Consider the following 72,089-nt stretch of genomic DNA (forward strand, 5'->3'; position numbering starts at 1 on the left):
CTGAAAGTGATGCTAATGGGAGTTCTTAGGATGGGCTACTTTGCCCAGAGGGTTGCTAAAAGGTGGAATAAGCTGCCAGTGAAGGAATGAGAACAGCTAGTATTAAAGAATTTAAGACTGCTCTAGAGATTCCGTGAAGGCCTCACCTACTCAGGCAAAACTAATGAAATCGTTCATGGAGGTTATTCATACCACAAGATCAAGGATAATCTAAGTGAACCTCTAATTCCCTCCATCCTAATTTATTTTCATGCTTTATATTGATGTGTGCATCGTGAAACCATGTGGCTAAACACACAACCCTGCGTACACTGATCTGATAACTACAGTACATAGTATATGTAACACCTACATACCTGTAGTTTGTTTAAACAGAACATCAAATCAACCCCATCAATAGATTTTCTTTTACCAAAAGGGAAAAAAATGCAACACCAAAGTACCATTCTAATGTCTTAACAAGCCACTGAACTATTAGGCAGTGATCTCCTTCATATACACATTATATAGACAAATGTCTACCTAGATCCTCAATTGCTGTGGAAGGCCCAAATGCGCTGAAAACATGGAGGTTACAGAGGCCAGCGAGTCTGCAACTCATGTGGATCCACTGGCTACACATTGCCAATGTGGGATGATGGAATGTGCTATGGCTGTCAGTGGAAGCCATGATGATGACCATAGTAGTGGTCATGGTTCTGCTGTCTACATGCCCTGCTTGGAGTGAGCAGAAGGATTTCACTGCTTCCAGCCCCCAGAGATCTCCTGTGCAAAGCCTCTTTACTTGGACTTCCTATGTAGTACCAGACTTTCACCCAGAGATAATCTCAATGAGATAGTGACATTCCTTTTCAGGAATCAATAGACAGTGACAGTAAATGCATCAGCAAGTTCAGAAAACAGTCAAAATATTATCTTAATTGATATTTTATTCCAGTTTTATTCTGTATTTTGTTTTCTTTCTCTTTCTAAACATCCACCCCAGACAGGTACTATGATTAATTTAATGCCATTTCTTGTCCTATTGGCATCCTCAGGGTTACTGATTTATTTTAGTTCACATTCTCATTATTCCAGTTCTATAAATGCCCAGTTTCATTTTATTCCTTTTACAGTTACTCTGCAACCGTCTCTTTCTCTCCTCCACCTGGGGCTCTAGCTTTCAATTTAACAGGAGGCAGAACACAAAGATTGAGCCGAAGCCCAATAATTACACCTCCCCACCCAGAAAAACAGGACCATCTATTTTTTGTACAGATGGAAGAAGCAGTGAGCTGCTCTGAAATCCCATAAGCAAACCCACAAAAACAATAGTTATTCCTTGTCAGAATAATAATAAAAAAATGTCAGCTTCCATAATTTGAAAAATGTATTTGGTTGGATGACACTGTATTGCAGCTTTTGCATTCGGGAAGGACACATAGCAGGACTGTCGGTTGGAATCTTGTGCTCTGTGAATATCTGGTTCTACCTGCAAGGATATTTACCCACTGATCAGTTTGTCACTAACAAAACAGTTCTCATTAGGAGGCAATAGGCACATGAGTGTCACCAGAAGATTTTTGCCAGGTCTTACATTCTTTGATTAATGCTCATCACAACCAGGCCCTACACTTTCTGACCTCTCTCATTCAGTCTTTGCCATATGCTCCTTGGATCCTCTGAAAGCTTGGGGAGGTTTTTGTGTATTTCTCCTATAAGTGTAAGCGAGTCCTGAAATAAAAGAAAACTGCAGTGAGTATGCATCTGTCACGTACTATAATGATACGGGCCATCTTAAGGGCCAAATTATCCCTTGTGCAGAGCTACCCATAGAAGGGCCAGCAAATTTAATAAGTTATAGCTCACAATATCCTGAAGAACACTGCATCAGAGAACGAGGATTCTCCCCACATCAGAGTGAACAGGATGTGAGAGCCAGCAAACCAGAGAAATCCCAGCGATCTCAGGACATCTGAGATGGACGGGACAGGGACAGAGAGGCTCACTGCCTTTATTCAGCTCCCTAGGTACATGTCATGGCCCATGCTGTCAGGGCCTACTGCAACCCACTCCAGATTACAGGGGCTGCAGGTTTGTATAATTTTTGGTGGTGCCCAGAACCCGCCCCTGCCCAAAGTCTGTCCCCCACCTGCCCAAGGGTCTGGGAGGGAGTTTGGGTGGGGGAGGAGGTCTGGGGTGCAGGCCCTAGGCTGGGGCAGGGGATTGGGATTCAGGGTGCAGGCTCTGGGAGGGAGTTTGGGGATGGGAGGGCGTGCGGAGGGAGGGGGTGCAGGTTCTGGGAGGGAGTTTGGGGATGGGAGAGGGTGCAGAGGGAGGGAGTGCAGGGGTGAGGGCTGGGGGGTGTGGCTGTAGATGAAGGGTTTGGGGTGTGGGAGGGGCTCAGGGCGAGAGTAGGGGTGTAGGGGGTGAGGGCTCTGTTGGGGGTTGGGGTGTTAGAGAGGCTCAGGGCTGGGGCAGAGGGTTAGGGTGCGGGGGATGAGGTCTCTGGCTGGGGCTGGAGATGAGGGGTTTGTGGTGTTGGAGGGGCTCAGGGCTAGGGTAGAGGGTTGAGGGTGCGGGGGGGTGAAAGCTGTGGCTGGGGGGGTGGGCTCAGGGGTGGGGCAGGGCTGGGGATGAGTTTGGGGTGCAGGCAGGCTGCTCCGGGACAGGGGCCAGAAAGAAGGACTTCGCCCAGCCCTTTACTGCCTCCCCAGCAGCACACTCACCCCCACCACTGTCACTGCACGTGCCCCTAGGGCCTCTCTCAGGTCCAGGAATCTCCCTCGCCTGCCCCGTGGTGGGTGCCGGTGGGTGCTGCGTGCGCCTCCTCCCCTGCTGTTGCCCCTGACTGTAGCCTCGCACTGGGGGTGAGGGATGGGGCTGCCTCCTTGCCCAGCATGGGGCAGGAGCGGTGACTGCGGGCATGGGGTGGCCCCCTGTGCTGGTGGAGGGTCCCGCAGGAAAAGGGAAGGGTCTGAGGTGGAAGGGCAGGCTCAGAGTCAGTCTGCCCTGGCAGTCGAGATGGGGGGCGCTAGGACCCTGTGGCAGCAGTTGCTGCAGGGAGGCAGCATGGAGCTGCAGGCAGAGGCAGGGACACTCATAGGAGGGAGCCCCACCCCTCACCCCCAGTGAGGCTACAGTCAGGGGCAACAGCAGGGGAGGAGGCGCACGCAGCAGGTGGGGCTGGGGGGGACACCCAGCCCCAAATATTGGTGGAGCTGGGCCCCTGGTCTCTGAATATTGCTGGTGCCAAGGCACCACGTGGAGATATAACTTGCCGCCTATGCTCCAGAAGGCTTTCCTAGCATGAAAGTAGGAATCCATGGGACAGAATGCCAATCAGGTCAACATTATCCTCCAAGAGGAAATCCCTTTGGAATTGTCAAGGATGCTGTAGACTAGCCATCTCCCCAGGCATAATACAGAAAAACAAAGTCTGAATAGCAGAATATGGGGTTGGAAGGGCTTCTGTAACACTGACAGATGGAAAGAGCATATTGCAGAGCCACTCTTCCTCCTCTTTCCCTGAGTCTATGGCCAGTTTTCACTAGGTCTAACTCCCCTCCCTTACATCAGGTACGCAGGAACCTTGATGATGAGCATGGTGTAAATACTTAGATAGTTTAGATTGAAGAGTAGTGGGAAAACTAGCAACTACAAAACTGGCTTCAGGTACAAGACAGGGTGATTTGAGAATCCATAAGATAAGGGATGAAGTGTGCATGCCAAGCAGGAGAATATTGTAAACGAAAAACCTCTGCATTCCAAATCTACAATCCACAAGGTGGCTGTCATCTTGAGCTCATTGAAGCTGTAAGGAAAAATAGACAAGGTTTCTAGCTGAAACCCCATGAGAACACTTTTTATGGCAGCACCATAATACAGTAATGGTTAAGAAAGAGCAGAAGGAACAGCCTCTGCGACAGTAAAACTGCCTCTGCATCCATGCAATGCAGCAGTCACCTTGCACCCCATTCCTTGAAAAGCACGAAAATGGGATGGAAGCCTGTGTCGATGTAACCAGCAAGCATCCTAGAACAATGATATAATTTACTACTTTGTTCCTGGCTAGCCAATCAGAAAACAGATCATGGAAAATCAATCCAGACATGCTCAAAATAAAAAACCTCTGGAAAATGGTGAGTCAGATCATCAGCTGATGTAAATCAGACTAGGTCCATAAACATGATCAGCACAAGGTGAGAATCTAGCCCCATGCAGGTTAGTAACAACACGGGGCCAGATTCCACCCTGACTCACATTGCATGCAAGTCTATGTGAGTGCATGGTCATAAATCAGGATGCAATTTGGCTCATGGATTCCACAACTGCAAGTGTGTACAAAATGCACTGGAGTATTTGTTTTAATAACATTTGCTTACTTTGACATAAATCTGTTCTTCTAATTTATCTTGGAGTAAAGCTTTCTCCACTAAAGTCTTCTTTTGTCTGAGAAAGTTATTCTTGGCCAGTTTTGTCCATTTTTTCTTACAATCATGGCATTGTGAAGGCTGGTGTAGTTTAGTTTCTGTCAGCTGTAAGATGAGAAGTTGAAAAAATGAACGAGTAAGATGATTGCTTCTATTAAAAAATAACAAATAAAAAATACAGATATTTTGAAGAGAAAGATTTGCTCTTCTAGGGAGCCATAAATTACTTCATAATCTTTTTCACAATATCATCTTGATGAGCCGGTCTGAATGACTTTTACACTAAATTACATTTGCTTTCCCCCATGTGCTACACTTTCTAGCAGCAGTAACTTTGTTTCATTTAAGGTTAATCTGATTTTTTTCAGCCACCCTATCGCGGATTGGTAATACACCAGATTTTTCTTGTAGTAGGCGAACTGAAACCTACATGCCCTCTTTTAAAAGATAATAAATATCGCCACAACTTTTAAGAAGAAAAAGAACCTTAAAGCGATATTGGTTCAAATATGTATATACAGTTCTGAATTAAAACCAAAGTAAAATTGTACAAGCAGTTTCCTTTAAGTGTTGAATAACAATATTTATTAAAGTCTGTGTTAGTTTATTTAGCACAAAATCTTGAGAGTGCTTAAAGGCTTTATACAAATCTCAGGATATATATATGTATATAGGATTTGAGTCTGATCTCATTTACACAGATGTAAATCAGGACTAACTCCACGGAATCACACCAGAGTAAAACCAATGTAAGCAAAAGAAGAGTCAGGCTCAGAGACTGTAACAAATTTATTAGTAGCTGTTTTTTATTACATTTTAGTGTAGTGAAAGGAGGTAAGTAGCTGTAATTTCAAAACAGTTAAAAAAATGAAGCTCTCGATATCATAGAATAGAATCATAGAATATCAGGGTTGGAAGGGACCTCAGGAAGTCATCTTAGTCCAACCCCCTGCTCAAAGCAGGACCAATCCCCAATTAAATCATCCCAGCCAGTGCTTTGTCAAGCCTGACCTTAAAAACTTCTAAGGAAGGAGATTCTACCACCTCCCTAGGTAACGCATTCCAGTGTTTCACCACCCTCCTAGTGAAAAAGTTTTTCCTAATATCCAACCTAAACCTCCCCCACTGCAACTTGAGACCATTACTCCTTGTCCTGTCCTCTTCTACCACTGAGAATATTCTAGAACCATCCTCTTTGGAACCACCTCTCAGGTAGTTGAAAGCAGCTATCAAATCCCCCCTCATTCTTCTCTTCTGCAGACTAAACAATCCCAGTTCCCTCAGCCTCTCCTCATAAGTCATGTGTTCCAGACCCCTAATCATTTTTGTTGCCCTTCGCTGGACTCTCTCCAATTTATCCACATCCTTCTTGTAGTGCGGGCCCCAAAACTGGACACAGTACTCCAGATGAGGCCTCACCAATGTCGAATAGAGGGGAACGATCACGTCCCTCGATCTGCTGGCAATGCCCCTACATATACATCCCAAAATGCCATTGGCCTTCTTGGCAACAAGGGCACACTGCTGACTCATATCCAGCTTCTCGTCCACTGTCACCCCAGGTCCTTTTCCACAGAACTGCTGCCTAGCCATTCGGTCCCTAGTCTGTAGCGGTGCATTGGGTTCTTCCATCCTAAGTGCAGGATCCTGCACTTATCCTTGTTGAACCTCATCAGATTTCTTTTGGCCCAATCCTCTAATTTGTCTAGGTCCCTCTGTATCCTATCCCTGCCCTCCAGCGTGTCTACCACTCCTCCTAGTTTAGTATATCCACAAATTTGCTGAGAATGCAATCCACACCATCCTCCAGATCAATCATGAAGATATTGAACAAAACCGGCCCCAGGACCAACCCCTGGGGCACTCCACTTGATACCGGCTGCCAACTAGACATGGAGCCATTGATCACTACCCGTTGAGCCCGACAACCTAGCCAACTTTCTATCCACCTTATAGTGCATTCATCCAGCCCATACTTCTATAACTTGCTGACAAGAATACTGTGGGAGACCGTGTCAAAAGCTTTGCTAAAGTCAAGAAACAATACATCCACTGCTTTCCCTTCATCCACAGAACCAGTAACCTCATCATAGAAGGCGATTAGATTAGTCAGGCATGACCTTCCCTTGGTGAATCCATGCTGACCGTTCCTGATCACTTTCCTCCCTGCTAAGTGCTTCAGGATTGATTCCTTGAGGACCTGCTCCATGATTTTTCCGGGGACTGAGGTGAGGCTGACTGGCCTGTAGTTCCCAGGATCCTCCTTCTTCCCTTTTTTAAAGATTGGCCCTACATTAGCCTTTTTCCAGTCATCCGGACTTCCCCCGTTCGCCACGAGTTTTCAAAGATAATGGCCAATGGCTCTGCAATCACAGCCGCCAATTCCTTTAGCACTCTCGGATGCAACGCGTCCGGCCCCATGGACTTGTGCACGTCCAGCTTTTCTAAATAGTCCCTAACCACCCCTTTCTCCACAGAGGGCTGGCCACCTACTCCCCATGTTGTGATGCCCAGCGCAGCAGTCTGGGAGCTGACCTTGTTCGTGAAGACAGAAGCAAAAAAAGCATTGAGTACATTAGCTTTTTCCACATCCTCTGTCACTAGGTTGCTAGGTTGTCACAGTCACGGAACTGACTTTCAAAAACACCAAAAAGAAAGAAACAAATTAAAAAAACCCAGTATTCTCTGCTCACTTGGCACAGGGTTAGCCAATGAATGGTTTAACAATTACTTTTACATGCTGTATGGCAGTAAATTAAAGCAAATGTATGTGATAGTAACTGAAGCAAAATACATGACTGCAATTATTATTCACCACTCATTTTTTTGGTTCTATCAAAATTATTCTCCGATGCAGACATGCTGTACCCATTTCAAACGAGGCACAGATATTTTCCAACACCAAGATTTATGGGTAAAGGCATCTGTAGGTGATGACTGTCACAGTAACATATTCAAACCCCCCTACAAATACAAAGTTAGAATTCAAGGATCATTGGAGAATAAACAACAGTTTTGTGATTCCTGACACACACAGAGTGGAAAGAGGCGTTGTTTGTCTCAGTGTACGTGTCCTATGGGAAAGGAGCACTGGGCTGGCAGAAAAGAAAAGCCCTTCAAACTGTTAAAATGACACATGCACATCTTACCAAACTCACTGATGCAACCCAGATTCTATCAGGCACATTTCATTCTTTAGGGAAGTGTTAAAAATTAAAGATTGGCAAAAAAAAAAAAAAAAAAGATCAGGCATTTAGGAATGTTTCTATTAAAATATGTCTAAACACTTCCTGTTTTTCGTGCAAAAGAGTGACAAATAAAAGCCAACTATTTGCCATGTAATCTTAGCTTAAAAGATATTTTGCTAATGTGTCATTCACAGTGACAGGGGCTAAAGTCATACCTATGTGCTAAAATATTTTACCTTTGTCTCCGTGGATATTATCTTTTCTATCTAGGAACACGGATATCAGTTTTCCAATCAAAAGCTAAACCATGCCACAGGCCAGATACGTCCATAGCCAAGTGACCAAAAGGTGAAGATCTATGCAGCAATATTTACTCTTCTGAAAAAACACTCCCCTATTGCCCACATTCATATATTCCCTAGAGAAGCATGACCTCAGGAAAGACCAGGGACTGCAACTGTGGCCGGTCCCTGTACCCAGGGCAAAGAAGAGGCATAAGGGGCGAGCTTTTTTGTGCCCTCCCTTCTTGCAGCCAGGCAAAATCTGGCTCAGAATGTATTATATATTTACACATATTTCTGTTTTTGTGCAGGTGTCCTGATAGCCAGTCCTAATTCTGGACTACAACAAAGAGTTTATACAAAAGGGGAGAGGCAGGGCTCTCATATTTTACTCTCCCAGGCTGCCCGGGAGGTTTCAGTCATCTACCACTTCTTTTGACTGAAATCCTATCAACTCTCTGTGGCTGAAGTAGCAAGACAGCTTCTGACCTCTTTTGAGCAGAGCCAATGCCACTTTGTACATTAACCAACTGTTATAATGGGGATGCCAAACCTTCTCCTGGACAGTGAGCACGTTTCTCTGATGCTGCCCCCGGACTCCACAAGTCACTTCCAGAACAGTTCTGTACACAACGGGCCAGGGCAGCCTGACAAGCATCACTTACAACTCTACTCCCCAGTTAACCTAACGCTCATAGAGGTTGACAATAACTATCCACCCCTGCCTCTGTGAATTACTCATATTGTATGAAATGTCTCAATGAAAAATCAGCATTTTGTCAGTAGGCAACGTTTTATATAATTTTATTATTTACGAAAAGCGTTTCTGCAGCGTGGTCTTAATGAGAAAATCAGAAACACAAATCCTGCAGTCCTCACTAAGGCAAAACTCACAATGAAGTCAATGGGAGTTTTGAATGAGTAAGGACAGCAGGATTTGGCCCGTATAGTTTCAAATTTTTCTTTAGCAGCCCTCCAAAACCAACCAACCAACCAACAAATTGGCATGATTTATGTTTTGGTTACAGTACCTGTTTCATTGTCTCACTGATATTTTTCAGATGGATTCTGTTCACTAGCTGATCAGGAATAGTACACTTCAAGTCACCTGTCACAGGCTTCTCTGAAGTGAATCCATGCTGCAGATGTTTATGTTTGCTGCTGTTTGACTGCTTAGAGTTCAACTTATGATGGATCTGGCTTATTTTAATGGTGCAAAAAGACTGCAGGGCATCCAATTCTTCATCTGATACTTCAGTAATTTCTGTCAACATCAAAACAAAAATCGCAATTACTATATCAGAGAAGAGAAGAATCCCAAGTCTTCTAACTATTGTGACCTCTTATCATGTAGTTAAAAAAAACCCCTGCAACATCAGGTATGAAGGTATTTGCGTTCATAATAGCAATGCAATGTTTACATGTAAATCTGGTATAATCCATTTAGAAAAAATGAAAAGTATAAACACCTCTATGATGTACCAAAAAGGAAACACAGTCCAAAAGGAAGGGGAGAAGACAAAGACCACGTGCAAAGAAAGTACTTCATGTAGAGCACACAAGACAAATGCAGATTTACTGAAGAGAAAAAGTAAATGTGGTAAATAAAACAATACAGAAGTTACCCTTAGTTTAGACTCTAAATACATTAATGGAGACCATATGATTGCTTAATTTGGATTTAACCCCTTCTTAGCAGGAACTGCAATCTGCTAGTGCAAAATGCATTACCATTTGAAGTAAGAACTCCAGATCCGATAGCAAACCACACACATATTTATTAGTTACAGTTCTATTAAAAGCAACTGCTGGAAAACACTTAAAATATATTCTATAATCTACAGTTCATCTTCACACATTTTTTAAGGAAAATGTTATTTCATTAGCAAACACGTTCCTCCCAAGTTTCAATGCTCATTTAATAAATTCTTTATTTGATTCTGTTTAAACATCATCTTTCACTCTCTCATTTCCTTCTTCCTCTCAGGTGGCATTTAATAATAAATAAAAAAGTGAGAAATTACAATTAAGATAGAAGCATAATAATGAATTTAAGGCGATACCCAACACCCACTGAAGTCACTGTGAGTCATTCCATTGACTTCAATGTGCACTGGATCCAGCCCATAAAGAACAGATAAAATGAGTAACAAATTTCTTGTCGTTACTATTTGCGTATTTCGTTAGCAGCATTGCTTTGTTGAGTGATGGCTCCATGCAGCTTTCATCTGTTGCACTGTTTTTAAGTGTTTTATGGAGGATAAAGAGTATTTCTCTATATCCACATTCCACTTGCTTTTCCATGATTGCCAAAACCCAACTGTATGGGCTTAAATTCATATTATTCAGAAACGTCAAGCAGTGCCCTGCCAAGTCTATATGACAGTGTAATTGTACCACTGTAACAATTCCCTCCTATAGGCGGTTCCACTCCTTTGTAGAATCTTGTCTAAAATTTTATTGTAAACTCTTCAGGGCAGACACCAAGTCTTCCTCAGGGACAAACACCAAGACTGCAGAGCTACATCCTAGCACCTAGCACAGTAGTGCTCCAATTCTGTCTGGTGCCTTAGGGCATCCCCACAATACAAATATTAAAAAATAATAAGCTATCGTACAAAATTCCTCTTAAATATGTTGTGATGAATTTAATGTGAAGTCTATAAGATGTAGCTCTGGAATCATGGAAGGAAACAGAACATCCTTTCAGAAATGCAGCCTATCTTTATAAAAAACAAGCGATCTATATTTAAGATTAAGTGAAGTTGAAATCAGTAAGCCCTGCTTTATGGATGACAAAGAAAGTGAGTGAACTGTAACAGCCACAGTTCAGAATCAATTATAGCAAGGTAATTTATTCCTCCTTATGACTCAGTGTATCAATTCCACTAATGACAAAGCAAGAAATGGTATTACCTCGTATCCCACTTACATGAATAAGAATGATCCTCACTTTAAAAGCAATACAACAAAATTGCCTTTTTCTTAGGTAAGATCATAGATGTTTGACTGGAAAAGATAATTGCAGCCATCAAGTCCTTTCCCCTACAAGTGCAGCACATAGGCCGTGCTACAAAGTTGGACTGATACACTGGAGAGGCATCGAGTTTTAATTACACTGATCAACTGTGCACATGTTCACATGTACTGCACTCAGAATGGATAAAGCAAAAAAGAAAACTACCAGTGCAAAAATTCAGTACTTGAGTGTATTTATTTCGCAGAGATACATATCTACTGTTAGGATATAGATATTCAGGCCTGTCTGCAAAGGCCTGTACTCTAAGAATTTAGGTGTATTCTTATCACTTGGCTAGTGATAGAGGTATAAAAGAAAGAATCAAAATCACTGTCTGCTGGTGTAAGGGCCTTCTCTTACTGTGACAGTCTGAGGCCCTGTTCTTAGGCTAAGGCCTTTGGCTAAGCAGCAGAGGCAGCCATAAGCTGGGAAGCAAACAGTCACATCCTCACATTCCAAACTAGTCACACTGAAATAAGGTGCTATTTGGCTGTTAGGAATACAATCCTGTCCTGATAGTTCCTATCACCTCCAGAGAAAGGGAAGTGCCTAGAAAATGTAAAAGGAAACTTAGTTAGATAGCATCCTGTCTGGCAAGAACTCACTTATCAATAGCTGGGATGTGAAATCCTCGCTTCTGTGTTGTCCTGTCATTGTAGTTCCCACTTTGCTATTGTTTGTCTGTATAATCTCTGTCTGGTTCTGTGATTGTTCCTGTCCGCTGTATAATTAATTCTGCTGGGTGTAAACTAATTAAGGTGGTGGGATATAATTGGTTACATAATCATGTTACAATATGTTAGGATTGGTTAGTTAAATTTCAGGAAAATGATTGGTTAAGGTATAGCTAAGCAGAACTCAAGTTTTACTATATAATCTGTAATCAATGAGGAAGTGACTGGGTGTGGGTGGGGGTGGGCATGGGCATGTGGGTGAGGGAGATGGGAACAGGGAATGGGGGTAAGAAAATTGGAATCATGTTTTGCTAAAGGGGGAAATGGGAACAGGGAATGGGAGTAAGGAAGTTGGAATCATGTTTGGCTAAGGGTAGTAATGGGAACAGGGACACAGGTGTAAGGCTCTGTGGTGTCAGAGCTGGGAAGGAGGATACTAAGGAAGAAAACTGGAATCATGCTTGCTGGAAGTTCACCCCAATAAACATCGAATTGTTTGCACCTTTGGACTTCGGGTATTGTTGCTCTCTGTTCATGCGAGAAGGACCAGGGAAGTAAGTGGGTGAAGGAATAAGCCCCCTAACATCTACAACATACCGTGAGGGATCACAGGCCTCAAACCCAAGCCCACAGGCAGCCCTCAGGCCACGACGGCCACCCAGCAGCTCACCTGAGTAATTAGGGAAGGGTCCAGGGAAGGACTAGCTCATAGAGGGCCCCGTCTCCAAATCTCCTGCTTGGGGGAAACATCCAGCCCCCCCGACTGGCTAAGGAGTACTATGTAAACCAGGAAGTAACAACAGGAAATTGTCTGCACAAGAGGAACCTTTGGCTGGCTGTGATGTTGGACGCTTCCTGCTTACCTGTCTCCTGAGCCCTCCATTCCTATCTGCTCCTGTTTCCTGCTTCCTTGCATGCTCCTGGTTCCTGTCCTCCCATTCCAGACCCCCACCTACTCCCAGTTCCTGCTGTCCTGTACTACTCCAGGCCGGGGCACCAAACATAACTGTGGGCCCCCATTGGGGAAATAAGACGTGATGGGGGGCGGGCTGCAGAGTGAGGGGTCGGTTGGGGGCAATGAAGCGCTACGCAGCGGAAGTGGCCCCACTTAGCCCAGCACAAGGGCACTGTTTACAAACCCACAATTGCTAGACGTACACTGGCCCGCCCAGCCCTGCGCTGCCAGCGTGCCCCTTCCACACTGCCCCCCTGCCCAGTGCCCTGCCCTTATGCCCAGCACCCCCTCACCCAGAGACTTCCCCCACAGATTCCTATGCCCAGCGCCCCTTCTCCCAGAGACCTCCCCCACAGATCCCTATGCTCAATGCCCCCGGACCCGCTATGCCCAGCACCCCCTGCCCAGAGACCCCTCCCGCTGACCTTCCACCACAGCTGCACAGCACCCTTCACACCATACCCCTGCCCAGCTCCCCCACCCACAGATACTGTCCAGCACCCCCTTCACAGTCTCACCATCACAGCTGTACAGAGCCCCATATTCCTGAGGGAATTCTGCATCAAATTCTGTGCATAATATTTTAAAATTCTGCAATTTTTTTACTTTTTTTTTTTTACAATAAATAAATGTGGAAGCTCCACCATGGCAGTGGGGAGCACAGACCACTGGCTGCATGGAGGTGGGAGAATACCCTGCAGCCTCCCCCGCCCCCCTGGGACAGGGACTTGGCAGTGAGGCTGAATCTGACCCTGACACCGCACTAAGGCCATGCCTGCCACAGAAACACCCTGGGGCCCTGCCCCTTTTGCGCTAGGCACACCAGATGTGGGCAGGGAGGCTCAGCCTGGCAGCAGGATCCAAGTGCAAAGGGACTTAGTGTGGGGGGATCCAGATGGGGGTAAGAGGGTTCTGTGTGGGGCAGTCTGGGTGCAGGCATCTCTGTGGGGGATCTGGATGCAGAGGGAGATTCCCGGTGCAGGGGCAATGGGAATCTGCAGGGGGGACCAAGTGAGAGTGGTTGGAGCTCAGCGGTGGGGGGGGGGGGCTATTTGGAGGGGAATCCAGGTGTAGGGCTCAGTGGGGAGGGTGTTGGGGGGCTCATCAGGGTGGTACAGATGCAGGGGAGGTAGGGCTTGTCAGGGTGAGGGTTTGATGGCCTGCTTAACGGGGAGTGCCAGCTGCTGCCAAGAGGATCCGCATGCTCGGCCCCCATTTCCCCTATCCCCTTCCCTTCCCCATCCCATGCCCCTTCTCAATCACTCCATCTCCTCCCCATCCCACCCGCTTCCTTCCCTACTGCCTCTTTCCCCCTGCTCCTGCTTCCCCTATCCCCTTCTCTTCCCCATCCCATGCCCCTTCCCCATCACTCCATCTCCTCCCCGTCCCATCCCATCCCCTTCCTTCTCCCCTGCCTCCACTTCCTCCATCCCCTTCTTTTCCACATCCCATGCCCCTTCCCCATCACTCCATCTCCTCCCCATCCCACCCCCTTCCTTCCCCACTGCCTCTTTCCCCCTGCCCCCGCTTCCCCCAACCCCTTCTCTTCCCCATCCCATGGCCCTTCACCATCACTCCATCTCCTCCCCATCCCATCCCACCCCCTTCCTTCTCCCCTGCCTCTTCCCCCATCCCCTTCTCTATCCCATGCCCCTTCCCCACCGCTCCATCTCCTCCCCAGGCTTGGGGGGCAGGGGGGAAACCGTCCCCCAGCACGAGCTGGCGGAGCGGGCTGAGGCCGGGCTGCTCCACTTCCTGCCGCCCGGTGATTGCCTGGCGGGCCCGACCCCGCACTCACAGGGCGGCGGGAAGTGGAGTGACCCGGCCCCAACCCGCTCCACTCTGTTCCTCTGGCTCCCAGCCTTGGGACTGGAGGGCAAGGGGGAACCGCCCCCCAGCACTCACTGGTGGTGTGGCTAGGAGCCAGCGGAGCAGAGCGGGCTGGGGCTGGGTCGCTCCACTTCCCGCCGCCCAGTGAGTGCAGGGCACGCCTGACCCCGCTGCAGTCCCCCGGGCCGTTGCTCAGGGGAAGGGCTGGAATGGGGGCGGGGCTGGGGCAGAGCAGGGGTGGAATGGGGGCAGGGCTGGGGGCTTTGGGAAAGAGGTGGGACAGTGGCGGAGCAGGGGCGGGGGCAGCTTTCCTGGTTGGCTCAACTGGCCAGGGGATCGGGCTGGCCGGGGCCCCTTCTGTTCCCTTCTGACTCTGGGCCTGGCGCCATGGTAAACCTGGTACTGCTCCAGGCCCCTGTTCCTCTGCCTTATCCCGACGCTGTCTCTGGCTCTGACCCCTGGCTTGGCACCTGACTCCGACTCTGACCTTTGGCTTGGTACCTGACTCTGTCTTTAGTTTTGACCCTCTGCTCTGACCATTAGGCCTGACCCACACATTCCCCGGTCATTGCACATACTTTCTTTAACACGTTAGTAAGGAACTAAAATTTTTTTACAGAATCCCAAATCAATAACAGATAGTATGTTCAGACTTAAAAATTACAAATTAACACAGCCGAAAGCAAAACAGTTGAAAACTCAGCTCTTCCTTTGCTAACAGCATCACAAGCACCAAAAACACCATAAGGAATTACAGCTCTTTCAGCCACTTTTGGAATTAATTCTACCATCACCTGATGGCAAAAGAAAAACAGAATCCTGAATGAAGTTTCTGAAAAGTAAAAAGTTCTTCGGGTCACTTTTAAGCAACTTCTCCCGAAGTCTATGTATATAGTCTTTAATTCTCAGTCAAGCACAGAAATTATAGGAAGATAGGAAATACCATGCCCGATCAGGTCCCCCTAATCTGGTGTTCTGTCTGCCAATATCAAATGATTAACAGCAAGCTGCAAGTTTAAGGTTGATTTTGAGCCCACATGCTTATGGCTTAAGTCACTCAACCAAATTCTGGTCATAATCCTCAGAATTGCTGTAGGTGGTCAGCACCTCTCAGGCTCAAGCTCCCTAGAAAGGGTTTCTTTTCCAAACCTAGTTCCTTTTAAAATCAAGTGAGAGGTAACTTCACAGAACCTCTGAGGATCGGAGCAATAGAGGACTTTCTCAGGCAGGGCTTAAATATTTCTCAGGCAGGGTTTAGGGACAGAAACACAGCCCATACACTTTTGAACATTTATTCCCTGTCCTAGGAATACATCTACATCTTCTTTGCCAATATCTATTTACCTACTAAACTGCGTGGGTAAGGGGGAGTCTTCTTTTTTCTTTGTCTTTTTTTATGGGCATGTAAAATATATATTTTCATCATCATGTTAAGGCTGGGTAAAAAGATTCTGTGCATAGGCTGGTAAATATGCACCACTTTGCGAGGCTGCCCTAAAAACTTTCACATTCCTCTTAGAAGCAATATTCTAGGTGGGAGGTGGTGCATAGAATCATTGTCAAGCAATGACTAAAATCATGGCCTGCATGAATGTATATGGCTCATTTGAATTAAAATGGAATTAAATGTATTTTTTTTCAATTAAATGGCCTTCCATATGCCAGCTCTGTTGTAGCACTTTACCAAGTTATATATTAAATTTTAATAAAGTAAAATATAGGTGTTCAATCCACATCTCACCCCATTTTAAAACCAGCCTAACTTCATTAACTTAAATGGCATTACATCTGATTTGCATCAGCACACGTTAGTTCAGACTATGCAAACACATCAGCTGCCATGAACCCAGCAAAAGCTCATGCTCACCTGTGGATTTTTAGAACCCTGTAGCAGCAAGATCCAATGGTTGGAAGTTGAAGCTAGACAAATATAGACGGAAATAAGGCATAATCTTTTAACAGTCAGGGTAATTAACCACTGGAACATTTACCAAGGATTGTGGTGGGTTCTCTATCACTGGGTATTTTTAAATCAAGACAATGTTGTTCTAGATGATAGGATCTAGTTCAAAAAGGAATTATTTTGAGGATATTCTGTGGCCTGCACCATGCAGGAGGTCAGACTAGAGATGATCACAATGGTCCCTTCTGGATGTGGAAACTATGAATCTAGAAATAAGAATTGAATGTATTGTGAGAAAGAAGGTTGGCAAGAGCAGTGAGACTGTCCCTTATTCCTTTAAATAAGCAATGGGATCTTTGACTCTTAGATGCACAACGTATCGTAAGTCACTGATTTAATGTCTCAGCAGACACCATCAATGTCAGACTATTTTTTAAAAATTAACAGTTGGAGAACCTTGGACTCAAATTTTACTGAAACAAGAGGCAGCTAATAAAAAGGAATGAGTGAAGTTATACAAATTGTAAATTTGTAAAACCTGGTCTTCCATACCATTGTATATTGTTATTAATCTCTAATCCTTTCAGACCCCTACATGTATGTACAGTATTTGCCTGTCTTTCACATGCTAAGAAAGGGCATACACAGAGTGTTTGGTTTTAATACAATTTTTTGTCTGTCTTTTCTCTCTTCTTTCCATCTTTGGGCTAGACATGCTTGAATGCTCACTCTCCATTTGTGGTGGCAGACGTAAATGTCACTGTGTATCTCTCTACAGACAATCCCTGACAGTGCTGATTACTGTTCCAGAAACATGCTTCACTGACGCTTGGTTTCCCAGAACCCTGCATGTTGGGTCATCCCCAAGTCCTTATTTTCAGGGGCTCGGAGAAGGGCATCAAAATAGAACTGTATTTTACATACTTCATAAGATCATAAAACATTGAACATTAGGGAATTCAAGCCCAACAAACTGAATCACCCAGCCGCTCTCATTATAATGGCATTGAACACACACCAAGTAGATAAGCAAGTCGCTGTGTTTATATTTTAAACCCTGCTTTGTGGTTTATAACTCACTGACCTACATGGTTTTTGCTTTTCACATGGAAGTGCACTTAGAAAAAACAGTTTGAATGTTATATAAGTGAAAATAAAATAAAAGGAAATGTATAGTTTTCCAGTGTTTGATTTATTTTGCACTTTTTGTCATTCAAATCAGACTTTGATTTAATACTAGAAACTTGGCAAGCATTTTGTTGTTATTTTGTTCTACCAATTTCTGGTATTTTAAAAAGAGAAACTGTAAAATGGGTAAAGGAAAATTAATTGTGAAAAGCAGCACCCATGCTTGAATGATAAGTGCTGTTCAGAAGGATTTTAACTCTGCATATCAAGATAGATTTTCAAAATTTTCTAAATATGTAGACAGTTCAGATATGGATTAACAGGCTGCATGCCTAATAGACAAAAAAGGAGTTCACAATATTTGTGTATAGTATATAATACAGAGCAGCTACAGGCTAGCTTGTAAATCAGGTTACTATTATTAAATATAGGTATTTGATCATTTGGAGCCACATCTGGTAAGGAGTGAATGCCTCCTGCCTGGTTAAGTTAAGGCTGATGTCAACAGGAATTGAGGGCACTCAGCACCTTGCAGGATCAAGGTCTTCCAGATGAGACATTACAAAGGTATTTATCTTTGCTTTATTGGCTCTCTGTGGACATTAACGCTTTAGTAGCACTTTTCTTAAGGGTGAGGGTTTATAGATTCATAAATTCTAAGACCAAAAGGGACAACTGTGATCATCTAGTCTGACCTCCATTATAGCAAAGGCCATAAAAGTTCCTCATTTTCCTTTACAGCCCATGGTTGTGCACTAGAAGTTTACCTCAGAAGCGGACAGATTTCAGTGGCATTGTACATATTTGTGAAGTGTCTTAGGATCTGTTTGGAGGAAAGCTGCCATATATTATTATTTTACCTGACAACAGTAAAATTGTTGAGCAAACTAATAAGAGGCAGATTAAAAGAGAAGACTGGCTCTGTGTTCTTAATTAGGTCAATTGTGTGCAGCTATTGCAGGGAACTCAAATGTATATATATCCCTCGTGTTTCAGGGAACAAACTGTCCATGTTGGAAGGGGTAGGGTGAGTCTGGTCAAGAAGCAGATCCTTGAAATCATATTGCACAATCAAGAACATTATGAGAGGGATGCCTCTCCCTTCCTCTGAGTGTCAACTGTAAGCCAATGCCGTACAAAAATCTTGCAATTCAAACGGGAATAGACAGAATTCTTGCCCTGACCTTTCCCACACAGGGGAGCAGGTTGCTGGGGGCTCATGCAGTAATTATATACACACACACCCCACATGTTGCAGAACTGTAATCCATGGTGCTGGAGGTTTTGGAGAGGACAGTGGGTCCAGGTATGCAGCCACTGGATTTTGCCTATGTGTGATCTACTCTGTCCAAACTCTCCCTTCTCCAGTGCAGACTGCTGCCATGCCACAGCTTCTGCGGGGGGAGGGTTCCATCACCAAAACCTGCCTCTTGAATCCCCTCCTATGACAAGCCTGTTTACTTAGGTTTGACATCAGAACCAGAATATCAGCCAGAGGCAATGTACCTGACTAGTTCACTCTGGCGTGACACTTCATATGTTTCTATGTATTCCATAACCCTTCATGTATTTGTCAGATCTAAGTACAACAGAATGGGTCAGCCTTAACTATTCTGCATTGTCTTGCTTTTCTTGAGAGCACAGAGAGGACAGGAAGCAGGGATGAGTTGTTACAGCAAAGGCAAAGTCCAAAGGTCTGGGATCTCTTTTTGGCACTACTTTAGGTTTGTTGTGTGACCTTGGAAAGTCATTCAGTCTCTTTGTGCTTTAGTTCCTCTCTCTGTAGAATGGGAGCTAATACCCACCCACCACTCAGGGATGCTGTGATGTTTAATTCATTAATGCATGTTGCATGCTGAGAGGTCCTCAGATGAAAGAGGCTATCGACCAGCACAAGATGATCACTGTTTGCCTCTCAACCTTACAGCTCCTTAAAGCCTAGTTGGGTAGTGTGTTAAATATGTCAATAGTTACTGTCTTTGGGCATGTGGAAACCTGTGCACACAAAAATGAAAAACTAGATCTATTCAGCGGACAGGGCTATATGAGGCCAGGTTAAAAAAAATCCTCAGATGCACAGAAATAGGTCTCTCCGTTCTCCGCTATGCAAATAAAAAAACACTTATACCTCACTGACAATAGAAGTTTACATGTACTCACTGCTTGTATCTCGACTAGCCTTTTTTACTCTAAAATTTCCCTGTGTTGCTACCACTGGTGCAGCTCCCTCCACACCTGTGATGCTGGAAGTGCTAGTGTTGATGTGTATTTTAACCACCATGTCATCAAACTCTGTTCAGAACAGTTCTAGACAGCCCAGCGGCTAAAATGGATGTATTAGACCTCTCGCTGTTGCTTCAACTGATGCAGTGGTACCATATGGGAGAAATTTTAAGAGAAAAAGCTTAGCGTAGACGAGCCCACAGAGGTGACATTAGACTTCTAAATTAAGCATTTGTCTAAACGTTTTTATTAAATTCTCCCAGTTGAAGTTTCAGAAATACAGACGTCTGCAATTTAGGAATTGTTGCTTTTTGTGGTAAATTTTATAGTTAACGTTAGTCATTTTTTATAGGTCTATGGCATCTTCTTATGTATAATTAGCATACAGTCATTTCTGAAGTGCATCTACTCAATAAAACAGGCTAAGGAGATAGGAAGGAAAGAATAATAAAGAGAGAAGAGTTCTTGTTTTCTTAAAGCAAATATCCCAGTTTTATCTGGAACCTGAAAGAAGGAAAACTATAACTTAAAACATAAAAGATTATTCTAGGGTATTCCCATAGGTAGGCATGTGATTTATTCATATCTAACAATGTCACTGGTAAGATCTGGAAAATTTTTGCTGCACTACCAGAAGAGTAATATTTCAATGTGTATACTGAGAGAATTTCACTAAGTTTACTGATGGGACATTAATTATACAGCAGTGTAGTACTAGATGAGCTCATCTTCAATTATGTAAAAAAACAATTAAGAAGTAATCAAGATAGTCTCCAAGTAGACAGAACAATAAGAGGCTCTCACGGCTACAGACTATAGCATTTATTAACTCCAAGAGGAATAGACATTTTTAGACCACAGCATATGAAACTCTTTCTCCCCCCTCGCTCTCGCCTCCTTTCATTTTTTCCCTTCACTGCACTGGTAATAATATAGTTATGGATGCAAAGGATTAAACCCTGAGGGGAAAAAAATCAAAGGCGAAAGATTTCCTTAATGCTATATCATTGTTTATCACTCCTTAAATGAGCGCAAATTAGTGGGCTCAGCAGTATAAAGATCTTTCTAAATGAGAAAATTATATTATTCTGACGTATTTTAAAAACAGTGGTCTTAGAGGGATTCCCCAGATAAATCCTCAGTGCCTCTCCCCTACTGATGATATATGATCCACAAACCTGAGTCTGTATTTGTGAGTGTCTTTCGCAGGGTAGATACACCACGTCACACACCCTTCCCCTCAGGATAGGACCTGGCGAGGGCCCTCCCTCTTCATCCTCTCCTCCCACCTGGGAGAAAAAGTGTTCATTAGCATGGGCCCTGCCTGGATGATGTAGTACACTGAACTCTTAGGGTTGGAGGGAGAGGTGCCACCGCATAAACTGAGCATTCGTGTCCTACATGGTGTTGATCCACCGGAGGGGTGCATGGTCTGTAATGAGGCGAAAGGGGCTCCCTATCAGATAATACCTCAGGGCCTTGAATGCCCACTTCACCGCCCAGGCCTCGCTCTCGATTATTGAATATTTAGTCTCCCAGGAGAACAGTCTCTGGCTTAGGCAGAGCATGGGATGTTCTTTCCCATCCAGCTCCTGTGACTGTACTGCCCCAACTCTGACTTCTGAGGTGTCCGTCTGGAGGATGAAGGGTTTGAAAGTCCAGATAAAATAGGAATGGTTCCCGCATACCAGTTGTGGGGCTGCAGCAGTCAATCCATCAGCCATTGGAATGTGGCTGCGGCCCCATGCAGTCCGAACAGCATGGCAACGAATTGGTATAAGCTGAACGACGTAGGGAAGGCCATCTTCTTTCAGGATGTCGGGGTCAGAGGGCGAGAATCCCTTGGTCAAGCCTAGTGTCAATAAAAATTTTGCGCTTCCCAGCCATTCCAGCAGTTCATCTATCTATGGAATCAGGTAGACATTGAAACATGAGATGGCATTGACCCTTCTGAAGTCTATGCAGAACCTCACTGTCCCGCAAGGCTTTCACTCTGAGACTCTTCCATGACTCCCAGGGCAAGCATCACCTCAGGCTCCTTCCAGACCACTTCCCACATCTTTTGGGAAGCAGACGGTGGTGGTCTCAGACCTTCTGCCCTGTGCTGGTGACTATATGATGGCTGGTTACATCCGTCTGCCTGGGGGAGATGACAACATGGTGGTGAAGGCCTGGGCCAGCTGTTGCAATTGTAGCTGTTGCTCCGGTCAAGGTCTTTCCCAATACAGCGGCCCCAAATTGGGTTTGGGAGGGTAAGGGGTGATCAGCAGGCCTTCATACACTTTCAGGAGCTTAACATGATATGTCCGGAGATCCCTTCGTTATCTCAGTTGCCAGATCTCTTAATCCACCGGTCCCACCCTCTGAACTACTTCAAATAATCTCTGCTACTTGGCAAGTAACTTGGACACTGACAATGGCAATAAGAGTAGGACCCTGTTCCGGGACTCAGAGGTCCACAGCTTGGTCCCCCGATTGTACTTGACTTCTTGGGTTCATTGTGCCTGAAGTAAATTCTCCTGTGCGAACCCTTGAGCCTCTGGAGACATTCCTAAACCTATAAGGTATAGGGGATCGACCCCATGAGCCTGGACTTCTCCCTTGCTCTCAGAACAGGTCCAGGATTCCCCTGGGCTGTCTCCCATAAAGGAGAACAAATGAGGAGAATTCCGTAGAAGCTTGGGGGACCTCACGCACCGCAAATAACAGCGTGGGCAGCAGCCTGTCCCATTTCCAAAGGTCGTCGTCCACAAACTTCTTGAGCATGGCCTTCAGGGTTCTGTTGATCCTCTCTACCAGGCCACTGGTTTGTGGGTGGTACACCACTTTGAAGGCTCAGATGTTTGATAGGCGGCACAATTCTGCCATCATTTTAGACAACACATTTGTTTCCCGGTCTGTTAGTATCTCCCAGGGCATCCAAACCCTGGTAAAGATCTTGTGGACCTCAGCGACTATGGTGGGGGCTGTGGTCGCATATAGTGGGACAGCCTCGGGTACCAGGTCGCATAATCAACAACTACAAGTACGTAACAGAACTCTGAACTACTCTTCTCCAAGGATCCCACCAAGTTCAGGCCGATTTTCTCAAAGGCATTGCGACCACTGGTAGTGGGATCAGGGGTGCCCTCAGTATTCCCCTCAGGCCGGCTTGCTGACACTATGGGCATGAGGCACAAAAGTCTCATACCTCCCTGTGCATGCCGGGCCAGAATCGAAGTGCCATTGTGACAGGGGCCAGAAAGGGTTAATCAACTTGCACGCTAATTGATCCAGATTCAACCTTTAGAGACATATTGACAGATGTTTGTGGTTTTGTGTGTTTACATATATATTGTTAGAATGTAATCAAATAGTTCCTGTCTATCGCTGTATTCTCTTAATTCAGAGATAAAAAGAAGATATTAACATTTAAATGACATTAACATTTGAAGTATATAGCAAACCACCTGCAAATGGCAGAGATAGGCAATTGCCTTATGTTAATCCATGTAGCTAATTACTGGTGATGCTTAGGAACTAGAAGGTTATTTCAAAAGCCTATTGTTCACCCAAGCACTGCATGGGTCAAGAGGATGCCCGGAATATGTATAAAGGGCTCTGGGACCTGATCCTTTCATCTCACATCTGCTTAAGCTTCATTAACAGGAAGTTTGAGTCGTAAGACTGAGGTCTCCAGTCCCATCTGGACAACCCTGAAATTGAATATTTGGACATTGAACTATAACCTGATGAACTAATTCTAAAAAGGACTCTTAGCCATTCTAAAGCTCACCATATCTGCTCAGAAACTAACCTAAGGATTGTATTAATGTCTGCATGTATAATGATCTTTTAACCAATATTCTCTCTCTCTTCTTTTTTTAATCAATTTTTGTTTAGTTAATAAGAATTGGCTGTAAGCGTGTATTTGGGTAAGATCTGAAATATTCATTAACCTTGGAGGTAATATGTCCGATCCTTTGGGATTGGTAGAACTTTTTATATGATGAACAAGATTTTCAATAATCCTCATCATATTAGACTTGGCTGTCTGGATGGAAGCCCAAGGCTGGGTTGCTTTAAGGGAACTGTGTTTTGGCTTCTGTGCAACCAGTAAGGTACTGTAAAAGCTGTTTTGGTAAATCCAAGTATTAGAATAACCACCAGTTTTGGGGATTGTCTGTCCCATTCTTTACAGTTTGCCCTAATTGAGCAATCTCAGTGTGGCTTCCCTGGAACCCTAGTCACAGCCCCGCATTGCAAGGTCTTTTCTCACCCCACGTGCCCAGCCCAGGGCATCGAATGGGCCAGCCGTAACAGAACTTGTCGGAACCTCCAGAGGACCAGCAATTATCACAGGTCCTCTTGTGTTTGAGGGTCCTTGGTCAGCCAGTAAAGGTGGTCGTTATGGACCCCAAAATGTGTCCCCTGGGTAGCCGTTGGTGTATGCCCCCCTCCTCTTCAGGGTCTGTGATGTGTTTCGAGGCCTGACTTAGGCTTAGGTCTTCCCTCTTCTCCCTTAGGAAGTCCCTATCAACTGCCAAGCATTCCTGTTCAGCTTCATCCAATGTCTTGGTTTTGGTGGGGCATCATACTGGTGTTTCTGGCCAGTTCAGGGGACCTTCATTCAGGTCCCTCAGGGCCCAGAAGTCCCCTCTTTGCTGGCCTAGGGCTCCCTTCCCCCAGATTTGGTTTTCCCACTCACGCAGGACTTCTCTGAACCATGCCAGCCATGTCCCAGGATCACTGGGTACACCAGTGCTGGAGCTAAGCCAACCCAGTATACTTCACCGTGGCACCCTGCATCAAGGCACACCCTGGCGGTCGGGCATGGTGGTACATCCCCATGGATGCACTGCAGGTGGAAAGGAGCCCCCAGCGGGTCCGGAGACTTCACCAGGTTAGTCCAGATCAGTATTTGACTGCACTCTGAATTGATGAGGGCTGTCACCGGGGTGCTGTTCACCCATACAGGGACCAGGAGTTTGGATGAGCCCCTTTTCTGGACCTGGTGGCCTGCCACCCACACCTGGCCATGGCTGAGGTCCATAAAACAACAATCACACCGGAAGTGCCCCTCTTGACCACACTCATAGCATCAGCTTTTGGGTATTCCCATGCCCGGGTCGGGTCTCAGTACCCCAAGTCCACCTGATGGGACTCTCTCAAAGAAGGGTGGATGTATGGTTCGGCTCCCGCTGTGAGCTGGTTGGCAGCAGCCCAGGTTGTTCTGGGGCCTCTCCATTTGGGGCCTATGCGTCCCTCTCTTGGCGGTCTGGCCCCTGCCCCTCCGACTTCCCTTGTTTAGGGTTCTGCTGTTTGCCTTCAGCGGTCAGATAGTCCTCCATCAAGGATACCACCTCTGCAAGGTTTCCCAGGTGGTGACATTGCACCCACTCTTTTCCCCCGGTGGGGAGGATCTGGGTGAATTGTTCCCAAGGCTACCGCCTCCGCCACTTGGGCCCTAGTCAACCTAGTAACCCGCCAAGAAGTCCCCTGTTTCTGGTCCTGCCAGGGCAAGTCTAGGCAGCCTGGTCAGTTGCAACAGCGTCACCATCTGTTGAACCAGGCTCTCCTTCCACACCTGGTGTTGGGCGGCCAGCTCCCAGACCAGCTGCTGTTGCTGCTCCTGATGCTGGGCCATCTGGAACTGTTGCTGGGTGACTATCTGCTGGGCCTGCTGCTGTTGTTCTTTGGCCACTTGCTGCTGCTGCTGGCTCTCCAGCATCCACTTCAGGAGCTTCTCTGTCTCCATATCAGCCATGAGGGTTTTGTCACCTGTTCCTCCTTATCCGGACCTTTTAGTAGGTCCCTATCGTTGCCAGCATTCTACACCAAGTGTCATAGGGTAGATACACACCATCACACTGTCTTATATGGCATTCCTGAGCTTTGTACTAGAACAGTCAGAGCTGCAGACTGGAAGTCAGGAATTCACAACTCTGTGGCTACTGACCAAATGCTTAAGAGTGATTTTAAAAGGATTTTGGGCTTGTGGCCCCTTAATGCCTCCCCTCCCGTTTTTGTAATTTTGTTTTGGGGTGTTTTTTTTGGTTCTTTATGGTGAATAAAGAGGGTTTAAAAAGGGTTGGGAACTCAGATACCATAGGACTTCACTTTGCAGAGATCCGATTGCTGGATCAGGGACTTAGGGATGACCCACAAAACTTCTGAGTTCGTTCACTCAAGACAATCCATTTTTACTTCAGTTGTTGTTGGCAAAGTCCTTGTTTCATCCTTTTTTTAAAATTCAAAAACAGTGCCTCTGACCAGTATTCCCTCTAATTTTTCCCACCCATGTGCGGAATGAATTCTGTTATGTACAGCAATATGGAGGTGATGTGCGACATATCACCGTCACATCAGTGCACATAATAAAATTCACATGGTGGGGGTGGAGCCAAGGGGTTTGGAGTGTGGGAGGGGGCTCGGAGTGTGGGAGGGGGCTCAGGGCTGGGGCAGAGGTTTGGGGTGCAGGGGTGTGAGGGCTCCGGCTGGGGGTGCAGGCTCTGGGATGGGGATGAGGATGAGGGGCTCAGGACTGGGGCAGAGGGTTGGGTGCAGGAGGTGAGGGCTCTGGCTGAGGTTGTGGGCTCTGGGGTGGGGCTGGGGATGAGGGGCTTGGGGTGCAGGAGGGTGCTCTGGGACTACAGAGGGGTGAGACCACTCTCCCCAACCCTTTCTCCCAGCAGCAGCACCTGGTCTGGAGAGGAGAGGCGCCTCTCCCCAGCACGGCAGCTCCAGGTCTGGGGTTGCAGGATAGGTGCCCCTCCCCCAGGCTGCAGCATAGTTGGAGCCAGGGGGCCGCTCCGGCTGTGGCAGGTTGGGGGCTGGGCGAGGGGCACCCCTCCCTTGGCAGGTCCCCGGGCGGGTTCCCTGAGCGCCTGCACAGTGCTTAATATTCTGCTGTGCAGCCGTGCAGCCATGCAGCTTACAGGGAACTTAGGCTCTGACCTCCATAGAAAAATTTGAGAGGGACTTAAACACCTTTCCCTGAAGAGAGCACACTTGTAGGCATGCCAAACACATACAAATAGCATTCCTTTCTCTCTATTTATATAATACTACATTGTCTTGGTTAAAGCCATTATGTTGTTCATTTTAAAGCAAGAACACTGCTACCTCCTGTAGTGCAGGAGAGGAATAAAAACATCACAGATTAGGAGCAGCTAATAACCATTGCAGGGGTGGGGGGAAATGTACATCTCATTAAACAAAATGTAACGGAAACAAATTTTTTGAAAAAAATAAAAACAAAAAAATTCTAACCCGATCTATAGCTGCTGGTTAAAAAAATGCATTAGAATTTTGAAGGTTTTTTTTTTTTTTTTAACTAAAATTGAAATTTTGTCAAATCTCAATTTAAAAAAGTCACGCAGCTCTAGTGACTAATGTGCCTGAGGGGTCTCTGATATTACTATTTCACAGATAAATTTATACAAGATGCAGAAGGCAAAGAGGTGTCTCTAAAACATAAACTTACAGGAGGAATGAAAGAAAAAATGTGGTTTTTTTTCATTTATTGGATAGGACTTGAAAATATACATCCTAAAATATTAAAAATTCAGGTTTAAAAAGCAATGATTTTAATACAGATTTTGAACTCACCTGTATGTGTTTTGATGATAGATTTGCCTTGCTTAGTGTTATCTTCTTTATTTTTGAGACGGCTGATCCATTTTCCAGTCAACTCTTTTTCTATATTTGCAGACTCTGACAACTCAGACTGATCACCTATAAAAATAAGTTAGCTTAGAATAATGCATTGCTGAAAGAACAGAAGTGAGACAAAGTAAAACCAAATGGAGAAGTCAAAGAAATCTCTGCCTGGATGTTACTGAATTTCACTCTGTGAAATGGAACACTACCTAAATGTAAGAAAAGAAACTCAAAGCCACAGGAACATATGAAGGAAATCTGTGGATTTTCACCTTCAAAAATTACCTAATTTCTATTACAGACTATTAAGAACATCTTAAATTTTTCTTCTCTAAATACATCAGAAAAATCTGGTATAGGATACACAAAGAGAAACTTTCAGAGACTGAAACTTAGGGCCAAATCTGCAGAATGCTGAGCAGCTTCTGCAGCGTACTGAGTTCCCTTAAATACTACTGTTTTCAATGGGACCTGATGGTGATTTCAGTAGAGTTACAACACTTGAGAATCTGACTCAGCAGGCCCTCCCTCCGCTACATGGAAAACATTGCAAACTAACCCTGCTTTAAAGTCTTGTCTACACTACAGACTTACACTGGAAAATCCACACCCCTATTCAATGCAGTTATACCGACCTAATCCCTGGTGTAGACAGCCCTTTGTCGGAGGGAGAGCTTCTCCCATCAACACAGCTATCAGCTCTTGGGGAGGTGGATTAACTGTGTCAATGGGAGAGCTCTCTCTCGTCATTGCAGAGAGTCTTCATTAAAGCACTACAATGGCGCAGCTGTGCCAATGCAGCATTTTAAGCGTAGACCTGCCCTAAAACATGTATACCGCACAGCTGAAAACTGTCAAATCTTGCATATTTTCCCCCCTCTTTAACAAGTATTCTTTAAAAGAAAAGGCTGTCTCACTTTTTATATGTATTCCTTTAACCAGTCAATTTCTGCCATATTTTACTTTTGTGTGCTGGATGATGATTCCTCTAGATATGCTGTTCTGGCTGTATAAAGAGTACTTTAAAAAAAACCTTCTGCAGAAAAAGGAATAGTTTATTAAAATGTATACACTATGAAAACAGAGATCCAGAACCAAGTCACTAAATGTAACATATCAGACAATTCACTTAAATTCCACTGTATCTGGTCCCAAGGCTGGTTGAAAAAGGACGAGGAATGGTGTCAGGCTGGCAGCTGGCTGTAAAACTGCCAAATAAATCAATTAAATGAGTCCTTAATATGCCCCATATGAACTAGGGCATTTCCCAGATGGAAGGACTAGAAGAGCTGACCCTAAACATATGGAACTAAGGCTAGAAGAAGACGACACTTACATAATGTGGCATAAACAAGTCACCAAAGCAAACATTATCTCATTACGCAGATCTTTGACACATTGATCTATAAGGCTAAATTCTGCCCTTGGGTGCACGATATCCATTTAAGAGATGTGAATCCAAGGGCAATAATTGGCCTATAGTAAGGAGCTTTCATGCCTAAATAATTTTTATGCTGGATCCTTAACTGTAGCAGTGCAAATTACTTTTGTAAAGAGAAAGGTCAAACATATTGTTGGGTCAGGGAGGGAAGGAAAGACACTAAGGGTACGTCTATACTGCAATAACAAACCCGTAGTCAAAAAAAACCCCAAGTCTCAGAGCCCGGATCAACTGACTCAAGTTTACAGGGCTAAAAATTGTAGTGTAGATGGTCGGGCTTGGGTTGGAACCTGGGCTCTGAGACTCACCCTCTCTAGGGGTTTCAAAGCCCAGGCTCTAACCTCAGCCCCAGCTTGAACGTCTACACTTCAATTTTTAGCCTTGCAGCCTGCGTCCCCCAAGCCCAAGCCAGCTGACCCAAGCCAGCCATGGCTATGCCCTGGATCTTTTATTGCAGTGTAGATGTACCTTAAGGAGCACTAGGATAAAAGGCATATGTTAGCTAATGTTTTAAACTCACACACTTTAAAATTCTAGTTCAGACAGGGTTAACTATATTTTAACATTTGTTAGCCAGACAAGGTGAACCCAAAGTGGGAGGCTGGGTTATGACATAAATAACTACAAGTTAAAAAGCAACTTACTCTGTCTATATTAGTTTTTAAAAGATGTTAGTTAAACCACTTTAGCTAACACATTTTTTTAAAAAATTATTTATCTTAGAGTGGACAAACCCTTACACCAAGAGAATGTGACAGGTTTAAAAATAGCAGCTGATCAATGGCTTGAAGTCATCATTGTACCTCCAAGACTAAACAAAAGGGTAGAAAAGGAGACTGCAAGAGGATGGGGAACACTACCAAAATGTCAAAGAGGGAAGACACCCCTATTAGGTCAGTTGTTTTATCCCCCTCCCTCTGCTTCTTTTACCCTTACCTGCTGTAGGTTTGTTAATGTTACATATAGTTTTAGAGTGACAAGGTAGATGAGGTAATATATTTTATTGGACTAACTTCTCATGGTGGAAGAGAGAAGCTTTCGAGCTACACAGAGCTCTTCTCCAGATCAGACCTGAAGAAGAGTTCTGTAAAGTTCGAAAGCTTCTCTGCTCCACCACCAGAAATTGGTCCAATAAAATATATTATCTCAACCACCCTGTCTCTCTCATATCCTAGGACCAACATGGTTACAACAACAGTACATTTTCAGGTCTTCCTCCAGTCTACTTTTAAGTGTCCCTAGTGATGGAGCTTCCATAATTCTCTTGGGAAACTATTTTACAGTCTAACTATTTTTCTGATACGGAAATTCAGTCAAGGTATCTTTAAGACTGATTTATCCTACCAATAACACTCCAGCACACAGAAAGATTGAATAAGGGCTTCCATACCTAAACAACCAATTTGGTACATTATACCTCCTCTTATACACCTTGATTAAGTCTTGTTTCAGCAAAATTTACAGATCTGGCTGAGGAAGCCAATGTTTTGAAGCTTCTGTTGCTGTGCACAGCAAGAAAATTGGATGTAATTTTAATTTTTTAATTTTATTTTTCCTGATCTGAGCCCTTCTGTGTAATTTCAAAATTGAATGGAGGACTGACTCAAATGCACAGAAACCTTGCGTACCTTCATCATCCTGGCTTGCTGACTGCCTTACGCTTTCAGATATATCTGACACAGCAGCAGGCCACTCCAACTCCACTGTGGAATAATAAGATTCAAACGGTTCACTCTCATATTGCCTGCAGGCTTCCTCCTCCTCCTCTTCCTCACTGAAGGATTCAAATGTATCCTCAGAATAATCTGAAAGAGTAGTGCTGTAACTCTGGCCTGAGTCCATCTACTCCTCTTCAAAGCACTGAGTATTCAATCCGGATGGTCACCAAAGTGGAATACTAAAAATAATAATAAGAAGAAAAACCCATAACAGATTTGGTAACACATGGCTCTTAGAAAGATTCAACTGGACTACTGGTCTGTAAATCATCCATGCAATTTACTCAGTCAAGTTACAAATAGTTGTTACAGCCTTCTCTGTGTGTGTGTGAGCGCGTGTGCACAAGGTATAGTTCAGTCTCAAAATATGAGTCTGAAATAGTTATTTCAGGAATTTGCAATATAGCAAAATTTAAGTGATTTTATTTTAACATCATTGCAGATGTACATTACCCTTTAACCTACTACTGCAGATCAGTACAGCTCATTACTTTAGCCATAACTGTACAAAATGTGGCTTATCGCTGTAGTTGCTCACAAAAGATTAAACTATATACTTGAAGTCTATTGGTATCAAAACTACCATAAGAAAATGTCATTTAATTTCTAAAAATGTGCAGAACCAGACAATTTGTCAAATTAGCTAGATTTCTATTTTTAATACTTTTCACAGGCATATGAATAGACTTAGGCCAAATTATGAATTCCTTACTTAGGCAAAATTCCCACTGAAATCAATAGACATTTTGCCTGAGTAGAAACAGACAACCACATTTTACCAACCTTACTCATAGAAGCGCTATTCCTGGAGTAATGTATTACTCAATGTAAACAAGGTTGTAGCCCTAAGTAAGAAATTCAGGCTATCACCCTTTATGATGACTGCCTTCTCTAGCATAATTTATGATAGTTTAGCTTTCATAACAGGACTTTAAAAAGAAACCATGCAACCGTGGTATTAAGAATTAATGTTAAGAATTTACACTAAATTGTGGGTAAAATTTTTTCATATGAATATGAAAAAGTGACCAAGAAATTGAAATTATGTTGCTGTGTGAATTTTTCTCCCTCTCACTGGCCACTCAGAAATACAAAGCTTCCTTGGACTACTCAGCTTTATGTTTTGAAAATTAGAAAGAAAACATTAAAGACATCAACTGCTTGACACACTCAAACTAACACTTGATACACTCAAATTAATGGGGATTTATTCCAGATCTGAAAAAAGAAAATGAACAAACAGAAAAACTAACCCAAAAACCCAAACTGCAGGAAGAAAACAATACTCACATACATAATTGGTCATTGATACATTTTAAAGTATCAAATGTGCTTACTTTATCCTCTTTCATTAGGATTATGTATTTACCATCATTTCCTCTATTCTAATCATGGAAACGCTCTGCTCAATTTAGGTACTGTTATAGCATAGCAAACAGGGAATTAGAAGCAGCCTGATCAGAGTATTTTTTATGCCTACAAATGTCTCCACATGATAAAGTACTTACAGGTACTCTTCCTTCCCTAGTCTTTAATTTAGGTTGTTTAATAAAATATTAATCCCACATTTCTTGAGCAATAAAAATTGCCATCCATTCTAGATCCAATTTACATTTCTTGTTCATTCATATAAAACAGATCAGTTCCAAACTTCAAATGCCCAAGTCAAATAAAAAAAAAAGGCAAATCTCTATTTAAATACAGCTCAAACTCTTATTGAAAAAAAGATTATAATTTAACAAAACAATTGTTCCTTGGAGAGAAAGTCATTATTTTTCTTTATCTGAGGCTAAAGGTTCTGAGGACAGGTACTCCCATGTTAAAATGATTTATTCTGTGAACAAAGTCTTTATAATGATGGCAACATTTGAAAACAGATTCACAAAAAATAACTCCTGTAAAGGAAGAATGCTGGAATGAATGACTAAGGCCCTAATCCTGCAAATTTGCAGGTGCTTAAATGTTAAGCATGAGTAGTCTCACGGAGTACCCAAAATATATACTGGAGCAAAGATTTTCATGAATAAGGAAATAATGGGTAGGTCACTATCCTAGTGGAAGAGGATAAAATAAGCAAGATCAAGTTTTTAAAATGTATCCTTGACCAATTATGTATATAAGTGCTGTTTTCTTCTGACACTTTTTTTTTTTTTTTAAGTCACCAGGACTATTCAGGTGCTTAAATTTATGCACTAGCATTGGTATTTACAGGATCAGGGCCTACACTTAAACTCTACACTGCATACAAACATTAAGTTGGTACAATAAGAGAGCAAAACACAGATACACAACTAACACAGTGACACACAGCTAATTAGAATGCTTCAGTTTGCAGTACGTACATAAGGTGAAATCCTGGATCCATTAAAACCAATAGGAGTTTTGCCACTGACTGCAGCTGAAACAGGATTTCACCCATATTATTTAACTTTGCATTCAGACACACATGTAACTGCCATCTTTGACCTCAATGGAAATTTTCCCTGCATAAGGACTGCAGGATCAGACCCCACATAATCAACAGCAAAAGTCTGCAACATAGAGATTTAATTTCCAAATTATGTGTTGCATTCAATATTCTAAGTATACTCCTAAACTTCAGCTAACATTGAACAGAAGACCAGAATACAAAGGGCTTGATCTTGTTCTCACTGAAGCTAATGGCAAAACTCCCACTGAGTTCCATAGCGGAGGATCAGGGCAAAAAAAAAAAAAAAAAAAAGGATATATTATAGTTGGCTGAATGGTGTGATTAATCTCAACCTCGTCTAGATACAGGCATTTGTAATTTCTAAACAGAAATATATTTGTAAATCCATCTTATATGGGTCATGTTGCAAGCCTATGGGTACAAGATCAGAGACTTAATACCTCTCTAAAAGTGTTACCTCTGTCAATGTTATCATGTACCTTGAACAGTTTATGTAAAAAAAAAAAAAAAACAAACTTATGGGAACGGTGTATTGATAACATCACCTATGGCATTTTGTTTGAGACAAGCTGGATAATAATCTTTGTGATGTAAATCCTCTAGGATTCTTTCATCTGTCCTCAATCCTAAGTATACAGTTACAACATACATAAGAAAGTATCTGACCTGATACCAAGTCACATCCAGGTATTAGCTAATATCATCAGCTTGCCAAAGTAAACATATACGAGTCTACCTCGACTCATAGACTTTAAGTCAGAAGGGACCATTATGATCATCTAGTCTGACCTCCTGCACAATGCAGGCCACAGAATCTCACCCACCCACTCCTGTAATAAACCCCAATCTATGTCTGACTACTGAAGTCCTCAAATCATGGTTTAAAGACTTCAAGGTGTAGAGAATCCTCTAGCAAGTGACTCATGCCCCACACTCCAGAGGAAGGCGAAAAACCCCCAGGGCCTCTGCCAATCTGCCCTGGAGGAAAATTCCTTCCAGACCCCAAATATGGTGATCAGCTAAACCAGGAATCGGCAACCTTTGGCATGCGGCCCGCCTGGGTAAGCCCCCTGGAGGGCCGGGACGGTTTGTTTACCTGCCACATCCACAGGTTCAGCCGATCGTGGCTCCCACTGGCCGTGGTTTGCCGCTCCAGGCCAATGGGGGCTGCGGGAAGCCATGGCCAGCACATCCCTCAGCCTGCACTGCTTCCCGCAGCCCCCATTGGCCTGGAACAGTAAACCACGGCCAGTGGGAGGTGCAATCGGCTGAACCTGTGGACACGGCAGGTAAACAAATTGGCCCAGCCCGCCAGGGGGCTTACCCGGTGGGTCATGTGCCAAAGGTTGCCGATCCCTGAGCTAAACCCTGAGCATGTGGGCAAGACTCACCAGCCAGACACCCAGGAAAGAATTTTCTGTAGTACCTAATTAAACAAACCCTACATATCACTAAGGGCCAAATTCTGCCACTTGGGAACACACTGACTTCAATGGCATTGCACTGGTTTATGGTATGTGTCCCTGAATGATGATCTGATCAATAATAGCTGCTGCTCCTGTTCCCCCATACTTCAGAACACAAATGTCCACCTCCTGCAGCCATGTCTGTCATTATTTCTACTGTCAAATCTGAATGAGCTAATAATGCAAAAATAGTTCTAAACCCATAGACAATAAATTCCTGAGATACTATCCCCAAACATTATTTTAGCAGTCAAAACAGTTCTTATATGAGCTCAATATGGGACTCTTGAAAGTTCATATGGCAAGAAATATCTTTCCCTAAACTCTAAATGTTGTTTTAATTTTGCTGAAATATTTTGTTTGCTTCCTTTTAAAATTAAAAATCAGCAGAGAAGTAGTATGATCTAGGTGTGGGGATTTGTCGGACTTAACCATGGGTCTACAGGGCTTCGGGGTCAGTGCTTCCACCTGCTAACAGGCAGACTCAGCAATGTTACTGTCAATGCACCATACATCCAGCGAAGTACCACCAATGGTAGAGATAACTGGCAGCTCCTCCTGTCACCTCTGATTGGCCCAGACCTACTATTTAGGCCTAGAGAGAATACCAAGAAACAGTCTGTGCATCAAGGCAAATCTCTGATCTGCTACTGAAATAGACCCCCTTGTTCCTACCTCCTCAGTCAGCTCTCTGATTCCTGGCTATTTGACTCTGGCTGGACACTGGGCTCTGATTCCTGGCTATTGACTCCAACTGGACCCTTGGCTCTGGATCCTGGTTACTGATTCTGGCTTGACCCCTCAGGCTTGACAGCCTATGGCTCTAACCATTGGACATGATTTCCCATGCCGTGGCTCCTGACAGTAGGTCCCAATCCACAAACCCTGGATTTACGTGCCTAAATTTGAGGTTTATGCACCTTAGTCCCACTTTTAAGCTCTACTGCAATCCACAAAACTCTTGCCAAACTTTGAAGGTGCCTAAATTCACTCAACACCTAAGTTTCTCTCTCTGGACATGCATGCTGCTGCATTGCTCTTGGTGTCTGGATGCCTATCTCCTGCCTAAGCCCCAGAGAAATCCACTAACTAGGGAAGTAAGGATTTGAAGAGGGGTTTCCTCTTAGGTGAATACTCTAACCACTGACTATATGGTATTCTGATGTGGGGACTCCCTCAATCTCTCCTATTGACACTGTTCCAATGTCTCTAAAGAAAGAGAGACTGGAGAAGGGGGATTAGGGACTGGACTTTGGTCTCCCATTTCCCATTTGGCTGCCCTCACTTCTAGGCTACAGAGTCAATCTCTCTCTGCTTCAATGACTGTTCCACTGTAGATAAATACTTTAATAGTCATTAGACCAGAGAGAAAGAAAGTGAGAATGCCTCTGGGTACGGCTACACTTCAATAAAAAACTCAAGGCATCGCAGCCCAGAACTAGGGTCAATTGACTGGAGTTGCAGGCTAAAAATATCAGTATAGACATTTGGGCTCAGATTGGAACTCAGGCTCTGAAACGCTACCCTCTCATGGGGTTTCAGAGCCAAGGCTCCAACCAGAGTCCTTTGTGCCCAAGTCAACTGACCCAGGCTCTGAGACACGGTGCCGCAGATATTTTTATTGCAGTGTAGACGTATCCTCTGTAGCCTGGTGAGCAGGAAGCCAAGGCACCTAACTCAAGCTTTGTGGATCACAGTGCTGTCCCTGTATTTGTGCTGGAAATGGCCCACCTTGATTATCATACACATTGTAAGGAGAGTGGTCACTTTAAATAAGCTATTACCAGCAGGAGAGTGGGTTTGTGTGTGGGGGGGAAGGGGGGGTTGAGAAAACCTGGATTTGTGCTGGAAATGGCCCAACTTGATTATCATACACATTGTAAGGAGAGTGATCACTTTAGATAAGCTATTACCAGCAGAAGAGCGGGGTGGGGGGAGGTATTTTTTCATGCTTTGTGTGCATAAAAAGATCTTCTACACTTTCCACAGCATGCATCCAATGAAGTGAGCTGTAGCTCACGAAAGCTTATGCTCAAATAAATTGGTTAGTCTCTAAGGTGCCACAAGTACTCCTTTTCTTAGTGCTGTTCCTGTGAGTTTCTAGCTTTTAGGCACCAAGATGCTGAGTGCTACATTGCCTAAGTCCCATTGTGGGCCCTAGTGTCTAGAGTAGGACTCCTGGGTTCTATTTGCAGTTCTGTATGCTCGACTCACTGTGAGCTTGGTAAAAGCCAGAATTTCTAAGGCATCTAAGCACATAAAGATGCAGTGGGATTTTTAGAAGTGCCAAAGCAACGTAGGCACCAAACTAGTATTAATTTCCACTGATGTTAGATACTTAATCTTCTTAGGTGCTTTTGAAAATCCCACTTAGGCACTTAATTGGGTATTAAAGCACCTAAATACTTTTGAATGTATGGCCCTTATGGGCAGATTTTCAAAGATGCTCTATTTCAACTCCAACTAACTTTGACAGAAACTGCCAGTATTCAGCACCTCTGAAATTAAGCCCTAGGCTTTGGCCTGCCTATCTGTAAAATATCACATATGGAGGTTGTGAGGCTCAATTTAGGATGGTTTGTAATGAATTAAGCTTTAAGAGCTACTTATGGAAGTGCAAATTAGTGTTTCACAGCCTATTATCTACTGGATCTGTTAGTGGCTGCCATAATGATGAATAGGTTATGAAGGCAATAGGATAGGGTCTCAATGTCAGATTGTAAAAGGGTTTCTATTTTGCTTTTAGGCTGGTCCAACAATCAAAAGAACTTTCTGATCTAAACGTCTAATATTAATAAACATTAATGTAATTCTTCTGCTTGTTACCGCAGCATTAATGCAGGATTGAAACTGGTTATTGAGTTCAAGACCACGGGAGGATAACAATAAGAAATGCAAGCTGGAAGTCAATTAGTACTCTAACACACACACTTACCTAATATCTTGGTGTTAAGAGAAGCTTCAGCCACAGCAGGCATAGAAGGTAGAAGGGGAAGGAACTGGAGGAATACAGCATAATGATGGATTGGCTGAGCTGGAAATCACTTCATAACATCAGATGTAACCAACATCACCTTGTCTTTACAGTACAAAGTGGTAAGTTACTAAACAAGTTGAATTAAGTATTAGCAGCAACCTTTCACACAAAGCTGGAATACACTGGAAAGCCAAAATTACAGCTAAACAGACTTCAGACCAAAGTAAATGTGCTCCTACTACAGCAGGTCTTGTGTAGTATAATGAGGATGTAGCAGATATATACTCGCTTTTGCAAACAGCAGGCTCAATTCTCTATTAAGGGCTTTGGGAGGAAGGAATCATGGAGGTGATATGGTTTGAATTGCTCTGTAGTAACTCCCTTGGCCAGCTACAGAAGTGACAATAAAAGGTGTTGTAACATGAGGCCAAAGAATATGGGAAGGATTCTAGAGGAAAACCCGAGGAAAAGAGGTGCTCTCTTCTCAGGCAGTAATATACACTAAAATGGGCCAGCACATTCTCAAACTATTTAAAGCACTAGCAAGTAAAATCAGGGAAGAAACTGTTTGCTATGTAGATTAGTGTTTGAAATAAAGAAAAAGAAACATTCAAAGACCTGTCGTTCCTGAATTCCTGTGCAGGAAGAACTATTTTTTTTTAAAGCTCTATCACAAACTATGATACTATAATTAGTATATTTCTCATTTGGAAATGGATTTCACAAACCACATGTTCTGAACTAGAGCTATTCAGGAAATTTTTGATTTAGTGTTTTTAACTGAAAAATATTGATTTGTTGAAATCAAATTTTTCTTGCAGGAATGTACCAGCTTCAATGAAACACTCATCAGGAAAGGTTTTTCAGGTCCAGGATGGAATTTAACCCCAGAATAGCCAATTGTCTAGTGAATGGGGTACTCACCCAGGGTGAGGAAGACCCTGATTCAAATCTCTGCTCCGTGTAATTTAGAGCAGGACTTGACCCAGGCAGAGCAGGGATTTGAGCCAGGGTCTCCCACATACCAAATAAGTAGTTCCTTAACCAGTGAGCTATTAGCTAATGAGTGAAGGAGGGGTTCTTGTTCTTGTTTTTCACAAAAAGCTTCTAAAGATTTCAAGTTCATTCCTATGTAGAATAGGAAAACTGTTTACCACCCGGCACTACTCTGGACATCTCTTAGCAACACTGTTCTGTTGGCACCAGCACCGGGACCACTTGCAGTCTTAGCGGCAGTACGTTTCCAATGATGAACTACTGTCAGCAAATTAACTTGCACAATCATAGACTAAGGCTATGTCTGCACTAGCACTTTTGGCGGTATCACTTATGTCGCCGACGGGTGTGAAAAAACACCCCTCTGAGCGACATAAGTTACACCATCAGTGTTGCCCACGCTGGGTTTTCTATCTCGGCGGGAGAAGCTCTCCTGCCAACATAGCCACTGCCACTCACTGGTGGTGTCTTAATTATGTCAACAGGAGAGCTCTCTCCCATCTGTACAGAGCAGCTACATGAGCAATTGCACAGCTGTGCCGATGTAAGCTCACTAGTGTAAACATGGCCTAAGTGCGTTCTGCTTGCAGGGTATGTAACTTGTTGGATGGAAGGGAACAAAATTTACATCACTCATTTCAGTCTACTTCCTAAGAATATAAGAATGGCCATACTAGGTCAGAACAATGGTCCATTTAGCGCAGTATCCTGTCTTCCAACAGTGATCAGAGCCGGCTGCTTCAGAGGCTAGGAACGGAACAGGGCTATTTATTGAGAGATCCACTCCCCGTCAGTTAGTCCCAGTTTCTGGAAGTCCAAGGCTTAGGGACACCCAGAACTTGGGGTTACATCCCTGACCATCTTGGCTAATAGCCACTGATGGACCTAATCTCCATGAATTTATCTAATTCTTTCTTGAACGTACTTTTGACCTTCATAACATTTCATGGCAACAAGTTGCACAGGTTGACTGTATATTGTGTGAAGTATTTCTGTATGTTTGTTTTAAACATGTTGCCTATTAACTTCATTGGGTGACTTCTAGTTGCTATGTTATATGAAGGGGTAAATAACACTTCCTTATTCACATTCTTGACATGAATCATGATTTTATAGACCTATATCATATCCCCCCTTACTTTTCTCTAAGCTGAAAGGTCCGTCTTTTTAATCTCTCCTCCTATGGAAGCTGTTTCATACCTCTATCATTTTTGTTGGCCTTCTCTGTACTTTTTCTAATTCCAATATATCTTCTTTGAGATGGAGTGACCAGAATTGCACACAGTATTTAAGGTGTGGGTGTACCAAGGATTTATATAATATTTTCTGTCTTATTATCTATCCTTTTCCTAGTGGTTCCTAGTATTGTTAGCTTTTTTTGACTGCACTCTTTTCCCCCTTGGAATTCTAGTAGTGACATCTTCTTTCAAAACACTCCCTAATTTTATAGCAAAGGAAGGTTTTACAAAGATCACATTTTTGTTAATTAGGCTTATGTCACACATAGAAATAAGAGCTCATCACATAAGTTCACAAAGACATGGAAAACTGGCAACTCATTGTGCATTAAGATGTTCTTTAAAAAAACCAAAACACAATGCAGAGGTACCATGTGGTGAGTTATGGAGGCCATAGTTTTTCCTTGTGTGATATTGGTAACATTGCACCTAGGATATCGTGTACAATTCTAAACACCCCAATAGAAAAAAGACAGTGACAAAGAGCAGAGGAGGCTGCTTGTGATCAGGAGGACTTGGACGTGTCAGGATTTGGTAGTATGGCCGTCAGGAATGGGGATGCTTTCTACTGGTTAAGTTGGTGTTGTAAGTTACCATCAAAAATATACTGGATTTAGGGGGTGTTTGTCATTAAGTGTTGCAGAAATGTTTAGTACCCCTGGGCTGAATAAGGGCTGCAGAACTGTTTGGCAGTGTGGAGGTGGTTGAGAGGTAATTACATTAGGCATTGTAAGATGGTTTGGTAGCTGAGAGAGGGGAAGAACATTGTTGAGGGCATGTCATGTGGGGGTGTTTCCTAGACACTCCTGTAATCTGACAGATAATGATGTTTCTAATATTTTTTTTATCCTGTGTGTGCAGGGGAAAACAACCCATATATTTGCATGTAATAAGAGCTACTAAATTGTCACTGAAAAATACATATTAGGGATCTATAATTCTGATTATTCAAATTCTAGCTGTAGTTCTTATTAGAAATAAAAAGGCAGCTATTAAAAAGGGAAGGAAAAGATGTGCCATTAGGAGAAAAGCAGATTGAAAATTTCAGTGCATAATATATACTTTCTCCAGGATCTCAGAGCAAACTATAAGGGGATCGTTTGCCCCATGACTGAAAAAGCAGCCAACTCTGGGGTGGGATAGGGCAATTCACAGCTAAATTATCCAACATTTTAGGACATTAAGTGATAAGCACTGCACTCAATTGAAAGTGAAGGGAAAATACAGGGAGGCAGAATGCAGTGACCCAAATTGGAAATTGATCAGGAATACATTGCTATTACCATCCCAATTCTTCCTAAATGAGCTGAAGGATCTTTATATAGCATAAATATTCCTGAAAATTGGAGAAAAGCACAAAGAAAGCACTTTGCTTGTGGAAAATACAGTGAAGTACAGCAAGGCCGAGGACAGGAATTCTCAAGCTCAGGATAAACTTCAGAGCCTCCTCTGTCCATGTAACCAAGCAGCCTACATCCAGTTGCTTCAGAGTGCAGGAGTAAGGAAGAAATAATGAATGTGGCCTGCTGCTCTCATCCACTGATGGACTTAGACCAGCAGTGTGTACTCAAGCTTTGCATTAATCCTCTTGTGCACATCCCAACCCGCTCACACCCCCTTCCATAGCAGCACTTCTAGAAGGACACAGTGAAGGACAATACCGCAGTGAACTGCCAAGTGCTGACCCAACTTCCTGCAAACTGGAGTGTTGCCTTGCCCACTTCCCATTTGAGTTCTAAGCCAGGCTTGATCCCACCGGGCATGAGAGATGTAAAAGCCCAGCACGTACTGCGGCAAAGATGCATCCAATGTTATTGCAAAGGCTCCTGCACGAAAATCCCCCCTCCACTAGCAGAGGAAGCCCCCAGAACCCGGGGAGGGGAGGGGCTTTGGGTCCCCCCCCGCCCCCGCAAGGGGAGAGCCGGTCTGGGGGACGAGACTCCGAACTGGGAAGCCCCGGCCTCACCTCCTCCTGCAGGCCGCTCCCGTTGCCCCGGCAGCGAGGCCCGGCCGCTCTCCCCGCCCCGAGTGCGGCGGCGGCGGCGCCTCCCCACAGCCCGCACTTGGGTTCCGAGCGCGGCCGCTGCCCGCGGTTCTCCAGCCGCCCGACTGGCTCCGCTCCCGCTGCTGCTGCTGCTGCGGGGCAAGGGGGCCCCCGGACGCCGAGCCGGCCGGCGACGCACGGAGAAAGCGCCTGGGGCGGCCTGGCGGGGCGCGGGCCCCGGCTGCCTCAGCGGATGGAGCTCGGCCTCCGTCTGCCCCCGCTGGCTCCGGGGCCGTGTCCGCACAGGCCTGACAGCGCCGGGCTCCCTGGAGTTGGCTGACCGTGAAAACCCGCCCTTGGTTTGCACGTAGCTTTAGTCAAGACAAAGCAGAGGAGTGCGGGCCAGGAGGTTGGGGTGGGACAAAATACACCCCCAGATGCTGGATTTCTGGGGGGGCCCTGGCCTTCTGCCCCCCAGCATGTCGTTGGCGTGTTTCGTCCCGATGGACGCTTCACGCTGCGTTTGGCTTGCGCGGTTGGGGTCACGTTTAGATTGAGATCCTCAAAGTAGGGACCTCGCCTTCGCCCATGTTTGTCTCGCCTTGGGCACCTTTTAGCGCCCTGGGGCCCTGATCCTGAAGGAAGCTTCTGGGCATGGCTGTAATACAAAAGAGTAATGTACAAAAGACAGGTTAGCCACTGTAGATCAAGATACGCAGTGTGGCTAATGACTGCATAATTGGAGAGAGACAGTAAAGAGCAAGATGGAGATGGATGGGAAATGCTTTGGAGCAGTGGTTCTCAGGCTGTGGGACTGCAGACCATTTGTTGGCATGTACAGAGAAGCTGGCCGCTCACACTGTGCTGGCCCTTCTCCTTTCCACTCAGCCTGCCAAATCAAAAAAGCGACACCTACATTACATACTTTCGTCGTATTATTTTCCATTTGTGAAATTGCTAAAGATGCTACAGAGATTTTGTGTGATTGTGAATGGGAGGGGAAATAATCCATGTGACAGAAAATGAAAGTTGGTGGTGTGACAGTGAAAGGAGAACACACACATAATTGTGGTCCACTATGAGAAAATGAGAAAATATATATATATTCAGAAAGGTCTGCCATCTATATGAAGAAAATTTGTACCATGAGCTAATACATCTCTAATCCAAAGATTCAACTATTATTTATTGTTTTTCCATCTCAGGAGTTTAGTGAAGCTAAGAGCATAGCAAGATTCGAAAATGAATAAGAACACAATCTGGAATAATTTAAGATAGGCTTCCTGTTTTCTTGCTCTGGGACATAAATCATCACCAGTTTAGGCCAACCTCTTCACAGTTTCTTCCAGATCACTAATTAAGATGTCAAATAAAACAAAAACTGATAGATCCTTACAGTTCACCACTAAACACTGTCCCCCACAATTCAACACTTTCTCACTGATCATTACCTATTTTTATGAAAATAGGTAATGACTTTAGGTTACTAACTTGGTCAGAATTTGAATTGATTTCCTAGAGATGAAAGATTCTGAAGTTTAATTTCAATCTCCTGATCTTCCCAATCCCTTTTAAATTCATAATTTTGGTGCATGAAATATATTACTCTCACAGGTTTATTCCTTTGACATTTATTCAGGGAAAGTATGGTCTTCACATGGTTTGAAGTCCAGGGTACAAATAATTTTTATTTATTTAATTTTTTTTTTTGTCTTTCTTAAACAGGTCAGTTTATCATTGTAATGTACCATTTGATGCCTAGGAAGTTCATATTTTGAACAGCATATTATTTGAACTAGTATTTGTTTCTAAAGGATTTGAAGATGCTAATAGATGGCCCAACCCAGTTGTGTCAGAGGATATTAAGATTTGCTACCACTAATGTACTGGAGTTGTTTCTATACAGAACCATAAATAGTGTTGTGTGAGAAACGTTGACAGGCTTTTACTGCAGCTCATCTCTTCATCATACGTTATGTTTAAATTTAACACAATTGTTGAATGTCTTAGTACAGGTAAATGCTTTCTGATGTCTCTATTCATTAAAACTGCAATATCCCTTTTAACCATAGGGCTGCATATGAATCCATACTTGATAGGTGTGTGCATTTCCTAGGTAACTGTAATCCAGTTAACTTTGTGGATAGAACTAATTGGGCTCTCATAATGAAATTCATTACCCAGTGGTGGACTGGCCTTATACCATACTCTGATGATGGGTAAAATTTATGTAACTCATTAATGAAATATATGCAGGTGTTTTCACCCAGAAACTTTAGAACTCAAATATTTGAAATCTGAGAGATAAGTGTTTAGAGTTAAAAATATCAATACTTTTTTCTTTATCAGCACAGACATTGAAAGTGCTGCCAAGTAGCACCCAGACTCTGTAAATCATTGAACAGAATGCTTAACTTAAAAATATTGCCCAGAAAATGATATGGAATATGTCCCTCTCTGAGGGGTTACTGCAGAGGGCTTGCTGCATTTGAAAATGGTGGTTTCAATTCCCATTAATCCATATCTTCAATTAGGAAATGGACTGGTCTGCGGCTTAGTGCTGTTTGAGACTGGCAGTTGTCCATGGCGGATCAGAAGTTGTGCACACAAATGAAATATTAATAGCCATCATTATTATACAGGTTTAAGTAGACAGGAATTAAATGGTGCCGCAAGATGAAATGGAACAAAAATTTTACAGATTGGTGTTAGTGAGAAACTGAAGAATTTTTCTAATGGGTAAACATTGAATTTTATAGAATTATTTAAATCTTGAAAATAAGGAATTATTCATATTCTGGAGGCTATAGAAACATGCAGTTTATGTCATCTTGACTGGACTATTTGGCTGAAGGACATGCTCCTTGTTAAAATTAAGTGACTTAATTGCATAAGTATTTGGTGCCAGGCAGAAGGGAATAGGGACTCCATGGTAAAAAATATTTAGAACTCCAGTCATGAGCCACTGCACATAAAAAAGAATCATTTTATTACAGTAAAAGTAATGGAGTGACTAGCAGGTGTCTGTTTTTAATTATGCTCTGCCTGGCAGAAAGAAGACACAGTAGGGTGCTATTTCCATTGAGCTAGAGCAGTGGTTCCCAAACTTGTTCTGCTGCTTGTGCAGGGAAAGCCCCTGGTGGGCTGGGCTGGTTTGTTTACCTGCCGCATCTGCAGGTTCGGCCAATCGTGGCTCCCAGCCAACGGGAGCTGCTGGAAGTGGCGCGGGCCGAGGGCCGCCGCTTCCACCCACTCCCATTGGCCTGGAGCAGCGAACTGCGGCCACTGGGAGCCGCCATCGGCCGAACCTGCGGATGCGGCCCAGCCCGCCAGAGGCTTTCCCTGCACAAGCGGCAGAACAAGTTTGGGAACCTCTGAGCTAGAGAATGGGATGGGGGAGGGGCTACAATATTTTGTGAAAAAGGTAAACTTCCTTTTTAGAAGCAGCCATACTGTCTTGTATTGTGATCGTGCCAGCTTTTATAGGTGTCATAAATATAAAGGGAAGGGTAAACACCTTTAAATCCCTCCTGGCCAGAGGAAAAACCCTTTCACCTGTAAAGGGTTAAGAAGCTAGGATAACCTTGCTGGCACCTGACCACAATGACCAATGAGGAGACAAGACACTTTCAAAGCTGGAGGGGGGGAGAAACAAAGGTTCTCTCTGTCTGTGTGAGGCTTTTGCCAGGAACAGAAAAGGAATGGAGTCTTAGAACTTAGTAAGTAATCTAGCTAGATATGCGTTAGATTCTGTTTTGTATAAATGGCTGATAAAATAAGTTGTGCTGAATGAATGGATATTCCTATGTTTTGTATCTTTTTGTAACTTAAGGTTTCGCCTAGAGGGATTCTCTGTTTTGAATCTGATTACCCTGTAAGGTATTTACCATCCTGATTTTACAGAGGTGATTCTTTTTGTTTTTTCTTCAATTAAAATTCTTTTAAGAACCTGATTGCTTTTTCATTGTTCTTAAGATCCAAGGGTTTGGGTCTGTGTTCACCTATGCAAATTGCTGAGGATTTTTATCAAGCCTTCCCCAGGAAAGGGGGTGTAGGGTTTGGGAGGATTTTGGGGGGAAAGACGTTTCCAAGCGGGCTCTTTCCTTGTTAGATGCTTGGTGGTGGCAGCAATAAAGTTCAAGGGCAAAAGGTAAAATAGTTTGTACCTTGGGGAATTTTCAACCTAAGCTGGTAAAAATAGGCTTAGGGGGTTTTTCATGCAGGTCCCCACATCTGTACCCTAGAGTTCAGAGTGGGGAAGGAACCTTGACAATAGGCAAAGTTAGATCAGTCTTGGTAAGTATGTGGATGAGAGACTTCCAAGGAAAGCACTGGTCCTGAAGGAAGTGATAGATCAAGTAATTAGCATTTTTTGCTCCATGTCAGTACAAATCTGTTGCCTCCATGTGGTGGTAGAGGACATTATGCTGCTGAAAGCGTTGACTTTAGATGAGACTTAAAACAATAAGATACTTTACCACTTTGATCACTAAGGATCCCAAGTCTGTTTTTACAAGGATTTGGGTATTAGGCTTGGTGAGTAGCCCCAGATTCCAAGCTGAGTAATTATATCGTGCTTTCCTAATTTTAATTTGCACTTTCAAGTGGATATATTATTTCCTTTTTGTCCTAATGTCCTATATGCTGTTAAACAGCTGACACACATGTTCATCCTCACAGTTGGCTACATTTCAATGGGAAGGGCATATATAGACTGTAAGATGCTTTTGGATCCTTCTCATCTTATGATTACAGTGTAATTAAACAAAATATGAGACACAAAGCAGATCATAATTCAAATAAGACAGTCCTAAAATTGGTTTGAGGAGCTCATTAAAATCCATAGGAAAGTGCAGCCACTTCCTCCCACCAGAACTCCAAAATGATGATAGACTCGCCTTTCTGGATGAGGAAACATAAACACACCATCAAACAATTTTTTTTTTTTTTTTAAACCTTGATGGGAAAATAATGGGCGGGGGGAACAAGGATGATTTTCAGAGAGTGATTTTAATGGTAACGTTTGTGAGCTCAAGAATATGTAATGCAATGTCAGTGATTTTTCAGCATGCCAAACATTTCCGGAGAGTACGATGCCGCCTTCTTTTGGAAATTGCATAGCTAAATTCATGATGTTCATGCTATATACATTGTATCAATTTCTCTGGCAAGTTCAACTGAAATCTATATGTCATCTGTTTATCAAGCAGCAACTGGCAACCAAACTGGGTCAATAACAAAGCACAGTGAGTTCCCTGTTCCAGTATTAAGCTGTCTTCAAAATAACTGTCTCTGCCTGCACCTCCATGTCCTTGGGTTCCTTAGGTTTGAGTCTCCTCTACCTTACACTGGTATAATTCCACTAAATTCAAAAGAGTTACTGCTTGTGACAGACTGAACAATATTCCGCAACATCCTGGACAAATCTTATGGAATTAAGATAAACTTTACTGAATTAAATTAAACCTATTGAATTAGGTTTAATACCTTTGGCGTCCATTATATTAAAAATGCAATTGTGTATGTGTTGTTGTGGATTGTATGTAACTCCTCTAGAAGGAGGGGGATGCTAATTGCTCTGGTTATCAGTGCCTTTGAAGCCAGCCCCTGGAGAGGTTCACACGTACTAGTTTAAACTCAATTCTCCAGGGACCAACCGACAAAGAAAGGATTTTTGGATAAATAGCCTGGTTTTATACAGGCTCAGGTCCTTCTTCTTGATCCAGCACAGAGGGCCCCAATCTTTAGGGAAGTGTTGGAAGGACTGGCCCTACTGAGGCCATATAAGACTGTATGCTTGTTCTGAGCTGAAGTTGTGAGATACTTGGAACCCCAAGGAAACCCTTTTGGGTGGGGTTTGGAAGGACTGCTCCTGCCAGAGTCCATGTTAGGGTTGGGGTGATCTCTGGTAGGCTTATTTGCACGCATGTAGGTTATTTTATTGTTTTTAACATGTTTTCTCTTAATGCTTTTACCTTAAGATAAAATAGCCGTGCTTAGAAAGAAGTGTGTGGTTAACCACGTCAGAATAAAAAACAAGCAGGCCTGCTCAGGCAAACTGTCGTTTGCTGTGGATAACACAGTGAAGACAGGGAACTGTGCAACCTGGAAATACCCTGGTCAGAAGGGAGAGAGATGTTGGTCTCAACCCAAGAGAGGAAATAGCCATGGAATCCGGAAGCCTGAGAGTGGATGCCCTTGCAGGACCACTGAGGGGAAATACAGGTGCAATTGCTCTGAAATGTGACACTCCTCATCGGAGCTGTCCCTAGCTATTCTGGGGCCCTACACAGCCCCGCTGCAGGGGGGGGGAGGGGGCACTCTTCTGAGTGGGGGGGCAGGGTGGAACCACCCCCCAGCACTCACCGGCAACGTGGCTGGGGCCGGCTCGCTGCACTTTCCGCCACCAGTGAGTGCAGGCCCGGCCCTGCTGCAGAGCTCAGGGGAGTGGGGGCGGGGAAGAGGTGGGATGAAGCAGGGGCCCTGGGGAAGATCCAGAGCAGGGGCTGGAGCAGCATGCAGCTGCACAAGGCACCAGGAAATTTGGTGCCCCACACAGCTGCTTACTTTGCGTATGGGTAAAGACGGCCCTGCTCCTCATTTACACCAGTGGGAGAACAAAATCAGCCCTCTATCTTTATCTTATTGTCTGTCTTCCCATTTTCATCATTTTTAGATTTCTTCCCAAATACAGAGTGCTTTAATTAGCATGTGGATTTTTAACCAGTTGCCTTCATGTGTACCTGTTTGCAAGGTAATGTGCATTTCTTCCCAGTGCAAAATAGTTAGTTTGCAAATATCGCAAATGCTTTTTTGGAGATTCTTTGCATATCAAGGTGCTTTAATATAGTGCATCTGTAGTTATGTTTCTTTAGGCGGGTTGTGTGTATCCTTGAAATCAGTCAGAGTTTGAAAGAGAAGTGAATCCAGAACATATATACTAAATGCTTGAGTTTTCTCCCTTTTTTTATTATTTTCACTCGGGATTTTTCCATGGACTTTTCTGAAGCACTCCCAGCCTGCTGCTCCAGGGAGAGCTTTTCAAGGGAAAGCAGAGCTCAACACAGGCTTCGCTCAGATCAGAACTGGAAGCAGCTAATCAGCTTTCCTCAATAATAGGTTGGCTCCCTTTTGGACTCTGTCAGACTCTGTTTCAAAATGATGAGCCATTTTGACACTTCAGTAAATACCTCCTATTAGAAATTGAAACCTTTCCACGGAAACACTGTGTTTTAACTTATCGCTCTACCATTTAAACACAATATTTAACTAGGTTTTTATATCATGCTTATCACCGTGTTATCTAAGAATTTTTTACAGATTCTAAAAGCATTAGCAAGGATCTCTGTTTCTCCCTTCCAATCCCTCTGTTGATTGGATACTATCGTTATTAGAGAAATCCAAGCTGAAGAAGTGACTTTGTATGTTATTTCAAAGACATTGAGAGTCATGGTCTTTCTAATCTCTTGTTTAAATGAAGAACACAATCACAGTCCAGTTTCTGAGAAGTCTTCTGTGAGCATGAGTCTCACCCTTGTGGTTCAGCATTCCATTGTTCTAGAGGAGCTGCGGGAAGTGGTGGCCTGGCCCGCACCGCTTCCACTGGGAGGTGCAAGCGGTCGTACCTGCGGACGCTCGGGTAAACAAAGCATTTCGCGGCCCGCCGAGGGTTTACCCTGAACAAGCCACAAACCAAGTTTGGGCACCCCTGTTCCAGAGGAACAGACTAGCTATTACAGATGGTCATAGTTGTGGAGGAAGAGGCAATTTTTTAGGTAGCTCGGGCTTATCCCATCAGGGCTTTGAAAAGTGGCACCAGAACCTTGAATTTGGCATCTGGTCACAAGCAGATGGACATTTTCTTTAGTTAGAGCAGGAGCGGGCAAACTACGGCCCGGGGGCCACATCTGGCCCTTCAGACGTTTTAATCCGGCCCTCAAGCTCCCACTGGGGGGGCAGGGAGAAGTGTAGAGTTTGCCCCGCTCCAGCACGCCAGCCGGGGAGTGGGGTCGGGGCTTGCCCCGCTTCACACATGCTGTGGCTCCACATGGCTCCCGGAAACAGCGGCATGGCCCACCTCCAGCTCCTACATGTAGGGGCAGCCAAGGGGCTCCGCTCCGCATGCTGCCCACGCCCCAGGCACTGCCTCTGCAGCTCCCATTGGCTGGGAACCGTGGCCAATGGGAGCTGCAGGGGTGGCACCTGCAGACAGGGCAGCATGCAGAGCTGCCTGGCCATGCCTCGGCTTAGGAGCCAGAATGGGGACATGATGCTGCTTCTGGGAGCTGCTTGAGGTAAGTGCTGCCAAGAGCCTGCATCCCTGACCCCCTCCTGTGCCCCAACCCCCTGCCCCAGCCCTGATCCCCCTCCTGCCCTCCGAACCTCTCAGTCCCAGCCCGGAGCACCCTCCTGCACTCCAACTCCTCATCCCCAGCCGGAGCCCTCATCCCCTCCTACACCCCAACCCCCAATTTCATGAGCATTCATGGCCCTCCATACAATTTCCATACCTAGATGTGGGCCTTGGGCCAAAAAGTTTGCCCACCCCGAGTTAGAGTGTGTGTGTATGTCAGTACATATACACACCCTATAGGGGGCATGTCAGGGAACAGGCAATAAACTCCTGATATATTTTTATTTTTGGATGATAGACTAAGGCAAACATTCCAGACATCTGATATTCTGTCTGTATGTCTGTCTAGCTCTGTATTCATTACTATATTATCTGTTCACTTATCCTTCTCTCTCGTGATATGAATGGCAGTTCACTAGAAACTGAGCTGATGCTACCAGCTCCTTTTTGATAGCTAGCTGCGGCCATCAGATATCAATAAGATAGCTCCAGCTCCTCTTTTGCGCACACATTAATGGCTGTTAATTGAATGGTATTGCAACCACCAAGCAGAGTTGTCATTCCCTCAGATGCATTTTAATTGATTGTAGGAAAAATTGAGATAGTTGGGGGAAAAATAACTTTGAGTTCCCATTAGCACCAGGAATTTCAAATTCATGTAGCTTGATTATGGAATATATATTAATTTATTAAAATATCTAATTTCTTACGGTTTAGGCAGAGTTCATGTGATGCATACCGTCATGTATTGTTCTGAGCAGATTGGTTGTTTTTTTTATGTACAATGTATAGATATTGGGCCAAATTCTGCATTGAGTCATCACAGAATCTCAAGGCATATTTGAAACAGTAATTAAATTCTCACAAAACATGTAAGTTAGACACTGAAGCACAGAGGTTAAATTATTTGCCCAAGTTCACTCAGAAATAGAATCCAGGAGTCCTGACTCCTCATCCCTTGCTATGACAAGACACAGATCCTTCATAACATTCCTAATCTCATCATAAAAATACATTCCCATTTCTGGTTTTCTTATTCTTTTCACATTGGATACATTATCATGCAGGGTGAATCACCATACCATAGAGTTCTTGAGTACATAGCAGGATAAGCCCTCTAATATATATATCTTATACTATTTCTCACAATGTAATATGATGGATATTTCTGAAGAATAATTGCATGTCTTTCACTTTACTGGGTCTCAGAACCACCTACAGGAAGATGGAGATGGCAGAAAGCTAATAGTCAGTTGGCAGACAGGTTAAATGATGAAGTGCACCGGGGGTTGCCAATGTCTGTGCATGAAAGCAAATTTTCAGCATACCTAAAGAGCAGCTCACAAATCCCATTAAATGCAGTTAATGTCTTGTTATGTCAACTGGAGAGATTCATCATCTTTCTCCATTTTTAGATGCTTCTTAAGCATTATAGTCTTCGTGACATGGCGCCATACTGATCTCTGTGCAATTTCAGTGCTACCACTATACTACATCAAAAGGGGTGTGTGGGGTAGATAGTATCCTAGACTTAAAATTCAGTTGTCTGAACTTGGGGCACCATGTACATTTGGAGTGGATTGGAAAACAGGGACCAACTGGCTGAATTACCAGAGCTGTCTTATTGCCCTGGACTCCCTGTGGGCTTGAACCAAACCCCTCCAGTTCTGTACAATTCCTAACTTTGGGAAAGTTTGGTTCCAGCTCCTCTGTTATTGCAGTGTGCATGGGCTTATGAGATGCAGTAATGGAGTATGGAACTTTTCCCCTTTGGGTTGCGAATCCATGTCAAAGCTGTAGTAACCTAAAGCCACTACCATGTAATACTGTTACTGGTTCACTTGTAGAAGTGGAATGAATTGGTGGTCTGCGGCCAGCCCTTCCATAAGTGATTAGTCTAAGCTATGAATTTAGAAGACATTTTGTGGTGACATTAGGCAGCCACAGTGCCTGGGTCCAGCAACTTCAGTGAAGAATCTCCTTCATATTCATTACAACCAAGTCCAGTTCTTTCCTTACTATGAGGCATACTACCAGGTTTGCATCACAGAAACCACCACTAACTGGCCCTCCTGTGGGCAGTTTCTGCAGAGAGGCCAAGGACTGAATGAGCCATGGAGACTGAAATTCCCTTTCATCCCTAGAGGGTCATGAATCAGGTTAGGGTTGAAGCCCATTAGATGGCAGGAAGCAAAGCTTGCACAGCCATTGCCTAATCTGGTGATAGATGCAGGGTTTCCCGGCTCTGTCCTAGGCTGTCAGCTTTTTCCAGCACTAAACTTCCTATATAATTTTTTTAAAAGAAAATAAATAATTTTTTAATGGTAAATATGAACTTTTTTCTAATTTGGATGCAACTTGAAATAACTGAGAACTCCATTTATTTCCAGTGTCCGGAGACTGGCCCCCTATAATTTATGTAGTTCTGTTTCCATTTAAGTTGTCCTGTGTTTGTCAGGGATTTCCATGTGACTGGCTGACTGTGGCAGCTGTTTACAGGAGCATAGTTGCCATCTGTGGCAATTCTGATCTTCACAGCCATCAGTAAGGCACATATCCTGACATTTAGTGCTAGTCTATGCAAGCATATCATACCTGTTACCACTTCCTTTTCCAGGCATTTTTACACTGTTACAACAATGCAGCCTAAGTGTCACTCCTGCACACTAAGATGTGTAATTTTAGTTACAAAGTAGAAAAAAGATAGTGTCAAAAGATCAAAAATCCAGAAAAATCACTGCGTGAAGTGCTGCTTCTGGACAGCAGCCTCAATGGCCTCAGATGCCTGTGTACTATTTAATTTGCATAGTCTAATACGCTTAATGCAGATTTTTAAAATTTCCTTACATATTGAGGCATCACTACTGCACCATCTTACAGTCCCTGTCAGAAAAAAAGGCTATTTTGTGGGCTGAGTGAACTGCAAGTTTATTTAGTCCATACACCAGCTCATGACAGACAGATCCAACCATTCCCCATTTATATTAGTTATACCATGTATAATGTGGGGTTCTTGAGATGTGGTGATGGTGACATATGAGATCCTAAATTGTCAGAAGTGAGAGGTCTTGCTGTATGTCCTTAGAATAGTAATTTCCCCTTCATCTGTAATTAGGCCTCCGATTTCACCTATGGTTTCAGGGGTCTGGCTGAATTATTAGCAAATAGTTTGTTCAATGATTGACAGGAAAGAGATAGTGAATAATTTGGTTGCTTGACAGTTTAAAAATTAATCCTCACAGACAATGAATTTGACTATTCGAGCAGCTCTAGTCATCATTTGGGCATTCTTATTATAACCGTTCCTCTGATAGGTACCTTGACTAGCATCTGCTTTTAGGTGGGCTTCCAAGAGTCCCTGGATTCTTCATCTAATTTTTCCTCCGTGTCCTCGAAGGCTCCACAATGAGATGGTCAGATGAGGAGGGCTGATCACTGGGTTATCTGGGAGAAGTGAAAAGCAGTGAGCACGCTGAATGCTGATGTGACAGGGAGTTTGGCACTAAATGTGGGAAACACAATTCACATCCCTGCGCACAATGACCAACACACTTGCTGCGTTAGAACTTATTTAAGTCAACGCATGATGAAGTATTAGCATTACCAGTGGTCATCAATTGTTTAGGCTTTCAAGTATTCAAGTGTAATTCGAGATGCGGTGCCAACTCTGATACTCATTAAGCTATAAGTCATGCAATATAGCAAGGGTGGCCAAACTGTGGCTTGTGAGCTACATGTGGCTCCTTTAGTGTTAAAATGTGACTCTTGGAGCTCTGCACGTCCTCACCTACCAGACTCTGGTGGGGAAGGGAGGAGCTTGTGACCTCTGCCTTGCAGCAGAGTGGTGGGGTAGGGGCTTCTGCCCAGCAGAGAGGGGGGTCTTGGGGTTTTAGCCTCACAGGGCATGCCTGGCGGGACTCGGGGCTTCAGCAGGAGTGGGGTTAAAGCCCCACAATCTGGCAGGTGCCTCCCGCGGGGCTGAAGCCCTGAGCCCTGACAGCTGTGCTTCAGCTCTTGAAATTCTGAAGATTGTGGTGTGTGGCTTGGAGGGTCAGTAAGTTTGGCCATCCCTCCAATATAGTGTCATGTGCATCTGTTATACTATGAGAAAGAAAGCAAATGCAGAGCAAACTAGCAAGAGTATTGCTCTTGGGTATAATACAGTGCTAAGTATCAAACCACAGGAAGATGCATGTGTCTCATCGCCCTCGCAAACTTTGCAAGGGTAGAAGACTGAATATCTGTGGATAGCATATCCACAATTTAAAAAGCACCTGACTTTTCTGAGCACTTTACTGTGCAGGATCAACTCCTATCAGAGCAGCAAACTCCTTGTATATTAACCCAGGTTCTGGATGAATATTCATGCTGGTGGATTTGAGAACTTCTTTTGATGCTGTGCTGACCAGGCAATACTATTAGAACATCTATATCTTTATGCTGAAGCTTTCAACTTCTTCACATCTTACCTGGATAGTAGACAGCAGCAAGTTTCTTTTAATAAAGGGACTTTATTCAAACCCCTGCTCCTAGTTGCAGATAGAGTTCTCCATGGCTAAGGAAGTGGTATGATATTCTCGCACAGGGTAGCACTGAATAGCAGAGAATGACATGACAGAAATGTCTGTGAAGGTCAGAATTGTAATAGATAGCAATTTAGCTCCTGTCAACTGCTGTCACCATCAGCCAATCAGCATGGAAATCCGTGACAAACACAGCACAACTTAAATGGAGATGGCACTGGATAAATAGAAGTAATAATAGCTACACAAGACAAACAATTCTTTTTGTAGGTCTTTCCCAAATAGGTCAGTTTATCATGTCCCACTTGGTGCCTAGGCAGTTCATATTTTTAACAGCTTAATTCTTTGAACTGATATTTGTTTTTAAAGGATTTGACGGTGCTAATGGATGGCCCACCCAGTTGTGTCAGAGACTATTAAGATTTCCTAACACTAATGTCTTGGTGTTCTTTGCTGCACAGAACCGTAAATAGTGCTGTGTGAGAAGCACTGATAGGCTTTTATTGTAGCCCATCTCTTCCTTTGTTATGGTAAATTTTAAACACAATTGTTGAATGTCTTAGTAGGTGTGAAAAGAAAAGGAGTACTTGTGGCACCTTAGAGACTAACCAATTTATTTGAGCATGAGCTTTTCACGAAAGCTTATGCTCAAATAAATTGGTTAGTCTCTAAGGTGCCACAAGTACTCCTTTTCTTTTTGGTTCTAAAACTGTTACATGTTTTTTAAATCTCACCATAAGACATCATTGATTTGTTTAGCTTTTGAAATGAACACTCCTCCCTTCCTGTAAAGGGCCTTGGGATGACTTTTTGCTTGTAAAAAGCTCAGTAAAAATGTAAAGTTGTTTGTGACCCAGCTGCATTCTGATAGTCAGAGATGAAAAGCTGGTAGTGGCCAAAATCTCTATCTCCTACTGTTATGGCTTTACCATGACTCTGATGAATTTCCAGAGCATAGGCTTTGGCTGTGATCAGTATCACTGGTCAGTGTCACTTGCAGGTTTCACAAAGGTTCAGTAATCTCTGGTCAGTGATGTAGACTGAAGAATCCATACTGCAGACATTTAATTCTGCTGACGTTGTCCCTGCAATTGCGTCTTGCAGTGCAAATGACACTGAGTCAAAATTCCACAGATTTTTTTTTTAGAAGACACTAAATAGCTTGTAACCACATTAGTATAGACCCTATAACTTCATAGTGATTACAGGCTGTATTGACTGTACCTCATAATTATGCAGGAATTTACCAGATAACCTCAAGAACAGTTACAGTGTTCATTGCAATGTTTTAGAACATTGCAATGTTATAGAATTACAACAATCTAGTGTAGAAGTAAATATCCAGTCCCCACACATTGCATTTCATTTTGTTACGATGCAGTTACAAAGAGAGTTTGTGCTATTTTTATGATTGATAGAAAATCAAGCAACATCAGGCTTTTATTCAGTATTGAGCAGAAATTTAGTTTTTCTCAGGAAATATCTGCTGATGGTACTATGCAGTTGCTGTATGAGCAAGTATACCTGGCTCTTGCTTTTGAACTGAGATAACACTTAGCATCCTACCAGAGGCCTGGTGTCCTGTAGATACACAGTGCAAGGGAGCATGCCGGGCTTGAGGGAAAGGTTGAAGGTATTATTCAGTCAATGGAATGACAAAAAGGTTTAAGGAGCTATTGACTGTACTGCAGCATCCTGTCATCAAACTCAGCCTGTGGTGCCAAGGGATGGCAAGACTTTTAAAAATGTTTGAATCAGGGAATGATATCTAGCTCCTAATCCTGCATGGCCAGTACATCCAAAATTCCTGCTGCATGGGAGTTTGGGGTGTATAAGGAATGCAGGATGATGCCTTTAATGAGCAGCATTATGAGGCTTAATAAAAGAGAATTTTAGCTTTCTTAAATATCTTTCATAGGGTATCCATAAATGGGTTGCACAAAAGACTATAAGCAGCACAGAGCCTAGGGACTCAATTTTGCCTGGAGATATGCTGATGTAAATGGAAGGGGGCACCTGTGTATCTGTGGGCAGAATGGTGGCCTGTGTGTACAAACAGAGCAGCCGTCCCATCACAAGCTCAGCAATATCCAGAGATGGAATTCAGCTGCTGGAATGAAAGGATGCCCCCTTTCATTGAATCTCACCACCTGTCATGACAGGCATCATGGCTCTCTCTTAAAGTACCTGCCATAATCCCAACACTTGATCTCACCCAATAGCTTTCACTAAGAGAACATAAATATGTTGGACAGGAAACTGGGGTTACCCTCTTTTTCTTTTGGAAAAGTAACTTGGTATCTTTCTCTTCCACGCGGATCACAGGAGTGCAGAACAGTGCCTGAGCACCAACAGCAGCTTGCGGTGGCCTAAAAGTGTTGCCTGCAGCAGCCCTCTCCTTCTATTGACAAGGCAAAGAGTAAAACAAAGCAGATCAACTGAAGGTGCTTATTGCCAGTGACTCCTGTTAACTGAGGATACAAGTTCAAATGAATAGGCATGTTGCATATTTTTACTTTTGATGTTAAAAAATGCTAATTCCTGTACAAATGAGGTATCGCATTCAGGGTCTTAGCAAGCTGCTAATGTGGTTTTGGCATGGCAAAGTTTGGGTATCTATCAACTCACTAGAGAATCACTATAGGTGCACAAGACAGACCTTCCTTTAACACTTCATCAAAAGGGTGCTACTTCTCCCCGGGCTTTCCCCCCCGCACTCTTTTACTGCCATATTTTATTGCTCTTTAGCACAGTAGCAAGTGGTCTGTATGTTCATTCTTTGCAGTTGAGTCTCAGCTTACCAGTAAATTATGAGGAGATGGAGCTCACACGTGTAACAGCTGTCCTGCAGGCTGCTGTGTGTAGGTTTTGCAGAGGACTGAGATCAAGCCCGTCTGTGACTCCATACTTAGTCCCACCAGGAGGCAGCAGCTATTTAAAAAGAATCCCATTTAAAAAGAATACTGTCTTTTGACTGTTTTAATTTCTATTCTAACACCAAAACACATTAGTGACCTAGGAGACCTGTAGCATGTGATGTTTTCAGTCGAAGTCATAGCAGTGTCCAGCTGCCAGTATTTCAACAAGGGACTTCTACAATCATTTCCCCCTTTGGCCTAAGATAAACTGTGTCTAGTAGGAGAGTGTGTGCTGCACAGGGGAGGCTGAAGGGACTAGGAAATATATTAGTTTTCAGTGTTCCCTTTTAATAAAATATGCTTTCTCACTACCACAGCCAAGCACTGAGGCAATACCACTGGGCAAATAGTTACATTAGCCTGCATTTTATTCCTGAACAATGTGCCAAGAATCTTGTTAGTATAGCAGAATGCTCAATCTGAGGTGCTGGAACAATTTTTATAGTGAGGGTGCTGAAAGCCATTGAACCAAACTGTAAACCCTGTATGTAATGGAAACCACTTCAAGCCAGGGGGTGCTGCAGCACCCCCTGTACCCCTAGTTCCAGCACCTATGCTCAGTGTGTAAGATTTGAAATGGGACAAGGGATGGGGACTTTTTTAGGGCAGTCTGGGGATATCCTTCTCCAGGAAGGTTTTGGTGCAGTCCAAACCACTCCCAGTGCAACATGTTTGCTCTTCTGAAGATCTTTGAATCCCAGGATAGGGTTTTTAATGAATTCTCTGGCAGAGTTGCTTTGGTCGGTATGCAAAGAAGGGGTAGGGTGACCTGACAGCAAGTGTGAAAAATCGGGACAGGGGGTGGGGGGTATTAGGAGTCTATAGAAGAAAAAGACCCAAAAATCAGGACTGTCCCTATAAAATCAAGACATCTGGTCACCCTAAGAGGGTGACTCCATCATGGAGTAGGTAAATCATCCCTGCCTTCCCATCAGTTTGGTGATAGAAATTCCAAGAGAGACCCCTATTTTCTGAGTCACAGAAAAGAAGCACAAACTCCTATTCAGAAAAGCACCAGTGAAGGGGTCATTCTGCTCTCATTTGTACTCAGTGGCAAAATGCCAATTAACAGAGACAAGAATGGAAGCAGCAAACCAAATACTCTGCAAGCAACCCCCCCTTATCCTCCCATCACTCTGTTCACAGCACAGACTCACTGCTCTGAGGAGGATCATTATTGTCTTTTGTCTTCATTAAAACAGCTTTAATTTTTGCTTTTTGGGGGGTGATTATTTGCAGCTTATTTGGATGTTTCCAAACAAAGGTACTTTTAAGTTGTAGGAGCATAAAAGAGATAAAAGTGCAGTACTGTAGTTGTTAGCTCATTGAGGCAATGTAAGGGTTAAGTCAGTAAGTTTTATTATCCCTGTTACCCCTTTTGACCTCAGTGATTAGCTCATATTCAGGGTCTGGTGGGTTTCTATTAGGAGGAGAAATTGATGATGGAGTCAGATATTTCCTTGGTACAATTCTGTTTATTTACAAAAAATGAACACAAAGTCCTGTTTCCACCCCAAATACAGTAAAAAAATCAAACCACCCAAGGTAGTTCCTTTGCTCACAGTTCCAAGCCTCTTTCCATCCAACACTGCCCCCAAAGCTCTCCCTCTTGGCTTTCTCTCATGGCCACATCACCAGTGTTTCTCTTGCTGACTGCTTCTGCTCCCACACACACACAGCTCCACAAGCACTTGCATTCAGCCCTGAGGGAAACCCCCTGCAAACACATAACTCAGCTTCTGACCAGCCTTGCCTGTTGTCTGTGCTTTAGGCAGAGGTTGTTATTGTTTCAGCTATCTTATTCTAAAAAGAGCTTAACTGCTGCTTACATTTCTCCTGAATGAAAGGTGACTGTTATGCCCACCAGCTTTCAGTGAGGTTCCATTCAACTTCCAGCATAGCATCCCCACTTTACAGAGACATAAACTGAGGCAGTGAGTTTAAGGATGCGATCCATGAAGGCACTTACGTGCTAAGGCATGACTGCGATCCACAAAACTCCAACTTAGCTGTACCTAACCATGTAGGTATCTAAACTCACCTGGCCCCTAAGTTTTTGAGTCTGGGCATGCAGACCACTGCCTCATTCTAGGTGCCCAGGTGCCTCTCTCCTGCCTAAGCCCCAGAGTGATTCACAAATGTGGGAAGACAGGTGGCCAAATGCCTAAGGTGTTTGCGGGGCATGGTCCAGAAGGCATGCTCAGAAGTTACCTGCTGGATCAGACCCCTCAGAAGAGTTCACACAAAATAGCCAGGTGAGTGCCTTAGCCACTAGGGTATGATATATTCTGATGTCCTTCAAGCTTGCCTATTGAAGTTGTTCCACTTTTAATCAAATAGTTGAATAATTAAATATTGGGCCAGATAAAGAGTTAGAATGACACTATAGCCTAGTGGTTAGGGCACTCACCTGAGAGGTAGCAGATCCCTGTTCAGATCCTTTCTCCTTGTCAGGCAGAGGTGCAGGAATTGAACCACAGGTCTTCTACAGCCTGAGCGAGTACCCTATCCACTATGCTGAAGGAGAGCAGTTTCCTCCACCTCCTTTTTCCATCCTCCTGGCTGTTTTGTGTGAGCTCTCCTGAGGGCCCCCATCTGGTAGGTGGCCTCTGAACATGCCTACTAGATTGGGCCCTGCACATGACTTAGGCAGCTGAACACTTTTACCTCCCCTGGTCTGTGACTCTTGGGCAGAGACAGGTGCCTCCCTAAAGCCCAGACTTAGGTGCCTATCTCTGTGAGAGGACAGGGTTTAGCATGCATCCCTCTTGTCAGCACCTTCCATTGACTAGCATGATGGTTTGTGGATCTCATTCCTAGGTGTCTGTCTCCCCATTCATTGTATAGGAGCTTAGGTGCTTAACTTGGGTTTGTGAATCACGGTGTTGTTCCTGTGATTTTTCTGTGTGCCCAGAAGTTAGGTGCTGTGATGCTCAGTGTCACAATACTTAAGTGACTTACCAAAAAGGCCTAGAGGGAATCATTAGCTGAGCTGGTTTTAGAACTCTGGACTTCCTGGCTCTTCATCCTGTGTTCTGACTACAGGACATACTTCTCCAGCAAACATTTCTTACTTCTGTATCTGAGGAACCACAACTTCAAGGGTGTTTGAAATCCAAAACTGGATTCAGATATAATTTTGCAAACAGTTCCTATCTTCATAAAGGGCTGAAGTAAAATCCCAGATCTGGACACCTCCAAACTTTGTGCTATCCAAAATCCAGATTTGAATTTTATTGCATGAATCCACTTTTACTTAATATATACAATACATTATACTTCTGCTCAGCTGCATATGTTCCATCCAGTGTCAGAGAAATTGGGTACTCTCAGTTTGGGTGAGACAAGAGGCTTTGGACTATGCTTCATAATCTTTTAAACTTATATAAGGGCATCTACAACAGAGGCCAGATTGAGAGGTGTGTGTGTGTGTGTGTGTGTTTGTATATACTACTGAAAAATAAAGATGTTAAATTCAGTCCTTCAGAAAGTAGGCTGCAGCCCTTCTTTAATTATCTCACAGTTGAAGCCTTCCTTATCCTTAGGACATTGTAGAATAAGAAACGGCAGACTTAATGAGAGTAATTTATCAGAAACCCGTATAACAAAACACGACGCTGACCTATTGACCTAGTCCCTGTGCTTACTGTAACTTCAAGTAATCAAAAGGAAGAAAAGCAATCATGATGGAGGTTAAATGCCTAGCCACCAACCTCAATGTGAAAAGAAATATAGGCCATTTTGCGTGATTTGGTTCTTCAAAGGTAAACTGCAAAACACACACAAAAATGTGTTTGTGCTTCTTGATCATGTATAAAAGTGAAATTGTAAAGCCCAGGAGGATTTTAAAAAATTACTTTTTAAAAAAAAAAAAAAAAAAAAAAAGGGAATGACCCCTGTCTTTTAGGAGGACTTAGGTAAGATCTATGGAAGACTTGGATGATGCCATCACAGGAGATTGAAACTTGATCCACAACTCTCTCAGGCTCCATTATGGGAATGGAGTTGATGCAGGAGCTGTCTACACTTAAAATGCTACTGTGGCACAGCTGCGCTGCTGCGCCGCTTCAGTGTAGACACTGCTTATGCTGACGGGAGGGATTCTCCTGGTGGCGGAGATAATCCATCTCCCCAAGAGGCGGTCTACATGGGGTCTTAGGTCAGCTTAATTACACCACTGACGGGTATGGATTTTTCACACCCTTGACTAATGTAGTTAAACTGACGTAATTTTCTAGTGTAGACCAGGCCTTTAGGGTATGTCTTCACTGCAGTTATCCCAGGCTCTTACTTGGCTGTTGCCCCTAATTCCCTTTCTACCCACACCAAAACCTGTTACCTGAGTTAAATAGTGCTTCCAGCTCAGGCTAGCTGGCCTGCTGCGGGGGTTGGGTTAGAGACCGGACTCAACTTTCATTTGGGTTGGTAACCTATTCATTTTGCAGTGAGAACACAGGCTAGCCATTCTTCCAATGCCTTTCCACAATTCCCTCCAGCCCAGGGTGCCCAGTCGAGCAAACAAGTTCTCCCACAATTCAAAAGACTCCTATAACTCAGCTTAGTGTAACACAGAGACTCCAGAAGTTCTAGCGACACACACAGGGGAGTGTAGCACCAGTGAGGACACAGTTACTGAGGCAGGGCATTGGAATGTGGCTACTGACATCTAGGCTAGGCTAATGCAGGTGCTCAGAATCTAGTGCCAGTCACCAGATGCCAATTCTGCAGGATGACAGTCCCACACAGTTTTACACTGTAGGAGCAAAGGGAGAGTTTTGTTGAACATTAATGGAACAATGAGGTTCTGTTATCTATACATATTTTAAAATTGCCATGCTGAAACAGATCAGTAATCTGGTATTCTTGGACAGTGACATGTGCTAGCTGCTTCAAAGAAGCAGTATCTGCTTCACCTCCAGAATAAGCCCCACTGGGCAGTAACTATTCACTGGAGAGAAGAGGAAGCTGGAACTGACACAAGCTGGAGATCACTCTGTGACCTCAAGCCTGGGCATCAGTACCCCACATAAATTGATCCTAGTTAACAAATGTCATTATAGCGCTCTTCCAAAGGGGCTTTTGCTTTGCTAAAGGAATGGAAACCTCGACATATATTACAACATTGTCAACATCATGAACTGAATCCTCTTTCTATTTATCCACGTGTGGTTTATAACATAAGGGACTCTCTGCTTAGCCATCTGAAAATGCTCAGCAAGTTTGTCTTCAAAACTTGACTTCTCCCTCTGATTCATTAAAAACAAAAACCCTGACTTTCTCAAATGCCTGATCCTGATTTTGTGGTGTCCTCGCATAGGAGCAATGTGCTGCAGAGGACAGTTACTCATTCGTCACTCCTTAAGAATATTTTTTTTACTGCTTCATAGCATGGGGGCCCATATTGTATTAGTTGAATCTTGCCACAGAAGAGGAGTTTAGTCTCACCAAGATAAACCTGAAGCAATGCTTTCTCTTTTGAATAATGCATTGGATCTAAACTAGTATTGCAGCATATAGTAGAGGAAAAAATCCCTGTCCAATTTCTCTTTGATTGTGAGTAATTTTAATGCATGACCAGGTTACATTCAAGAGACACAAAACGCAGAGTTTCTGTTTATTACTGTATCTGGGATTTACAATACGGATGTTGTCTTGTTGCTGGGTTTTTAATTCTGATGACATGAACTTTGTTATTTTAAGTAAAATCCCTGTCCAAGACCAGCAAATCCTCTCTGGCCTTTCCTGGTTTAGTAACGTGATTGCAGATGCTTCTTAAAAGAGTTTACTAGGATGGCTGGATGCAATGTTGCGACACAGCAGTTATTATTAATGACTCATGTTCCAATGGATCAGGGATGGGAATTTCAGTTTAATCACTGCAGGTTGAAGTTATGAGGTTTTGCAAGAACAAAAGGTATTTTCAATTATGTGAGTGAAGCCTTTTGGGAAGAGTACTCTATTCAGATCTAAAATTTACCTTAAAATATTATTGGCTGTTCATGCTCTGACAACAGTGGAGAAGGAGAAGGGCAGTTCTTAACTTGCACTGCAGGATCCCTCACATCAGGAAGCCAGGCACCGAAGTGGTAATTTGATGGTTTGGTTCAGATGTGACCCAAAAATTCAGATATTCTACCTGACCTTCTCTATTTCTCTTGGGTCTGCAGAATTGAAGACAGATTGTACCATCATGACATAGGCCCATGTTCCAAGTGATGAAAGTGCAATTCCTGCTATATCCCTTTTGGAGGATGAAGCAATGGCTCATCCCTGCTGCTGGCTGGTATAGAGAGAGGGGACAGACCCATGGTCCATCTCCTTCCTGACCCTATTAATTGTAAATGTTTCTATTTCGTGGAGCCACTGGTGCTTTCCACCTGCTTCCACCTCCATTCACTCTGATGTGCTTGGCAGGTTTGGTTGTTTTCCTTTCTTTCTGACAGTTGTATCTGGAAGAATAATCAGGCCACTAAATCAGACTTGGAATTAGAAGACCTGGGCAGCACTCTGAGCTCTGCCATTGCCTTACTGAGTGACCTTGGGTAAATCACTTTACCCCCATCTCTCCATCTGTACCTTCACCTTGCTTCCTTCAGGAGGGCCATGATTCTTAATCATAATGGTTCTAAACTGCTTTGAGAATGCTTGGCCCCCGGGTCTGGAATTCACTCCCACAGACATCAGGATCACCATGAACTTAAGCAGCATCTTCAGAGCAAAATGCAAATCCTACTTCTTTGAGGAGCCTGTCCACGCTAACGCCTCTGAAAAGAAAAGTAAGACCAGTCCCTGCTGTCTGGAAGGAAGGAAGAGAAATATTCTGTTACATGAGCATTTCATAAGTTTGGGAGGCACTGAGATACTACAATAATGGGCACCATGTGCTCTTCAGATGGAAGGTTCTATTCTTTTAGCACTATTTTAGATGAACCACCACACTTTTGCAGATTTGCATTCCTACATACATACACAGCACTGGAGAGCTAAGCTCTGGTAAGCAAAGCACTAGGGAAAAGAGGCATCAGTTAGAAAAGATTAAATTCCAGTGGAGAAAAACATCATTTGTATTTTTCTTGCAGGACACTGTGCTCTGTTCCCACACACCTCAGAATATGAATAAAAATAATACTGTTGAGGCAAATAGTTTAGGAACTTTCAAATAAGGATTAAACAATTATATGAATAAGAAGAGCCTCTACAGTGACAATAGGTAGGATAAAAATACACATGCCATCAAACCTGCTGCTTCAGGGCATGAATAGATCACAAGCTAGGGTAAAGAAGCAATCCCACAACCACCGCTAGCCTGGGGCAGATGTATACATGGCCCAAGATTTTCAGGTATAACAAGTCACTTGGGGTGCCTCAATTTCTAGGGACACAACCAGAGACACCTTAAAGGGTCCTGCTTTCAGAGGGCTGGGTTCTCAGCACTTTCTGAAACTCAACTCCCTTTAAATGTGTTTAAAAGTTGGACACCCAAAATTGATAATCCTTTTCAAAACTCTTGGCTAAAAGGTGTTAAATATCTTATGAGACCAGATATGGGGCAAGTTGTGCCGAGAATAGATTTATTCTTATTTTTGGAGCTCTGGTAATGTACAGAACCTGGAGTAAACAAAGCACCCATTCCAAAGAGTTTATAATCTAATAAAACAACAATAGACAATAAGGATTAGATGTGTTTAGTGTTACATAACGTTTTCCCCCTTAAAACATTGATTTACGTTGGAACAAACCTGCAGTCACCTGGGCACTTTATGGTTGTCACTATGCTGTATACTGAGGCTACTTGAAAAGAAAAGGAGTACTTGTGGCACCTTAGAGACTAACAAATTTATTTGAGCATAAGCTTTCGTGAGCTACAGCTCACTTCATCAGATGCATGCAGTGGAAAATACCTTTTTCTTTTTGCGGATACAGACTAACATGGCTGCTACTCTGAACCTGAGGCTACTCAGAACTTTATGGTGCTGGAATTTGTATCCTCTGCATCTAAAACACAGGTCCTTAACACCTGCGCTACAGGAGACTCTCCATTAGTTCTTATCTATATAGGACCTCTGACACACATCTGAACAGTTCTGATTCAATCCAGCAGAGGGAAGTGGTGCATATATACACATACCATTGCAACTACAATGTTGTTACCATTATGTTTGTGAAATGATTGTTACAATGAGGACAAATTGGGAACATGCCTTAATGGGAGTACGGGGAGAAAATATATCTTCTTTATCTAAATTATCAGCAGAGAATTTCTCTCTCTCTCTCATTTCATAGCCCATTGACTAGAATTCCCATGCCACAATCTTTTAATAGAAATGAAAAATGTCCTCCTGGGCAAGGAAAAATAAATGAAAAGATGATTTGCTTGGACAGATCATCTGGAGAAGGGAAATCACTTGGGCTTGTTTTCAGCAAAAGAAGCTGGGGAAACAGTGAGGAAAAATTACTAATGTTGTCCCAGGAGATGCATCACACTTTATTTGACAAAATGCATTTCATACGTATTATGCCTCTATTTATGTTTTTTGTAGTCAAGGCACTTAAATAAATGTTTTTCTCTTGTAATAATCAGCTCTGTTATTACTGCCCGATGGGACTTGTGTGTGTATATGAAGATTATGGTTTGGGTATCGCTGCTATAGAACTCATCTGGGGTTAGAACTGAGTAATCACATATGCTTTGCCTCTGTAAAACAGAAGCAAACTATTTCACCGATTAGTGAACCCTACTGCCTCCAACTACAGGACTGTCTCTCATCAGTTATACTTCTGAGAGATGTTGCTGAAAATCTCTGCTTCCTTCAAGATGCTTTTGACTCCCCTTCCTACAGTGATAAATCTTGTGGCTTGGATTGGCCTGCTAAACCCGGGGTTGTGAGTTCAATCCTTGAGGGGGCCATTCAGGAATCTGGGGCAAAAATTGGGGATTGGTCCTGCTTTGAGCAGGGAGTTGGACTAGATGATCTCCTGAGGTCCCTTCCAACCCCGATATTCTATGATTCTATGATTCACAGCAATGTACTGTCAATTCCATTGTAGCTCCCAAGGAAAAAAATATAAAGAGGATGCAGTACATTGTCAATGAGACCATTTACAGGAATGGTCACTAAACCTAATCCCAAAGCAGATATTCTTGGATTCTGTAGCTAATCTCCATTAAAATGCTGTGATCATCCCAGGGGACTGCACAAACGAGGCCTACATTTGTCAGTGGTTGCCACTTTAAATTAATCCACAAAAAGACCAGTACAATAGCCCCTTTTATTCTGAATGACCTCAGCCATTCTGCACATTAGAGGGAAGAGCTACCGAATTTATCCATAAGACTTAGGTTTTACTGTGGCACCACTCACCATAGTATCTAAGCAAGGATTCGTAGCTTTGCCCATCACCATAGTTCAACCATCTTTTGGGTGGATAGTGACAACTTTTTAACACCCCTTAGCAATACCACACAACAGTTTAGGGCAGACAATGAAGCAAAGAACACTGTATACCAAAAAGCTGTTTAGGGAGACAGATTGTAAATGACCCTAGTTGCTGTTTGGCTAGGATACTGGGGCTAAGATCCCCAACTCTTATGAAAAGTTCTGTGGGATCTTTAATGGGAATGATTCAGGACCTTGGTTTTACATTGCATCCAAAATATAATCTGTATTCATGATAGAAACAGACAGGTCTTGGGCTCATTCATCCTTCGAAAAGTTGGCGGAATCCTATGCAGTCCTCCCTGGAGCTTCAGCCCTGAACTCAGCACTGGGCAGGCAAACACAGGAGGAAGCCATTTTCAAGCATTTTGTTATAACATGTATTTGTAAATGATCAGTCTATGCACAGATTCTATAGCTTATCTGCAAAAAGAATAGAAGTACTTCTGGCACTTCAGAGATTAACAAATTTATTAGAGCGTAAGCTTTCCTGGGCTACACAAAGCTTATGCTCTAATAAATTTGTTAGTATCCAAGGTGCCACAAGTATTCCTGTTCTTTTTGCTGATACAGACTAACACGGCTGCTACTCTGAAACCTATAGCTTATCTGGGGCTCTGTAGCAACCAGACTCAATGCTGTGGGAGGAAGAGAGAGGCTGGTGGGAGGAGGCGGCTATTCTCTGTAGCACCATTCCCTGTCCCTGAGACAGCAGGTAAGTGGATGCTAACCCTGTCAGGATCAATTTACCTCTTGTTTTGTGAAACCCAAGGATCAGGAGCCCTGTCCAGCATAGCTGTACCCCCCTGCAGCTTCTTCAGGGCTCAGACTCCCAGGGAAGAAAGTTAAGGAAACACATCGGGCCTGATTCTTCACTGCCTCACTCCTGGTTTTATTATTTCACCTGTGCAGAATGGGTGTGCAATGCTCTAACCCAGAATCTACCACTCACTTTGCATAGGTGTACATGAGGACACAAGGCTCCCGTGAATGAAAACACAATGCTCCCCAAATAGCTTTTTGTATTTGTCAAGGTTCCTCCCCCACTCTGAACTCTAGGGTACAGATGTGGGGACCTGCATGAAAAACCTCTTAAGCTTATCTTTACCAGCTTAGGTCAAAACTTCCCCAAGGTACAAAATATTCCACCCTTTGTCCTTGGATTGGCCGCTACCACCACCAGACTAATACTGGTTACTGGGGAAGAGCTGTTTGGACGCGTCTTTCCCCCCAAAATACTTCCCAAAACCTTGCACCCCACTTCCTGGACAAGGTTTGGTAAAAAGCCTCACCAGTTTGCATAGGTGACCACAGACCCAAACCCTTGGATCTGAGAACAATGAAAAAGCATTCAGTTTTCTTACAAGAAGACTTTTAATAAAAATAGAAGTAAATAGAAATAAAGAAATCCCCCCTGTAAAATCAGGATGGTAGATATGTTACAGGGTAATTAGATTCAAAAACATAGAGAACCCCTCTAGGCAAAACCTTAAGTTACAAAAAAGATACACAGACAGAAATAGTTATTCTATTCAGCACAATTCTTTTCTCAGCCATTTAAAGAAATCATAATCTAACATATACCTAGCTAGATTACTTACTAAAAGTTCTAAGACTCCATTCCTGGTCTATCCCCGGCAAAGACAGAATATAGACAGACACACAGACCCTTTGTTTCTCTCCCTCCTCCCAGCTTTTGAAAGTATCTTGTCTCTTCATTGGTCATTTTGGTCAGGTACCAGCGAGGCTACCTTTTAGCTTCTTAACCCTTTACAGGTGAGAGGAGCTTTCCCCTGGCCAGGAGGGATTTCAAAGGGGTTTACCCTTTCCTTTATATTTATGACAGTATTTATTTTTGTTTTAATATTTCAGTTGCCTATCTCTCACCATCAGCAGTAACAACAGACTTTTTCCTTTATGATCCATTGTTTCACATTATATTGTGTCTTTTTTAATAAAAGAGGCTCCAGAATAGGGTGAGGGCACTAAAATAAGAACCTAGATAGCTAGCTGAGTGATCTATAGAACCACATTAGCAGGAGGTATTCAAATCATCAGCGAGTTTCACGGTTTGAGAACTGGTGAAAAGACAGGGAACAAAGGGTAGGAATAAATGGTACATTTTCAGAATGGAGAGGGGTAACTAGTGGTGTTCCCCAAGGGTCAGTCCTAGGACCAACCCTATTCAATTCATTCATAAATAATCTGGAGAAAGGGGTAAACAGTGAGGTGGCAAAGTTTGCAGATGATACTAAACTGCTCAAGATAGTTAAGACCAAAGCAGACTGTGAAGAACTTCAAAAAGATCTCACAAAACTAAGCAATTGGGCAACAAAATAGCAAATGAAATTTAATGTGGATAAATGTAAAGTAATGCACATTGGAAAAAATAACCCCAACTATACATACAATATGATGGGGGCTAATTTAGCTACAACTAATCAGGAAAGAGATCTTGGAGTCATCGTGGATAGTTCTCTGAAGACATCCACGCAGTGTGCAGTGGCAGTCCAAAAAGGTGACCAGGATGTTAGGAATCATTAGAAAAGGGATAGAGAATAAGATGGAGAATATCCATGGTACGTCCACATCTTGAATACTGTGTACAGATGTGGTCTCCTCAGCTCAAAAAAGATATACTAGCATTAGAAAAGGTTCAGAGAAGGGCAACTAAAATAATTAGGGGTTTGGAACAGGGAGAGATTAAAGAGACTAGGACTTTTCAGCTTGGAAAAGAGGAGACTAAGGGGGGATATGATAGAGGTATATAAAATCATGAGTGGTATGGAGAAAGTGAATAAAGAAAAGTTTTTTACTGTTCCCATAATATAAGAACTAGGGGCCACCAAATGAAATTAATGGACAGCAGGTTTAAAACAAATAAAAGGAAGTTCTTCTTCACACAGCATAAAGTCAACCTGTGGAACTTCTTGCCATAGAAGGTTGTGAAGGCTAGGACTATAACAGGGTTTAAAAGAGATCTAGATAAATTCATGGAGGTTAAGTCCATTAATGGCTATTAGCCAGGATGGGTAAGGAATGGTGTTCCTAGCCTCTGTTTGTCAGAGGGTGGAGATGGATGGCAGGAGAGAGATCACTTGATCATTACCTGTTAGGTTCACTCCCTCTGGGGCTCCTGGTATTGGCCACTGTCGGTAGACAGGATACTGGGCTGGATGGACCTTTGGTCTGACCCAGTATGGCCATTCTTATGAGTTGGCAAAGAACTAAACATTTGACCTGGGAAATATGTTTGTACTCTGCTCAGTCAGTGAACAGTGAAAAATCTCTTGTTATCTAGGACCACCAGGAATGTGCTTGTGAAGATACTAAAAGGAAGTTAACTAGGTAATGAATTATATTGGTCCCTGGCTGATTGAGTGTTTTCATCCAGACATATCAATACACAGATTTTCCCTGGAGGCTTAAGCTCACCAATTATCCTTCCTTTGGTCCATGGTATTGATTTAACAGAGGCTTGTTTGATATATTTTGTATTTATCAGAAAACAAAAATTCCTATGGATTTTATTTATTTATTTGGCATGTGCATAGTCGTCTAGCCAAGCGATGGCATCTTCAGGGGCATGATACAATTCTTCCAGGCCACCGCTGAACCTAGTTGGTAGGCATTCCTCGACAATGTGCGTCATCATCTGTGTTGCACCACAGCTGCCCAAAGGAAGTCCCACGTTCTTAGCTGTAATGGCACGTATCCTAAAAATGAGTTTCTGAAAGTTCACAAAGTAAGTATTGTAAACATCTTAAATGGTGCATGTGCGTAGATAGACTCAGAACTGCTCCTCTGCGTGTTCTAGGCCGTATTCTGTTAACAAGTAATAGGGATTCTCTGTTTGCTCAGACTGTCAGGGGCCTGTGATATTAGAGCAGGAGGTTGAGTTTTAGCCCCGATGATCCCATTAGATTCTGAGAGGCCTTGGTGCACAGCTTAATGACATGTAAATCCAAAGTGGCCACAAATTTGTTTGTTGATTTTACTGTGTTGGAGTTTAAGAAGCAAAGCATCTAGAATTCTCAGTTACTGGTTGTTAGATAAAGCATTCCGCAGCCATCTTCATCAACATGTAGCAATCCAACTAGCATGTCGCTACTGGTCCCAGCTCCTGTGTTCAAAACCCAGCAGGTTTGTAAGGCGGCCACCTCTGACATGTTATGCCCATGAAGAACACCCGGTGAAATTCTCATCGAGAAGGGGTTTGTTGGTTTGTTTTCTTCCTCTGAGTCTTTGGGCTTGTCAGCTGGTTTTCTTTTGGAAAGTGTGTTTACTTTGCATGATTTGACTTCTCATAGAGTTAATACTGAACCAGCAACCCACAGCATGGGGTCAACCAGCAACCCTTCCGCTGTGCTAGAGGAGGTGCTGTCTTTTGGATGAGTCCTAAAACCAAGCTCCTTAACACTCATTAAAGATCCTATGGGACTTTACACAACAACAGGGGATTATTCTCAGTACTTTGGCCAAATTTTAATTGGGGAATATTACACCCTGCCTCCCAACCTTTCAGCTGGATACAATGGACTAGATCCTCAAGTGCACATGAGCAGCACTTGGCATATCTGATGGCTTGTGAGAAGGGGAAAGCACAGATGTCTGTCTCCCATTTCCCCACCTTCCTTGATCCTAGGAGCAGGTAGGGTGGGTACCCCAGCCTAAGGGCTCTAGCCCTAACCTTTACTACCAGCTCAGTACTGTTAAAGCACAGCCCCCTTTAGTCAGCTCCCTTTGTGTTCCCGACATCTCTCTGCGGGGAGATGCCCCCTATACCAAGTGGGGCCAGGATCAGATAGCTTTACACTACTTGGAGGGGTGACTGCACAAGGGGCATCTGCAGCTGACTGTTTTAGCCAATTTTCTCTCTGGCACAAAGGGGATGGAGCATGGTCAAGGATCTGGCTCAGTATTTTTCACATCTCCAAAGACAATGTAGTTTCAGCTTCAGACAATAGGGAAGTATTTTAAAACCCTAGACAATATATTTTGTTGCTGCTGCCCTCCGAGGCAATCTATATGTAACTTATAACAACATGGGCATACAGCATGAGAGCTGTAGGCCTTCACTTTTTACAATTCTACTTTCAGGTTTAGTCCTATGAAATACCTACCAAGCTATATTTTCTAGGGTACTTTCTCTGCACTTTTAATTAGATGGGATATATATTGTACAGGTTATTGGCTTCCTCTCCTTCTGAGGCTTCTCTTAAAGTCGATAGGAAGCTGCAGTATTGTCAGGAACCCAGCTGTATGATTGCTCTTCTTTATCCATCTTAGGTATTTACAGAGCCCCAAGCTCCTGAGTAACTAGGCATCTGCCAAATTACAAAAAAGGTGGTTA

At 43.5% G+C, this 72,089-nt stretch overlaps 1 protein-coding gene across 2 annotated transcripts; it reads right to left on the reverse strand.

Moving 5' to 3' along the window:
- Window positions 1-965: 965 nt before the first annotated feature.
- C9H8orf48 (chromosome 9 C8orf48 homolog) lies at window positions 966-41,676 on the reverse strand. 2 transcript variants are annotated; one of them, XM_077826595.1, is made up of 7 exons: window positions 41,311-41,326; window positions 37,246-37,309; window positions 30,324-30,592; window positions 27,204-27,329; window positions 8,913-9,145; window positions 4,365-4,517; window positions 966-1,713 (listed from the first exon to the last, which is right to left on the reverse strand). In XM_077826595.1, the coding sequence occupies exons 3-7, from the start codon at window positions 30,535-30,537 to the stop codon at window positions 1,609-1,611; spliced, it is 831 nt and encodes a 276-aa protein (XP_077682721.1). In that variant the 5' UTR covers window positions 30,538-30,592; window positions 37,246-37,309; window positions 41,311-41,326; the 3' UTR covers window positions 966-1,608. The 2 variants fall into 2 exon arrangements, with proteins under 2 accessions (XP_077682721.1, XP_077682720.1); XM_077826594.1 differs by lacking the exons at window positions 37,246-37,309; window positions 41,311-41,326 and adding an exon at window positions 41,488-41,676.
- Between the last annotated feature and the right edge of the window lie 30,413 nt (window positions 41,677-72,089).

Source organism: Eretmochelys imbricata, chromosome 9 (assembly GCF_965152235.1).
Source record: "Eretmochelys imbricata isolate rEreImb1 chromosome 9, rEreImb1.hap1, whole genome shotgun sequence".
Lineage (NCBI taxonomy): Eukaryota > Metazoa > Chordata > Testudines > Cheloniidae > Eretmochelys > Eretmochelys imbricata.

Bases quoted from the DNA above. Each gene is read 5' to 3' on its own strand.
- C9H8orf48 (XM_077826594.1), bottom strand. From the start codon at position 30,537: ATGGACTCAGGCCAGAGTTACAGCACTACTCTTTCAGATTATTCTGAG. The intron at 4,518-8,912 runs GTACTGTAACCA...CTCATCTTACAG, and splicing joins TCAGTGAGACAATGAAACAG to CTGACAGAAACTAAACTACA. The intron at 1,714-4,364 runs GTAAGCAAATGT...CTTTTATTTCAG, and splicing joins AAGAACAGATTTATGTCAAA to GACTCGCTTACACTTATAGG.